The following is a 72089-nucleotide window of genomic DNA, read 5'->3' on the forward strand; positions in this document are numbered from 1 at the left end:
GCTTTTCCGGAGGTGAGTTTCTGCCCAGTGGCTGACAGGTTGAAGGGTCTAGTCCAAATCGAGCTCAGATCTCTGTGCAGATCAAAGTGAGAAAGGTGTGCGGGAGCAAACGATGTTGTGATACGAAGAAGTTTCAGGTGTCTCCACTTTTCAGGTGCCTCGGAAAAGTTCTTCAAGTGGTGTCAAAGTGAGAGGGTGAATGAATGAACACTCTACAAACGCACGGCGTTACTGAATCTGTCCAGTGACACTTCTGCTCCGACGTGATGATCTCCGCATTGAGTTACAACCGGGAAGCGGTCCATTAAGTCTCAGTGAGCCTCCTGCCTCTAGTCTCCTTTACTTGTGATGTTATGCTTATCCTGATAGCGTTGTAAACCACAGCACTTAGCACACTGCCAGCCCACCTCTACGTCATTTGACAGTAAAAAAAAAGTTGCGACAGAGAAGGACAAGTGCCTCGTTAAGAGAAATAGATCACCAAGATAAGGGAGGACCCTTATGCACAAAAGTAAAAGAGACTTTTCCCTGCTCTGGACTTTGATTTCAGGAGGTGCACAAGCACCAGTAATGATGCTGATGGTGATGACCATCTTCAGAAACTGATATCAAATCACCACCTTATTTTAGATTTTCTTTATAACTTCAACATAATGCAATTGACTTCAGTGGGTCTTTGAACAAGAATAGCCTCACTAACTGAGAAAAAAAATCCCTATCTATTACTCAAACACCAAAGCTCAGACTTTTGCAATAGCACTCCATGTAACAATATGCCCTAATTGCTAAATGCTTGTGGGCAATAGGCTATCAATTCTGAAAGTATTTTAAATCAAAGATCGGTTTTGCTGGTCGTGGGCCAGAGTAAATTTAATTTAATTGCTCGAGTAGTTGCCCTGAGAGACTGTTATTCATTGAGATCTGTCACCATCTCCCACTCCTTCCCAAGCTACCCCCCACATCACATGAAGTGTTGCTGAGCTCAAAGAGAGGGGAGCTGCTCTGACACACCGGACCCCAGGAGTTCCCGTCCATATGGCCCTTTGAAGTCCCTCATTTTGGGAACTAAATGCAGACTGCTGGAGCAGTGGCATCTACGAAGAAAACCACATAATTCAATTCAACCATTGTCGATGCGATGCGTTCCTTGGAAAAGTACAGCAACAGCATGAGACTCTGAAGGGAATTCGAAAGGCCCACTGGGGATAGGGGTGCTCTGTCTACATGGTGTACATGTGAGTGAACAATTACCAGCAAGGCCAATTTAGCTTCAGTCCCAGTTCTACTTTTGTAACTCATTTGTGATGGTCCCTTCCATCACAGGCATTAGAATGGACATACTCTGTTCAAACATCTGGCTGTGATGTTGCAACCTTGAGAAAAACAACAACACAAAATAAGGTTCTCATCTGGCATGGGTCATTGCCAAAGATATCTGTGGTCAACATTATAACACATTCTGATGTTAATTGTTTCCCAGTGTTCACCAGGAATTCCATTTCAATTATATTAATTTAAGGACAAAATAAAAAGTGAACGCATAGTCATTGTTTCCCCCAGCTCAACTTTGTGATCGCAAAACCCTGCAGGATTTGAGTTATTTAATAAAGTTATGGTGAGCATAAATTTTACTGCTTGCCCATAAAATCTTTATCTGGTCCTCAGCAATAATCCTCAACATACAGCAACAGTCATTTGATACCTCTGCGGACACATGCTAGGAGAGTTAGGAGAGTTTGAAAGAAACTCCTCAGAGCCATAACCTTGAGGTTTAGTGTTTTGTTGTTGAATTCCTCCCACTGTCAGTGTGTGAAGTGTTATAATGCTCTCATGGACTTTTGAGAAATATTCTTGACAGCCAGCATCACCCAAGCACAAAGCAACCTTTCAATTTGTAATGCTTCAGTCACCAAAAAACACAATCTGGGAATGATTTCACTGACTGGTTGACAGCAATTAGCAAAATAAGATATGAAGTGATGTGGCTGACTGTGTTGTTTTTCCTTTTAAATAATGTTGTTTTTCCTGTTAATGACATTTTACAAAACTCCGAGTGCATTTTGTCTTATGTCAAGTCAAGGCCATGATCTACTGTACACCGCATTGGGGGTTTCGGTCACGCACATTCTTCTTCTTTCAGGTCACCCTGGATGAGTATTTATGCCTCTCATTACATCTTTTACAATGGTGGCCAACCAAGTTCATTCTCCAATGAAGGGCTTAAATTGCTTAACGTTGAGAATAATGCTCTCACATGCAGGTTCTCACAGAGCTTGGGGAAAACTATGGAAACAGAAATAATAGACCTGGCCACAGCTTTTCCAACACTTAGAAATTCCACAGTCCTGTTTATAGCCGTATATCCAATGGGTCTATAAGACTAATTTATAAAAAAATAGGTCAAAGTCAGTTTAATCTATTTTTAATATTTTTATGTGTGTTTGCACACAAGGGATGAGATATGGGTGGCTATGAAAAAGTTTGTGTGCGTGCTGTACTCTGGTTTTTCTGAGGGACAGCAGGGAGCCCTATGTATAAGAAGAAAAAGAAGACAGCTGAAGAGGTTGTGCAATTACTAGTGTCTCCCCCAGCAACAATTTTCTAACAAGCAAATACATGAGCAGCAAAAGAGGTGAAACTCTGAGCGAAACAGCTCTAGGAAGAAAAAAAAAAGAGACATTTCAATTACAGGGACTCCCAGAAGACATGCGGTAATAAGTAACAGCCTGTCTTTAGTGAGGATAAGGGTTAGAGAAAGTTTTATTCTTCCTTTGAACAACGTCCAGCTATGGGACAATGATATATCTTGAGGGATATGTGATACAACTAACAGCTAACTGCATTTGAGTATTACCACAGTGTCGGGTGCTTTGAGGATTCCACTGATTTTGTCACCACAAGAACAAGGAGAGGAAATCTGATTGTTGTGGAAGGAAGTTGACAAACCCCTTCATCACAATAATAAAAAAAAAAAACATCCTAGCTGAGAAATTGGCCCAACCTCGACATTTTTTGCATAATATTTTGATTAAAAGGGAGAGACTGAAATTCAGTAAATAGTTTTTGAGGGAGATCAATATTTTCAAAGTAATTTCTGAATTATATTCTAAAAACACTGACAAAACTCACAGGCCATGAGTCTGTTTCTGTAGCCTATATCTTAAATAAAATACTTCCTATAGCCCATATTTCACTCGGGATAAATAAGTATCTATCTATCTATCTATCTATCTATTTATCTATCTATCTATCTATCTATGTCTGTCTGTCTGTCTGTTTATCTATTTGTCTGTCTGTCTGTCTGTGGTACAACATGTCTTTACGTCGCCTAGGCCTAGTGTGTGGCGTGTGTTGTTTTGATAATGGGCAGGAATAGGCTGTTGAAGGAGAGCAAAGCGTGGCGATTCTGCTGTGCGCCGCTGTCTTTGTTTACATGCGGAGGACACGCTTGAGGTAGCGGCTCGAACGCTCCGACGATGAGAGAGAGACGCGGCGGGTGGAAACGGCGGCAGTCCCCAGTGCCTCCATCCTGGAGTCGGTGCCTGCCAAGCCCCCCATGGATACAGAGGCTCAGAGCTGAGGAGGCCTCCATCCACCAGCGCGCACGGCCAAGACCTGATGTAAGAGTTCGTCTAGGCTACAATCAATAAAATGAAACAGTCTCAGCTGAAAGAGTGCTCTTCCCTCTTTGACAAGACTAGAATGGAATAATGCAAATAAAATGACTTAGGCTATGACAACTTCAGGCATTGGGTTCAAATGGCAGGTAGGCTACTTTGCTTTTTAGATAGTCAATATGTTAACAGGACAGAGTGATTAAGTTTCTGTTGTGGGATGGAGGTCCGCCCGATAAAGTTTCAAAGAAAACGTGAGTCGGTGGGAAAACCAAAGGAAAACAGAGGCTCCCTCTACTGGCCAAGTGTGGACCGACATCTCGTGCAACCCAGGGAGTTACCTTGTGTGCGTGGTTCACTCGTTTAAATTGCTATCCAGGGGGATCCCTGGTTCAGGTATTTAGCTACCAGCTGGCTCCGGCTCAGAGGAGACCTATTGAAGAAAATCAGAGCGTTGCTTGTTTTCCTTACCGCTGGAATTACACCTAGGAATCACTAATTGGGTGGAATTAGCCGTTTGCTTTTCTTGCTCATTGTGTGAGTACACTTGTGTATACATTGCAAATGGACACCACCAACGTGGTATGCGAGGAGAAATACATTTATTAGTGAGTTGCAGCTTGCAGACGTCATGTGATAAACAACAGCGTGACATGGGACTTAAGGAATCAAAACGCATCAAATACATGGACACACACATACACATCAGATTGACACCTTGCCTTTACACAGTGCCTTTACTTGCTTTCTTGCATTGAATTGCCCTTTATTTACTTTTCTCCAGTAATTTATGTGAAAAAAAAGATTGAAAAAAAAAAACTTTTGGCTCAACTCCTTTTATTTGTGTCTTAGAGTTTGAAGTATGGGGGGGTGGCCTCTGTGTGTGTGTGTGTGTGTGTGTGTGTGTGTTTGTATTGTTGAGGGGGTAGTGTGGTGAGGGGTTTAACTGTGGCCATTGAGTGGGATGCAGCCGTCTGGAGTTTTCCCCTCTCATGAGTGGCCTCCTGTGAATCATGCGAAACTATGCTGTTTATCCAGACAGGGATCAAATGTAACCCGTGACTGACGTTTTTACGACTTCACCAAAGTGCACATAAATGGCGTGTTTCCGGACGGGGGACAAGAGTAGTGTCCCCGGGGCTTTGTGAGTACACAGGCCGGGGAGACAGACAGACAGACGGGGAGGGGAGTGAAAGAAAGCGAGACACAGAGGGAGAAAGAAAGAGAGATGGAGAGTGAGATAGAGAGAGAGATGGAGAGTGAGATAGAGAGAGATACTATATGTCATCTGCTGTGAAAAGGATGTTGAAAGATGAGAGTAAAACGGGTGAGAGACAAAGATCTGTGGAGAGGACACTAAAAAAACAACAACAAAACTTTTTACGTTTACGTTGAGCTGGTCTGGGGTCATCAAGATGAAGGTGAAGATAGTCAGAGGGCAACTGACAGAGGTCGTCATGGTGAGGCAGCTGGACACTGCAAGCTGACCTGACAAGTCCAAGCACTACCTGATCCACAGCACATGCAGGAAGACCACCATTGGCTAGTTGGAGAGGGCCATGACGAGGGCGTGAGCTCCAGGCTGTTAGTGAATCCCAGGAACCTGAGTGAGTTCCTGAGCGGGCGGGAGCCCCTCTGGTGCTCAGCCTCCCCACGTGTGGGCCATCCTGGAGACTGGAGACCTCTGCTGTGGCTCCTGTGAAGCGTGGAGCCGTGAAACCAGAGGGACAGTGCTGCTCAAACAGCGCCCTCTTGTGTCTGAACAGCAGAATGGGACCCTGCTGGCTCCAGGAGAGACCTGGCCTGCTCCTGGGGGATTTCATACCGTCAAACCGCATATCATAAACACTCCACCAGCGAGTGGCTGCGTGACTAGACAGCCCGTATTTGATTGAGGACAAAGGGCTCAATTTACATCAGGGAATTCCAGCGTGGCATACATGCAAACAGTATTACTTGTTGACTTGGTCTCTGAGTGTTCGCAAAAGCTTTTGTTTTATGGCTGATACAAACAAGAGAAGTGGAAAAAAATCCATCCAAAACACTCAAGTCAAAATAATACCAATCCCCCTTTCTCAACCCTGGGGACCTGCCGGATATGATAGTTAATCATCACGTGAAGCCTTAATGGCCACCAAGAGAGCCAAAGTATATGTTTATCCAATGAAAGAAATGGTGCAAGTAATTACATTATTTACTGAGTGCTGCCACAGAAGTCAAGGAGGCCCCTTTTTACGCTCCACACGCCACAACTGAACTTCCATCCCCTCCGGCTCAACCTCACAAAATATCATTGATTCATTCCCAACAACACGCGATGCGCTGTAACAATGGAAGCTAACGCTGAGGAGCTTGTAATTAGAGTGATTACCCCTGCCAGATAAAATCTGAAGCCGGGTTTAAAGCACAAGTGGAAATTTATGAATAGATCCACCTTGTGTAAGCAACTCTATTTAGATAACGACTAGTTGTCAGAACCGGAGGCACAGATATCAGGTTGCCAGCAGAAGGCTCTACCTCCCTCTATCCCTCCTTCCATCCCTCCCTCCCTTCTCCTCTGTTTCTCTCCCTCCCTGTATGAACTCGGTGACTGTTTGCATGAAGGTAGCCCACCTACACCGAGAGGCCGCACAAATAGCAAAAAAGAAAGATGAAGACCCATTGCTATGGCCCCCTAGTACTGAAGCTGCTTGAGTGGAACATGGTTGTTTCCAGAAGTCACATAGTTTCCCCTCAAGTCCAAGAGCCGGCAAAAACCACAATCACCTACTTTTAAAGTTGGACATTGGAAATGCAGGATTTTGGGACAGGCAAACAGTAATGACAAACTGTATACTATGAAAGCGGACAGCTGGGGGAGTTCATGACTTGAGAAGAATGTCCTTGCTTTCGGGCAGACGCAAACTAACATGCACCACCACCTCCCCGCTCACTTTCACTCAGGGGTCTCCTTTGTCCCTGTATGATAATCAGATGCTACCTGGAGCCAGACACCCCCCCCCCCCCCCATCCATGATTGATCCAAGGAAACGAGTGTCTGCTCGGTGACATACATCCACTTCCACTGGCAGCCCTTCATTAGCCCCTTCTGTGTGTTTTACAATCAAGCAGGCAAAGACAGACACATCTCCAAATGCAGCACATTCCTGGGGCGCCGCGTGGAAAAGTACACCTCGCCGCTGAAAATGGCACACAGAGGCAGCCGTATTAATATGGGGGGGGGGGGGGTTCTATAAATCTATCCACTGTCTGCGGAGCTGCAATGGCCCTGGCCTTCACAGTCATGCCTCCTCCTCCACCTCCACAGCCGCCACCACCACTGCCGCCGCTGCTGGTGCTGCTGCTTCAGCAGAGTGCTGCTGGCGCTTCCACCCTCTGTAGCCTACCTCTGTCTTCAACACTTGCTGGCTCTGCAGACCGAATTCCTGGAAAATATCAACCTGTGCCGACATGCAAAGGCTCAAACTAATACAGTGCAAGTCTTTTCCAACAGCATAAATAACTCAAAACAACACCTTTTTTCTGCTGAGTGGCAAAAGGATATACTTGAAGCAGAAGTGTCAATAGTTTCTTTTGACTTTTTTTTCCCTTTTTTTTTGTGTGGTCTAAATTGCCATTGGAAGCGTCTGAGGTGAAAGCCACTCAGCCTTGACCCAGTCTGAAGTCAACCAGTTAGAATAACACTTACATGATATGTTTGAGGTGGACGGGAGGAAAGAGTGACATAAGTCCTATGGAGTCCTCTCTATAAATAGCGGGCGCTTGAAAAAGTTATTATCTTTGAGATCAATCACAAATTTGCTTTCCCGCGAGCCCATTGTCCAGTGTCTGCTATCGACCTTGAAGACTCCAGGAACCAAAACAAACCAGATGTAGCCAGAGAGCATCACATTTTGAGTACAGAACAGTTGACTTTTATTAAAGCTTTGCATAGTAAGCTCAAAAGAACTCACTTTGTCATGTTTTAACTCCCTTTTTCTACACACAAACTGGGACAAAACGTAACAGCTGGAAATGATAACAACTTGAAGTTAATATCTACGTTTGGGGGGTTTTCTTGGTTTTCCGTCGGAACAGTCCATTTCAGCATCCAAACAAATGGCCTTCAAGTCCCCATAAATCATTTTGAAACATTGTAAAAGGGGGTCATTGTGTTGAAGCTTTGTTAAAATGATTCTTGTAATCAAAAAAGGCAAAACAAAACAAAAATATCCACTTAGAAGAAGCTCAGATACACATTATCCAACATTATAAACAATACTCCCAGTGAGTATTTGGGGAGGAACACCGCTATGTTTAAAGCCAGTTTCCTTGCAATGTTATGTAAGGCAATATACAAACAACTTGTATACAGTACATGACACATCAGTGTAATTAGTTAATGCCAAATAGCACTATATTGCCATTACCGTATATGAACTATGCCTAAATGTCTGTGTGAGTTTATTGGTTTGGTTGTTTCTGATGGAGAACCTTTTGACCCACTTGGACTTGTATCCATCTCGTCTCAAATAAGAAAGGGTTGTGCTTATTCTCTAGTAGTTTACAAAAAGATTGGAAAGATGGGGTTCATGTTTTCATGCAAAAATGTCACTATGATATGTAGAATGTCACTGGGGCTGTCAATGGTTGATTAATATGGACTGTTGGGGAATGGAATCCACATAAATACTGCCGCTGTATGTTTTCAATGCCATGGCAACAGTCTTATCCATGAGCCCTCTAGCTAGGAATCATTCAGCAATAAAACATCATGGCACTGAACTGTTGCAACGTCATCTTGATTTTATGATGCTTTTCCATTTTGTTATGCCCGCTGATTATTATGGAACCCAAGAGATGTTCATTTGTTCAGTGTCACAAAAAAATTCTCGCATCCTCACACCCTGCTATATTTTTTTTCCAGGTCCTTCAGGATTGATATACGAGCACTGAAAAGTATACGTCTGAGAAGATGCATCGTATTTGAGGAAACTGATGCAAAGATCTCACAGAAGACAATCGGCTCTTATATTCAAACAAACTGGGGGTCTTTGGTCACATAGTAACAATATGTTATTGCTGCGTATTGGCATGGCAATCTCAACAGGACTATCCAAAAAGCTATGGTAAGTTTTCATCACGGTGTCCTGATTTACAACTATGTGAGAAAGAAACCTCATTCCATTCTTCCAGAATCCACATGGTTTGAACATGGTCTGACTGGCCGTGCTGAACAAAAAATGAGTATACGTAAGTTCCACAGAAAGTGCATATTATCATTAAATAACTGAACCAAAATAGAAAAATAACTCATATAAAGGAATGTTTCAACATGTGTTCTGCTAATTGTTTCTATATGTTTTTTTTCAATTTACAAAACTACGTTTAGTATAAAAGAAAGTTTACATATGATTTATATAACTCCTATATTCAAAGTGCTTCTGAAGAAGATGGAAGGCATATTCCTCATTCGTATGAGTAGTCTCATTGCTTATAAATGTTTATAAATAACAGTCTTTGGGGGGCAAGCCTTACCATATGCACAGTAATTGTGCACTTTTTCCCTACACCCCCCCCCCCCCCCCCCCAAATTCCCTTTTTTCCCCATAATTCCATTATATCCTTTATCAGTATGTTGTAATAGCAGAGACCATGTCCACAAACAACATTAACAAATGTCTCTGTCTCTCTGGGAACTGTCCACCATGATGTGGTCAGCGTTGATGCACTCACACCTGCCGAGCTGTTCCCATGCAGTCACTGAGGTGGCGCAACGTGGAGCCACTGTCCCCATCTCAAGTCTGAACACAGTGACGATGAATCAGAAAGGGCCAGACAGTTTCTGCAAGTCTCTGCAGAAGTCTTTCGCTAGAAAAACCCTCTACATTTCAACTTAGTCATCTTGGAGGAATCTCAGAGATGTCTCAATCGGGTGAGTTTCCTCTGAATGTGGATAGGGGAGCCTCACGCAATGCTGTGGCTCTTGCTGGTGAACTCAGTCAGATAGCAGTCTGAGCCAGACTCGAGGAGTCACCCGCTGTAGATCACCCAGGGGTGTTGGGTGACGCGGCGGGGTTTTCTCTACCCAGCATTCATACACGGCTATATTTCAGCGAGGTTCATTAGAACTATCATGGGCTTAGATCCAGCCCTCTTTTTTTCCAGGGGCTTTTTTTGGGGTGGGGTAGGGGAGGGGTAGATTAGTGTTGTTTTTGGGGAGGGACAGGGGCAGTGGCGTGGGGGGGGGGGGGGGGGGGGTGCTAGTGGCACAGGCTGAGCTCCTTGCGCACCAGGCACTTCTTGCACTGCACCACGCAGCACCAGTGGAAGCGGCAGAGGCAGTTCTCCTCGAAGACGACCGTCTCCTCGCGGTAGCCGCGGTCGCAGCAGAGCAGGTCGCAGCCGCTCATGTCCATGGCCGTGCTGTTGCACATGCGGCCGCGCGTGCCCAGCGAGCCCGTCTTGCGGTTGGGCAGGCAGAAGTCGGGCGACTCGGCCGAGTAGATGAGGTCCTGCTTGTCCGGCGGCTTGATGTTCTGGCCCACGGGGATGAGCGTCTTGCCGTCGTTGCCGCCCATCACCTTGGAGGCGCCGTTGAAGCGCTCCAGAAGCCGGTCGCCCACCTCGCGGAAGTGGGGCATCTTCTTCCAGCAGGTCCGCAGCGTGCAGGAGCCCGACAGACCATGGCACTTGCACTCGGTTCGCATGTAGTTCTTCACTGCCTGTTTTTGTGTTGAGACACAGAGGAGAGGGGGGGGTGGGGGTGAGGGGGTAGATAGATTAGGGAGATAAAAGCAGACGCTATTCCGAAGGAATTTCACCCCCCCCCCCCCACACACTCCACCCTCCCTCCCTCTCTCCTAGCCTCTCACCCTGTCCACACCCTTTGCCTCTGGGCATCCTTCAGCTCTCAGACAGTGGAGACGAATAAGAGCTTGTGCCTTTATAAATCTGTCTTAATTATGCTCTGCTAAAACGCACAGCCGGCCTCTCTCTGACAGAGGCACGCTGAACCACGGGAGAAGGTGTTTTTTTGGGAGCAACAATGGTGGGGTGGGGTGGGGTGGGGGGGGGGGGGGGGGGGGTGTGGGGGAGGAAAAAGGTGGAATAATCCAAACCCAAAACCCTAACGCTCCATGACTCAAAGCATCTCCTGCTCCTGAGCCACTCCCCTCACGCCCACCCTTTCACCTGTGTGTGACCCCTCGCTGACAAGCCCGATTTAAGCCACTAAGACAGTGACCTGGCCTGACCAGTGATGAAGAAATACTGACACTACAGAGCACACACCAGTGTCCTCTGCAATTTCAGCCCACGCCGTATAATTAACACCTGCATTTGAAAGACCAAACAACCTCCACAAAATAAAAGCTTTCAAAAATGCAAAACAGGCCAAACAATTCTCAGAGACATGCCTGTGAGGTGTGAAAAGAGAGTGTGCGGTGTACACTTGTTTTCTTGTTTCAGAGTCATAATTCTTGTTAAGGTATTGGTTTACCATGTCAAACCCATTGCTAACAGCGATCCAAGGTTACACAATAGATAAATGGCTTGAATGTTTAACATGCCAAATAATTCTTTTGTGTCAGAAATGACTTAAGGTAACTATGTTTTTGTCCATAACAACCCAACATTGTTATTTCATTAAGTTCATATTTCATTCATTTTGTTTTAAATAACAGCATTACATAAAGTAAATGTCAAAATAAGGGTGCTACTCTTAAGGCAATTTACTGTATTTTCCAAATATTCAGTCATATGCCCAGTTTAATCCACAACATTTCCTGACTCTCCCCTACCTGTGCTCTTCAGGTGCCTATCAGTTCATTTAGGCTTGACTATCCCCAGAGATCTGCGCAGGCAATGCAGTGCACAAGGCTGTACATGTAACACCTATGCTTCAATGCAAAAAACATTCTCCCTGCGGATTTGCTGAGTGTTCAAAAACAACCTGGAGCTGTAATTCAACAAAAAAGCTCTCGCTCAGACGCACGCACACACACAGACAGACAGACACACACATACATACACAAACGCACACACACACGCACACACACACACACACACACACACACACACACACACACACACACACACACACACCTTCCCATCAGCCTATAAGGAAAACTACAGTGCATGACTGATCGTGAGTTTTAAAAACAAAGAGCAGAAAACGATCAAAACAACAGATTGACTTCAAAGGGTTTCTGCACCATACCAGACGTCCCGCCTCGTTGTTGTGCAGATCGATGAGGGTCCTGATGTCGCTCTTGCCCTTCTTCCTCTTGGCGTCCATGAACTGCTTGGACTTCTCGTAGCCGAACTCCACGTCGTCGCCGCAGCCGCCCCATTCCCACTTGACGCCCTCGGTGGCGCTGCCGGGCACGGCGGGGGGCCTGGGCGGGGCTCGGCTCCTGGTGGCCTCACAGCCGCACTGCAGCAGCTCGCCCATGCTGCAGGCCTGCGTCACCGTGTGGGTCACGCCGGCCGCCGTGATGGCGTAAACGAACGCCGTCTCCCGGATGTCTGGTAGGAAGAAGTGAAGCACGTTTTAATACTTTTATTTGGGTTCTTAACACGGGGGTAGGGTTACAGATCCAAACATTTTAGTGGAAGCTTGTCGCACGCACGCACGCGCGCACACACACACAGAGGCACACAGGCTCGTGTTCTCACACACACGCAGACACACACACACACACACACACACACACACACACACACACACACACACACACACACACACACACACACACACACACACACACACACACACACACACACACACACACACACACACACACACACTTATACACAGACACACAGCGGGAAAATCAGACAGGGCCTCTCCACATTTCACTTAGGACAATGACTGTGGTTGACACTGGGCGCTGATACACGTGGCATGTCTGATAGCCCACAGCTGCCGGGCTATTTCTGTAATAGAGCTTACCAGTCCCTGGCCCCCGCGTGCTGAGAGCCACATAACAGCAAAAACAAACTTAACAGGTTTTATGTGGGATAACAATATAACCCCCAGAACCCATCTCTCCGAAAGCTCTCGCTCACAAAGCTCTCATTCTCTGGCACTTTTAAGTGAAACTCCAAGTGACATTTCACACTTGGAGAGCGCTGTGAGCAAACCAGAGACAGAGAGAGCAGAGAAAGGGAGCAGAGAGGGAGAGAGAGAGACAGAGAGAAAGAGCGAGAAGGGAGAGAGAGAGGGACAGAGAGAAAGAGAGAGAGGGACAGAGAGAGAAGGGAGAGAGAGAGATGGCAGTTAGCAGCCCATTGTGATGCAGTTGAAATGAATGACTTTTATTTTGCTGGAGCTGGAAGACATGAGCGTGCAGTCACTGCCGAGGCGGCTGCCAATTCCATATCGCATGATTCAGTGAATGGGATTCATTAGAACCAGTGAAACGGAATCGGTGCCGTGCGAGGGGCTGCGGACCAGCACTTACTCTGATATTAATCCCAGCTGTCCGTATGCACACCCACTGATGTCTCCATGCAAGAGCAGCATATGTGTGTGTGGGTGTGTGTGTGTGTGTGCATGCATGCATATCTGTGTGTGTTCCTGTGTGTTCCTGTCTGTGTGTGTGTGTGTGTGTGTGTGTGTGTGTGTGTGTGTGTGTGTGTGTGTGTGTGTGTGTGTGAGAAAGAGATTATAAGTGGCCTCTGACAGCCCCTAGTTTGAACACCTGAACACACCTGTAGTTCTCTGGTGTGCATTAGGCCCACTGTGTGGAGCCGGTGGGAGAGCTGCCCCGGACTCACAGATCACAGCCTTGTCACATGCCTTTCGTTTGCCTGCAGTTGTTTTTTCTGGAACACACACTTGTTTTGAAAAAAAAAAAAAAAAAAAAACAGTCGGCGAAAAAAAACAGCATTGTGTAAACGTCTCCCCACCCAGGCCAAAAAGGGACTAGGAGATGAGTCGATCCTTAACGGTCTTAAACGCGGTGGAAACACATTTGGCCGTTTGCTTGACACTCCTACCCCGGCATCCCGATTCCTGCTAAACATTCCTCCCCAGCGCAGATAAAACCATGTGCAGAGAGAGAGAGAGAGAGAGAGAGAGAGAGAGAGAGAGAGAGAGAGAGAGAGAGAGAGAGAGAGAGAGAGAGAGAAAGAGTGAGAGAGAGAGAGTGAGAGAATACATGGCCTCCCTTCACGTCACGCCTAAAAAAACAGACGAGGTGATCGTTCTGGAGCAGCTGGGATTCGCTGGGCCTAACTGAACACAGTCACTGGGAGGGAGCGGCGCTGATCAAACGCTTCGAGCATCTCGCCATTCTTAGAAAAAAAGCGACGAGTGGAGAGAGGCCGGCCTTAACAGCCCATAATGTGTCTGCTCTCTGTCCAAGGTAATGCGGACCACATGCACGAGGAATGTATCGATAGCTCTGATCACGTCGAGGGCCCAGCCCATGAACTCACTTGCATTCTTTTAAGGGGCAGGCGGCAACTGACAGATGGATCCAGCCGACATGAAGAGGTCCTTTGTAGGAAGGCACAATGAACAGAGAACACCGTCAAAAACGAAATAACTTTTTTATCACCACTGAATTCTTTATTGGATCACTAGACTCGAATTGCAGACCCAATTAGGTTAATGTCTGCAGTGAGAGACACTGAGGTTGTGAGGGAGGTATATGAAGATTCTACTCCTCTTACCTTCCTTTTTTTTATATTTTCCTCCGAGACACAAATTCCAAACAAATTTCTGCCTCTGCCTGTGTCTGGGCCTGCCTGAGATAGGACCCGATGCCAGAAGGGGCTTCTGGAAGAATTAGCAATTTTTTTTTTTTAATACTTCAATCTTTGAATCAATGATGCATGGGTGTGCTGGTTCAAAAGGATGAGCAGAGAGAGAGACAGACAGACAGAGAGAGGGAGAGAGAGAGGAGCGAAATGGGGCCTCTCCACTCCACAGAGTGGACGGCGCCTGACGGCTGTGAATAATTTTGATTGATTTATTTTGCCTCCATGCGCTGCCGTCTGAGAAGGGGGGGGGGGCTTCGGCCTTTCTCCCCCGCGCCGATGCGCGGATCCTGTTGCATACCTGACAGCCAGATTCATTAAGTCGACGTGCATGAGGGTGGCGCGAGTAATCCCCCAAATATGTATCCTTTACACAGTTACGCCAGTAAACACGCATTCCAGTGGGTGTCCCGTCGAGCTCCAGCATTTTGGAGAGGGGTGGGGGTGACGTGTTAATTGTTTCGTTACAGTCAGTCCACTGATCCTGTTAAAATTGTCCTGTCCGTCACGGGGAAGGGCTGTGTGCCATGACCTACTCATCAGACAGAGATGCGTATAAAAACCCACTTCACTCCCTTAAGAAGAATGAAGCAGGGTACAAAAAAAATAAAAAGAGTGCTTTCTGTTTGATGTTGACGTGGATTTGCATGGCCCGTACTTGCAGGTGTGAAACGGGATTGTGGAGCAGAAACAAGGGAGGTGATGAGCTTAGTCCTGAAACAACTGTCTTCCCCTGGGGGAAAGCGCTGTGTTTATTCTACAGCAACATTGTGTTACCTGATACAACCCAGCCCCTGCCAACTGCCCCCCCCCCCGTCCCTCTCCCACTCCAAACTATAGGAGCCCACTCTCTCCACCCCACCACTGTATGTTACAAATACAAAACACATCTGCTACACAAATGGCCTATCTGTGGTGAGACGAATCAGGGAGATTTACAACCGAGCGACGACGGGATCTCCAAAAAATCTCCAAATGCAGACATTTTAGATTAACTACAGGCGTTTTCAATTGAGGGAATTTAGTCAAAAGAACTCTCCGCAGAACTATAACTCAGACACTTATGTTCCTCACATTGTAGTTTGGTCATTGTATTTATAAAACCATGTGAACGGCCCATCGCATTCAATAATCAGGGAATTCATAAGATTGTTAAGCGAGGAATGTCATATGATATACAATTTACATACAAAGGCTTGGGACGAGCGCATAGTTGTTTTCCCAAACAGCAGTGCAAGACAGAGATGGGGGGAAAAAAGAAATGAGAAACAAATCCCAAACCTCAAAACCCCAGACAATTCAAAGCCTGCAAACACTGACTGACAGAAAAACAGACAGAAGCTTGACTGCTCCGAAGGAAACACTAATGCCGCACATTCCTGAGGTGACAGTAGAAAATTGCACAGAGGCGGCATTATGATTTTATTCTGTCTAATTAGGCTTGCATATTATCGGCGAGCATTTCTAATTACTCCATTACAAGGCCCCAAACAGACAGCATGCTTAAGCAGCCTTGGAGTCTTCCAGCAAAACCTTGGCATTAGGGGCCCCTCCCTTGGGCCAAGACAACAGCTTTGGTTTATATATTTGAATAGAGGAAGAAAATAGCCCCCAGTTATTTTTGCAATGGGAGAAATATGCGAGCCACTTTGCCCCGTGCAGCTCCCACACCAGGAAGTAAACCTGTCTTTGCAAGAGTTCTCCGGTCTGACACGTGGTCATTACAGGTACATCTTGGTAATTGGAGTAAATACTTCAAAACATTGGAGCACTTTGCCCCCTTCCCAAAGACACTGAGGAATTTATGATTCATTTCCATTGGGAGCAAGGAGACATCTCTTTTGTGTCGTTTTTGTTTTTTGGGATGGGGGGGGGTAGGTTTGGCCAGAGCAGACAGTGCGAGTCATGTTGCAATCCGTGTGGAAACACGTCTCTGCTCGAAGCGTGGCAGTCGGCGTAGCCACATCTATGGATCTGATTTAGCTCAATGACTCTGTTGGTCAGGCGTAGAGCGACAGCACGGTGGATGGGGCTGGGCCCACGACCTGGTCAGACGGGTGACTACACTTGGGGCACATCATCAAAGGAATAGTGGAAAGAGAAAAAGAGAGAGAAAGAGAGAGAGAGAGATAGAGAGAGAGAGAGAGAAAGAAAGAAAGAAAGAGAGAGAAAGAGAGAGAGAAGCACTCTGCCCTCTGCTGGCAGCCACCAACAGCACAGCACAGCACAACACAACAAACAACACAAACACAACACAAACATCAATAGGCAACACGTAGACACGCTGCCATCGGAAATGAACACACCATCCCCTCAAATACTCATCCTTCCCTCTGACAAACCAAAATGCTGCTTATGTGCCCGCAGAGTGCTTTGCCAGTGGTGATTACAGGCTTGGGCATGGAAGACATGGAGCACTTGGCTATGCGATTCCGCGAGTGTAATGCATCCCTCATCGTAAGCTCAACGCTGAGGTTCATTTAGACTGCAAATCTTTAAACGATGTACTCGCATGCATTTCCAATTAAGGGTACAAATGGCTTATTGCAGCGATGCATTCAATTATGGTGCTTCGCTGGCACTTTGAGCATATGATGAATACCTCGCCTGCAGTTAAATCATGGGTTATGAAACAAGCCAATAGACAAAGTTTACAAAACAGAGGATAAAACTGAGCCACTTATAGACACTCGTGCACACACACACACACACACACAAGCCTCTCATTGTTGGGCCACGAAGAATGAGGCCTATGAATCAAATGCATCAACAGCGAGGAGACGGGGAGGTGGGGGTGGGGGGGTAGCGTAAGCAGTGAACTCTAGTGAGCCGCAGGCCCAACTTTACTTTTATTAGTCTCTTCAAAGGCCCCACGAGATGCACAGGATCACTGATTATGCAAGGCAATTTTAGGTGATCATTTTGAGTGTGCAATCTGCGGAGACGACAAGCAGTCAAGTGAAAATCTGTCTCTCTCAAACAACAGCTGTCCTTGTTATGCATGAGGCAGGCCTCAGAACAGACGTGGGAGTTGAAATGAGGGCACTGGACTTTGAGTCTCAGGGGTCAAGGGTTCAAGACTGCAGTGGTCACTGGAAGACCAGTCTTACTCACTCAGTGCCACCAACACATCAGTGCGGTGGAGAAGTAGTTCTATTTTGTCTGTGAAGACCAAGTCACTCACCTTGCTGCAGGATTTTGCCAAAGTACTTGTTCTGGCTGGTGCAGTTCCAGCGACGAAAACGAAACTGGTACTGGCACTCCCGCACGCCCAGCTTGGCGCCCTTGGCGACCTCGTTGACAATCTCCGGCTGCGTCTGGCACAGCTCGGCCTGTTTGCCGGCCAGACGCTTGGTCTTCCTGCAGATGCTGTTGGGGTCCATGACCAGCGGGCTCCCCACTGCCCTGTAGGGAAAAACACAGCAGGTTTACTGGCATGCCGCGTCCTCCCTTGAAGAATAACACAGGGGCGAAAAGTTTAAGTTTCACACACGAGCGGAATTCATTGAACTTCCTGCATGTAATAATACTCACAGCCCTACTGCTTACGGTTATGATTTATTTTTTAATAAATCACACTTTTATGTGAATAAAACACAACAAAACATTAGCAATAAAGGCCCACTCCTTTTGAACGGAGGGGAGAATGCCGCACGCTAATTGCTGGGTTTGTTCAAAAGTGCTGACAGATGTATGTTTACTCTTGGGTAAATTGTTTATTTCAAGTCTTAATGGCAGTGTAGGCCTCAGGTCCAAGACTCAGAACTCTTGCCAGAGCTTCCCATGACAGGCCACTATGATGTAATGTGAGAACTGTGCTGCAGTCCAAATTCTGTCTATTTAATAACGTTTGTATCGGACTAAAATTCAGCTGATGGGATTTGTGCATTCAAGTTTTTTATCTTTATAAAACTGTCTGTGGGAGCAAGGCTTTGTGAGAATACCTCATTGCTTCTCACTCACCCGTCAGGGCTAATCTTTCAGACTAATAGCATTCATCTGCCGTGTGTGTTTGTTTTAAGAAGTCACCCCAACACTCTTTCCAATCCCTACCACGGCGGTCTGATAAGAAATATGAGACATGGGATAGCTGGCTTTAAAAAAAAAAAAAGTGATGCATCCCATCTTGATTAGTCAAATACTTCACTTTAACAAAGTCATTTATATACCGGTGCTCTCAAGTCACTGGACACTTAAAATAAGCACACGTTCTATGCATCCTGTATGGCCCTATTTAATGGATCCCGGCATTCCAACAGCACAAGAAAAAGCCCTGAAGAGACTGAGCGCACAATAACAACCTGCCATAATGTGGACGACTGACTCTCTGCGCAATCTCCTTGCAGTGAGAACAGACATCTTCTCCCTCGGGCCGCAGGCCTTACGACTTTTGGATGGAAGCTTCCTCCTGCCACTTATTGACAATATATTGACAGTGTTTCCATGGAGACCCGTGAGAAGAGGAACATATCTCGGGCAGGCATGACGGCACTCTTTGCACATGTCTCAATCCAAACCCGATCCATGCCCCGGCGTGATTAGGACATGCAGATACAGTACTTAGCAGCCGCCCAGCCACCTTCAGAAACCAATGATTATCTGATGTGTCATGGTCTCCAAACCTGCACAAATCTCGGTGCCAAGATCCCGGGCTTTGAAACTGGCTCTTAAAAGCTGTGCACGAATTGTGGAACCATATTTTACAGCGGGAGGTGTAGACTCGTAAAAAAAGCAGACTGTGTTGGACACTATTTCTGCCCCAAGTCCTGTTTCATTGTAAGAGAGAGAGGCTGAGAGGCAGACAGGGCTTTTCTGAAGAAAGGCTTGAATATCACAGAGGACGTCGGAGCACTGGCAGGGATGTGTGTGCGGTCAGAGTATGGTTTTCGGCGATATGGAGATGAAGATATTTGTCTGTCTCAACCACCCAGAGCTCCAGCTATAATCAAAACCAGTCGTGACCCAGAAGGGACCCTGGGAGGATCAGAACTCGATGGATGTGCCTACCGCAAGCTGAGAGCCTAAGCACAAGCTCAGAGACAACGACCTTGTATTCCAGATAAGGAGTCCATCTATCTGTTTGCTGTGACTTCCTCCTTTATATCAGCACCAGTAGAACTCTCAAACACAGTGATAAAGCCGAGATAGGGCCCAATCACAACACAGATGAGGATGGGCTATCAGTGTGCAATCAGGAACCAACAAAAATAGCAATATCATGCATGAAATCATAAAAATAATACCAGGCAGGAGACAAGAATAGGAGAGGGCCGGAAATTATGATTAAGAAAAGCCTAATCCAAACAATCAATTCAAGAGCCCTGTGATTCAGACTACTTGAGATGAGCCGTTTCTATGGCCTGGGGACCTCAGGTTACATTATGAATTGCCCGACTACAGATAAGTCCCTTTTCACTTTGAGGAAAGAGTGAATTTCATCCTCCTTAATCCCCAAAGTATGCTGGATATGAAGTCAGTCACGACAGGGTTGGAACATAGGAGAGTGGCTTGGGTTAAGTCCTGTGGGCCATGGCTCGCGGCCATGGCACAATCTCTGCTCAAATTTGACACTAAATCAAGTGACTGGAACCTCGACGCTGCACGACAGTGATGTGCGGCTGCTGTCCGTCACGGACATGCCTGGGAATGAGCGTGGACAGCAGTGGGGGGGGGGGGGGGTTGAGGGGCGCTCGGAGTGACATCCAAGCGTCTGGGAAGTGAGAGGAGGCCACATGCTCTGTGGTGAAACACTGTAAGTGCGTTGGCTTTCGCCAAGCTCCCCGTCACTCGATCTTTATCTGATCCAATCTCTGCTGTCCTTGATTGGAACTCTCTTCTCCTACAACCCCTGTGCCCTCTCCACCACTACCATCACCGCCACCACCATCACCTAACACACCCGTCCAATTTTAGTGCTGAACAATAACACAAAAGAACATTCTGTTTTTTCTGGAATCTGTGCAAACAGATGTGTGCAACACTGGGGCTACACTCAGGGTGGCATGGGGCCGGTAATGTGTTGACTGGACAGGTGGCAGTGATGGTGGTGGTGGGGGTGGGGGGGGGGGGGGGGGGGGGGCTACATGCACGGTTGACTGGGCAGGCTCAGAGTGGCGGTTGCACGTGCACGGCCATACAGGGGCACACCTGTTGGGTACAGACCTGGCATGTGGCCAGCGGTTGACCCCAGACACTCTGGAGGAGGAGGACGCTCTTCCAGAATCTCACACAGACCCTTTGCCTCCGTTGTAAGGGCTGGAGAGCCATTAAAGGTCATACAGCAGGGTTATCTCCGGATGTTTTCATCTCCTCCTCCTCCTCAAAACACCGCCGGCCTGTCAATCTGGCAAGGGCTGCATGAGTGTCAGCGTGTGGACATCATGATAGTGTTATCTAAGCTAAAGTTAAATTATGCCCGGTCCTTTGAAACTGCTCTTGACTCTTCAAGCTTTAAGGTTTGCTTAATTCTGGTGTGTGGCAATGTGCAGCATGCAGGACAGAGAAAAAGACAATGTAGCCTACTGCTTTAATCAGTCTTGTTACCAAATGTCCTGTTTCTGTCCCATTTGACTTCATGCATGTCATACCGCTGAACTTAAGATTGTTTTATGATGACATCCATCGCCTGAAGGTCCACCTAGAATTCCAACTCTGACCTCCTGGTGTCTCTGCCTTTTTTTCTTTTTTTTTTACAAACAATAACTCATCTCACTCACACTCAACTTCTTGTCCGAATACCTGCAAACTCAGATTTCATTCATAAAATAGCCATTTGAGTTGTGTTAAAAAAAAATGAGCCTTTCTGAGCACACTGACAATCAAAATAAACACTCAAAAGGCGGATTATATTTATAAATGTGTAACCAGCACATGTTATGTCATGGTGTTCTGAATTAAATTTTGTTTACCGGGAAATTTCTCCACATTGATTATACTTTACCACGCACACGGCTCGAGGCTTAACGTGAATTTAAGTGTAGGGTAGGGAGTAAAATTTGACATAAGAGCAGGTAGCCTACTATCTGAGATAAATAATGCTAGACAATGGCTGGATTTTTATCAGGACTAACAATATGCTAGCATTTTATTTATCGCATTGTCAACACGGGCTGACGACAAAACCACTAACACCACAGATTTGAATTTATTTTTTATATCTAACCATAACTGGTATTCTGGTGAAATAGCCTACCCACTTGTTAGCACATGTCAAACGTGTTTTTTGCAGGGTAACTTACCACCACAAGCCGATTATGTTAACCGGACAAAGGAGGATAAAAAACAGAGCAAGCTGTGTTCGCGAGAGTGGAATCATCATGACGAAAGTGAAAATATCCCTTTTACTTGCTGAAATTTACACAGGAAAAAATCTAATCCCATAAGTGTGTCCAAGCGTTTGCTTCCTGTAAAGTTGTTGAAGTGTGGAAGTTTTTCAGCACCCCCGCAAACTGTGTAGAAACTCCGCTGAACTTCTTGGGTTCATCACTACGATTCGATTACCCAGCGAGGACAGTGGCAGCAACATCCGTGCTGAAATTGCTAAACGTCTTCATTGCTCATTTTCTGGCAGACAACTTTTCGAAGAAGAGAATATTAAGAGGAACTCTCCTTGAAGTGACACAAGCGCGTCCTGACTAAACTCCAACTCTAAATTCCAATACCAAGGCGATTTCAATCTGCCACAAGGATACTAGAGCCCGAGGGGATGGAATGTAGCCAGACCTCGGGCAACACTTAGGTAACAAAGAATATCTATATGAACTGAACGGAGGAATTTTAGCTCCAACCTTTAAATATTTAAAAATGAAAGGCTGTGACATGCATTGCCATGTGTTCCCTTGTGCAGTGGTATCCTGCGTCTAGGAGGGGCGGCAAGAGTCTTCGGCAGATACAGGTAGGGAGATGTCAAGAACAATTCGACTTGTAGCGCGCACGTTACCCAGCACTTTTCCAGCCTTCAACAGCTCTTATTTTCTCTCGGTACCAAAATGCCCTCATCATCCACACGGCGTGACGTTGCTAAAGGCAAAGTGAAATCCTTACTGTCACTCAGAAAGAAGAAAAGAAAGCAGCGGGGGGGCGGGGGTCTCCTCTTGAAACATAAGAAATCATGAGAGAGACCTTATTTTCCGTTACAATTTATTGATGTTTTAGGTTGTTTTAAGCAGCACATTTAGAGTGAAATCGGTAGCCTACATATAGTAGGCCTACTAATTATTTTCACAGTGTCACATTATCTAGACCCATTGCACATATCATCGTATCAATAAGGAACAGAACATTATTGGCAGAATGGTTTAGCTTATTTTAAACGTCTCATTACTGACGAAATGAATGAACATTTTCAAATATAAGTTAAATGTATTCTTCTGAATGTTGTTTCTGGATATTAATTTATGAATGATATATTTGTGGATAGCCTACTCACCTATCGGTAGACCAGGACACCCCAATACACACACACACACACACACACACAGAGAGAGAGAGAGAGAGAGAGAGAGAGAGAGAGAGAGAGAGAAAGAGAGAGAGATCAAAAGGGTTGCCTGGGGTTTCATTACTGAAATCATATTTCATATGTCATATGTCTTAATGATATAGTCTACCATTGAATTCCAATACAGTGATGCAATCTATCAAAATGTGGGCATAAGCAAACAGGTAATATCACTGACATGAGTCTCTTTTTTATTTTTAATTTCACCCCCTTTGATAGCTGGGCCGTTTGTCTGCTATCTCACAGTCAGGTCTCTTTGATTTTCTCCCTTTGTTTTCCCTCCAGCTTCAAAGAGGGAAATATGGAACAGTTTTGACTAACCCGCAGGTGTGTCGCAGAAGCAATACAATTTATCATTACATAAAAGGGTATAGATAACCAGCTTGGCCTGATGATTTTTTTAATGGGCAGGAATCAAATGACCTCACTGACCCCTGTATTAAAGGTCATGGGAGTCCGTCATTGTGTTCGGTTTAATTTGTGCATAATAAAACAAGAAAACAAGCCCACCTTCATGAAAGCTCTCAAAGAGTCGGAAGATACTGTGCACAGTGCACATGCTTACATGTCCCAACACAAGCTTTCTGCAGCTGAGCATTATGTTGTTTGGTATTAGGAAATATACAGTATATATATATGGTGTGGACAACACTGACTTACTTGTGGCACTCCCTCTCTCTCTCTCTCTCTCTCTCTCTCTCTCTCTCTCTCTCTCTCTCTCTCTCTCTCTCCATGTATGTGTGTTTTGTTTGGGAGGAGTGATTCTTCATACTTGGCTTAAACTTTATGGACAATAAAGATCCCATTTCAAAGTGCAGCAGGGTGTTGAGCCTGGGGTCTTGGCTGAGCGTTCCTGGGAACAGCCCTCTGAAGACCCACTCTATGTCTCCGGCCGACGCACACACAGCTCTACCAGCTCTCAGCCCAGGCTGTGTTCTGGACAGAACAGCCATTTACCTTCTCCCACTCGTCTTTAACTCCCTCTCTTTTTCACACTTCTCCCGTCCGTTGTCAAACTCACCAGCTTTGCGGTGATTGAGATCAGCAATCCCTCTTCCCTGATTCCCGAAACTGGTCCATCTAATTCATTTGTTGCTTATGTCTTTTAAACTGTTTAGCCGTTTAATGTCAAACAGAGAGTCGATTCATTCTCTGATGGATTATCATCTGATATGATTAGAATTCCCATTGCACATAATATTTTAAATGCTAAGCTTAAAAATTACTTCTAAATCAAAACCACATGACGCGTATGTGCCATAACCTTTTTAAACAAGCCACAGTCATTTCTGGAATCCCCACGAGAAGTCAAGTTCACAGAATTCCTTCACCACTGGCAATGGAATTCCATTATAAAACATCAATATTACCACACGCCTTTGGATTTCTGTAAACAGGAACTTTGTTTAGAAAGAAATGCAGAGTCAACTCTTATGATGGCACGACAAAAGCAAATGAGAGGACGCAGATCTTGATAGTATTTTGAAAGGAGAGAGAGAGAGAAAGAGCATGTTGTGTTCTTGAATGTGCAGCCACTCAGACTGTCTGTCATTGAGTCACTGCTGTAGGAAGTCACAAATCAGACCTTTCCCAATTTCTAACCAGTTTCACCTGTGACCTGTTCCAAAATACTTCTGACTTCACACTTCCATGACTTTCAGCCTAATTCCACCACATCCCCTCAGCGCTGTCTGACTGTAAAAGTGCTAAATGACTTTTTACTGATCATGAGATCACCCCCTCTGCTGCGAATAGTCTACTTAGTAACAGGCTTTGGCTATTGGAAATGTAATTAATTCCAGCAGTGGTTGCATCTTCCAAGTGCGTCATATTTAATACTCCATAATAACATCCATGCTGAACTTTTCTTTATTAGATTAAATTTGGCCCGATCTGTGGTGTTACCCATTGTGTTTTGTGACGGGGAGAGGCACCCACTGTGTGTGTTTGTGTCCCCGTGCATGCAGCTGCTTTTGTAGACACGCGCTGTCCTATTGGCCAGCATCATATTTACACAAACCCTTGGAACTTCTCACGTACTTCATTTCAGAAATGTGAGGCCAGCCATATTTAAGGACCAATATGGAGAAAAACAGCACTGCCATAATCTCTTTGTCTTATTGCATGTTCTATATCAGTGTACGAACGTAATGCAACAAAACAAAATTAGGTTTAGTGGTGCATTCAATGGATGTTTATTGTTTTACAATAAATGTGTGTGTGAGAGATTAAATCAATACTGACCCATGACAGATTATCTTAAATTAAAAAGTGATGAATACACATGTGTAAACAACATTCACTTTTAGTCATGCGCTGTTACATCTAGCGTTAAGAAACGCAACCCCTTCAGTTACTGACCATACTGAATATTCTTCATTTGAGTTAGAAACATTCATGTTCATATTTTGCAATTGAGAAGCAGGTAGACAAGAACACAACAAGACTGTTTTTTATTATTATTATTCCTATGCACCTAAAATTGTCAATAAAGTTTGATAAATGTAAAGTTCTGTACATTTAAATAAATATTCACTTTTCAACCCTTGCCCATTTAAACCTCACATGAAAAAAACATCACAAGAATTAAACCAACAAAAGTCTGTGTTTGGTAATATCAACTCCTCTTGCACAAAATAAAACTGATTTTTTTTATGATATATCCATCTCCATCTATCCAAATATATTACACTGAGAACAATTTTGTGAGTATGTAGCACCCTCTAGTGTTATTTCAATGGAAACTATTGTATTTTCCAGGTTAGAGAAAAATCAACATGTTATTGCTATCAATGCCCCCACCAATACGCTTTTTTGTATTTTTTTCCCCTTAAAGTTGTTATTGATCACAGTTTATTGCTGCATATCAGCAATAAGGAGAATTAGAAACAAAAAAGAAGTAGAGCAGCCATCGCAATTATAAAACAAAGAAATAATAATGGCAAATTCATTACATTTTAAGATAGATAGATAGATAGATAGATAGGTACTTTATTGATCCCCAGGGGAAGTTCAAGGTCTCAGTAGCATACAGACATCACACACACATTCACTAACAGCAGAAAAAAGTAATTCAAAGTATATCACAGCTAAGCAATAAGGACAGTAGAAGATAAAGAATATACTAAATACACTAAAATACAAATTATACTAAATAACACTTAAACTAAATCAATTCTAAAAACAGTTTCCACATAGTGGGTGATTAATCAAGAAGCGCTTGCAATGACTGAGGCAGGGACTGAGCCTGTGATTCTCTGTGCATAGTAAGGGAAGGTAAGGTGCTCTGTGTGAGTGAGTGTCATGGTGATGGTGCAAATGAGTAAGTCCAACAGTGCAACAGTGCAAGAATAAAGTCTAGAGACCAGCAAAAAATAAATATGGACATATCAGCAAGTAGTAAAGGTAATATATATATAAAAAAAGAAAATAAAAAACTATCTATATATATATATAACTATGTTAAGAAAAGGTATAAGTGTGGCCACAATTCGGCTGTGGCATGGAGGGAGGGGTTATGCCTATGTGCTAATATAGCACGCAAAATAATTAATAAAACAGTGTATTTTTCATTAATATTATAAACACTGTAGCCCATGTTCATAAAATCACAAAGTAGCCTGGACCAAGACACAACTAGTGTACTAACTTGACAAAATCTTGGAAGAGATGGTAGCATGCTGAGCCAGAAACCTGAGAGTGTTAATCTGTGACTGAGCTGCTCATGTTTCTCTCTTAGATCAGGAAATACTCAAAGGATCTGTCAATTACAGAGGCATGGCTGCTTTCTGAAAATGCTGTCCTAAGGTGAGTGTGGTCGATAACATCTGACATGCTCCTGACCAATTAGACGCACAGATTCACCTTAACTTAGTAGGGCCTGGGGGTAGAACCTGGGTGGAGAGATTGCTTGAGATGGTTGTTTGTATGTGTGTGTGTGTGTGTGTGTGTGTGTGTGTGTGTGTGTGTGTGTCAGTGTGTGTGTATGTGTGTGTGTTAGTGTGTGTGTGTGTAACAGAGAAAAAGACTGTGTGGGTGTTTGTGATAAGGAATAACAGATGATTTGATATTGCTAAGAAAGTAGGTGGATGCTTCTACAGTACATCTCTGTTTAAATCCTGCGGCTGAGTATTAATCTGCCTTATGAACTAGATGTCACCTCTCTGTTTCACTTAGCCCAGTTTTTTTATTAGCCTGTCCATTACACCGACCTTTTTCATTCTGTAACAGATTTATGTGATTGATGCCAAGGTAGCTGCTGGTCAATAATTTTGTCCACAATGCGTGTGTGACATCAGCCGAGGCAAAAAAATGATGTCATGTGATGTGTTTGTCTCAGTACTTCCTGAATTTCAACATGAGTATTGCTTACACATTTAAATTATTTATTTGGATTAGAAGATAAGCATATATCATGGCATAATCCAAATGTGATTGAAAGGTGTACAACAGCAGCCAATATCCAGTCCATTATGCACATTAGGGGTAAAGGTGGCACCTACGCCTCCATATGTAGAGCTACCAATTACTGCTGATACAGAGCAATATCTTGTCAGTTTCTTGGCCTTGTTCTTATGTAGTCCGCAGATCTGCAGGCCTCTTACACACATCTTGTGCACATGGCCTAAACTACCAAAAATGAGGGCAATGATTTTACAGGAGTAGCCAGAATTATTAAAAACATTGTACCATGGTTGATATTTTAACAGTTTTGAAGCATAGCAGGTGTCCATGTAAGCATCGAAAGAGCAACCAATTTCTATTATTGTAACGGCTTTGGTGTGTTCATTAATTACAACTATGTCAGGTGTATTTGGTAAGTTATTTATGGCAGTTTCCAATGTAGCGCACTGTTCGTGTGGGGGGGAGAACCAGTCTGTCTTGATCTTTTCGTTGTGATGGTGAACACAGACACACACACGCACACACACACCTTACAAAAAACTTTACCACACTCATCTGACAGTTAGATTTATGGTCGGTAAGGTTTATTAAGATTATTTTACACTGATGTTCTCACAATAGCTGGATCCTCTTTTACATGGAAATTTGGAGATAAGACCACATCCGTTCCAAAGCAGTGCAGTTGTTCAGATAGGGGGTGAATCTGTGTGCCAAATTGCATGCTATATTTGCCTGCCAGCACTTGTCAAGAGGGAACCTGTTAAGAGCTTCTGAGGGCAAAGAGCAGGCACGTCCCAGACAGCCAGCATGTCCTATCAGTCCGACAGCTCATTTTCGCCATCTTGAAGCCTAACCACAGAGAGAGTGGATAAGAAGAGCCACTCAGGCACTACAGACACTCTGGTGCAGCCTCTCCAACCACTATAGCATACAATCTACTATTCATATACTGTGTAGTATAAAAGAAAAGAGCTACTGCTGCAGGTCCATCTCTCACGCTATCTTTCCCCTCTTGAGTGTATACACCCTGGGATATTGGTTGGCAGACTTGTGAGACAGTAGAGGCTATAGAGGCTATACAGACCTTTCACCTTTTCCTGACAAAACCAGCTGCAGAATTTCTCTTTTCTCGGTTGGAGGCCTCTTTAGTGGGCCAGTGTTAAGTAGGCTACTTACAAGGTAATGAACAGAAAAGAGATCTAAGTCAAAGTGAAAGTGTTCTTTTGAAATCAGTGAGTCTCATTATCTTTAGCATGCAGTTAAAACACTTTGAATCTTAATTTGCCAACCAACCAGGCCCAGGATCATCACAAAATACACCCTACTGAACACATGACATTTTGTTGATTACAATTACCCAAATAACTTGGGGTGGGTGTAGTGGACAATTACTATCGGCTACTGCTGTCTTTCTTTTTCTTTCTATTTTGTATTTTTTAAGTGTGTAATTAAACAGCATAGCCTATTGTACTGCATGGATCATCAAATCATGTTTATTGCACTATTAGATCAATAGGCTATTATATCTCCATATATTAGCCTATTGCTATGGGGTTAGGAGTAGGCCTATGGAAATACACATTTTGGCATAGACCTATAGCTTTTGGTCCTCATATAATAAAAGTGTATTAACTTTTTAAATCCTAGATCGCCCTGTAGTGAATTAACTTACTTCAGGTGATGACAGCCTGAGCCAACTGTCAGGTATAAGCATGCAAAATATATTAAAAGGCATAAACACTACGTGCAACAGTTGAGTTGTGTTCACTCTTGTAAGTAGCCTACATTGATTAGATTACTTGGTCTCAAGGGTGCCTCTCTGACGTTTGGTTCTCTTGGAGGAGGAGCCAAGAAGCAGTGACACGTAAGAATTCTACATTAATTTTGAGAGGAGGGAGCTGAACACGATGTTGCTCAAGGAAATAAATACTCTCTTATTCTAATATACCAGATTTCGACACCTGTATAGATGTGTAGAATCCTTTGGAAGACTTCCAGTTGACGGTGACACTGGTGCTTAGCCTAGCCTACTGTAGACTAGGCTACAATGAGGATCGCCAAGATTGTAGGCTATTTAAAGCCGATTGGGCCAATTGTTGTCGGTATCTCTTTGGGATTTACGTTGAGTTTGTTAAGCGTGTCTTGGGTTCATGACATTTGTGACCCGTCTTGGAAAGGACATATTGAAGAAATTTCTTCTAAGGAAGATCTGAAAGCGACTAGGAAACCCAGTTCATTCCTACTGGAGGATGATGACGAAGACGTTCAGCCACGAATTATACTTTACAAACCTATCCAACAACAAGGAGAAGCTAAAAGGCCTTTCAGGTAGACTGTTTTAATGTTATTTCATCTCGTAGGCTACAAGGCAACTGTCGTTCACGGATTAAGCTACCGAGCGATATGACGTCCATGTGTTGTTGGACTCGGAACTTTGTCGCTGTTTCCTAAAGTTCGAGTTGATGGTCAAACAAACTGGAGCCTAGCCTAGCCTACCCGATGCAAATGTGTGAATCTTTTGAGTGTTTAATTTCTCGCTTTTTTGTTATTTTATAGGCTATTTGTTTCATTGTCTTTTCACAATCATATCGACGTCATTAGGCTACATTATGTGTAATGCTGTGTAAAGCCAAACTCCCTAGCTTACTATCCCGACCCTCACACTTAATTGGCAATTCTCTTATCAAAAGCACCACAATAGAATTGCCAGTTGGCTTTACGTTCATTTTCATGCCCCAATTATTACAATTGCCTGTAGGCCTACTTCTTTTGGTGCCAGCAGCCTACATTTGTAGTGAGTTATTACTGTTTTACAGTGAATCCATTATAATAAACTCGTTTCCTATAAAAAAAATGTGAGAAAAAGTAAGAAAATATCTATAACTTTATAAGCAAGTTTGATCATTTTACTATGTAGACCAAATAGCTAGGCTAAATATCTGAGTATTACTAGCATAAACAGGCATTGTGGTTATAGAGCTCAGTTTGATTGTTTGCTTTTTATCCTGAATCCTCAATCATTTAGTTCAACCCCAAACCAGATATGTAAGCATTTGCAGTAGGCCTAATGCCATTGTAATCAACTGGCACTGGATACTGGTGTGTCTGGACAGACGTAAATTGGTGTTATACATCATCATCTAAACAATAACAGTAGCTTTAGTCCCAAGAAGTCAATGTCGTTTCCACCCGAAGAGACATTTTTTGAATGTCTGTCTTAACACACCCACCACTAAGACATTTCACAATATTTCCTACGAAATGACGTGAAAGTCCTTGTCAACACTTGTATGGTTAGGAATGTCAAGTACAGTACAGTTGGTATGAGAAGTATTGGCTGTATATCTTTCAAAGTCAAATATTTGGTCATGTTGTCCATGGTTTCCCATGGTTAAAAGTTATACACATTTTGCACTGACTGTACCCATCCTACTTGTTGATTGGACAATAATAAACTGATGAAGGTGTGATCCTACCCTCAGGTCCAGATATGCCAGCACAGAGCTTGGCATCCGAGATAACCTCTTTGTGGGCGTTCTTACGTCCAAGAACACCATAAACACCCTGGGGGTGTCCGTCAACCGCACCATCAGCCACCACCTGGGCTCGGTGGTGTTCTTCACCGGCATGAACAGCCACAAGACGCCCCATGGCATGCAGGTGGTCACCCACGGTGACGAGCGCCCCGTCTGGAACATGTACCAGACCATCAACTACATCCTGGAGCATTACATCGACGAATACAACTGGTTCTACTTGGCGCAAGACGACACGTACACCCAGGTGGACCGCATCAAGGCCCTGGTCCCTCACCTGAGCATGAACCTCATGCTCTACATGGGCAGTCCCGAGGAGTTCATTGGCGGCGAGATGCAGGGCAGGTACTGTTATGGGGGCTTTGGCTACCTGATCTCCCGGCCCCTGCTGCTTCGACTCCAGGGCTTCTTGGAGAACTGTAGGGACGGCATCCTCACAACCCGGCCTGATGAGTGGCTGGGGAGGTGTATCATCGATAACACCAACATCAACTGCGTGGATGAGTACGAGGTGAGAAGACAACTTTCGGTTTTTGGCAGGTTCTTAACATTACATAATAAAATAGTCACATGATTGGAAATTTAATCAATGTATTTACGTATGATTTATGTATGATTTTCGGAAGGCTACTAACAGGATGTGGTATTACTGTAGGTCTGTCAGCATTCCTATTTTTTGACATCAAGGACCACTCAATGCAACATCTCAACTTGGGACATTGTGTAACATAACCTTTGCCATGGTGCTGATTCCTTCAGATCTGTAACTTAATCTTTCAGAGTTTACACTGTAACCTTACCACACTGAAATGTGACACACACCAACCACATGCCGCTCCCCTTTAACGTTTCTGAAAGTCTTGTTGTTTGTTGTGAGCTTAGTGCTCAGGACTATGGACACTGTGAAAAGCGGGCAGACCAGTTTAAACAACGCCCATATGAGGCAGATACAAAAATCACATAACTCCTCTGTGACCTGTCAGTGGGACTGGCTCATCAACATTTCAGTGTCAATTCCAAATCCCCTTTTTGGGATTGTACTTGATTGATCTGCATTTCAGCATTGTTCATCCATCTGTGCAGAGAGAAAGAAAGAAAGAAAGGATTGCCTCCCCGGTGACAGGCATTTCATCATGCCTTGGTCTTTAGAAAGGCCCCCATGTGGTAACCTGTCACATGGGCTGCTTCCGGCACCTCTGTCTCACCCACTCTGCCACCTCCATGTCGTACGTGCCAAAGCCCGAGACAGGGCTCCCGGAAGGCGTCAAATGTGTTGCCACTTGCCTCCCTGGCGGGGAGAAAGAAAACGTGTTAAGCAAATGCTGCCTGACCCCGACTAAAGAAGATGAAGTGAACTTTTCATGGCGCGTTTTTTACCTGAGACGGCCCCGTGGCGGTTTTTTCTCCCAGTCGGCGTGATTTGCTCCCGTGGTTTGAGGTGGGCCACGGCGGGCCCGTCTTGCTCAGGAGCTGTTGGCCGCCATATAAAGACTTCCCCCTGTTTCTCTTCGCCAAGGTCAGCAGGGTTGTGGTTGTGAGCTCTGCTGATTCAGCGAGTTAAGGATAGAGTGAGGGAGAGCGAGAGAGAGAGAGAGAGGCAGAAATTTACATTTTATAGATGCCGAATCGCAGCTTAAAATATATACTTTATGTCACTCATAGGGAGTAATTGGAAGTAGCTGCCACTGAAGATGTATTTGAATGACTTTTCTATCTCCATCTTCTGTTGCATTCACACCAGATCCTTTAAGGTGAAATTGCCTTTTCTGCGGTCAAACAGCGATCCGTCTGGCTTTTAAAAGCTCCTCCAATAAATGGGAATGTTCTCGGCAGCCGGCGGTGACGTGACTCGGGCCTGGCAGAGATAGTGCTCACGGCACAAAGGCTCTCCAGTCGTTGTAGTAGTTGTAAAAAGGCATTTTATGGGGCAAGGCCGTCCCGGCTCCCTGGCACACAGTTTCCCCTGTCTTTTGTGTCCTTTAATAGTCTGGATTAGATTGGATTCACCCCTTTTTAATTCATCTCTAAAACTGTTCTATTCAGGTGCTGGCTCCACCCAGGCCAAACTATTGTGTTTCAAGGTGACGAGTGAGAGATTTCCTCTCTTTACATAATGTGACCTCATTAGCCATTCCCTAAAGAAGGCCCACCAGTATTCTCTTTAATCAAAGACGATCAGACTATACACAATAGTTGGCCCTTCCTTCCTGGATCATGTCTGTTAAAAAAAGTACCAAAACAAAATAAAATGGTATTTATGGATGTTTTGTGATTGTAAAAGGCACGTACCGTTTTAGCCATGCTCTTAACCTCATGATTTCCATGGCTTTTTTGGGCACATATACCGTAACTGTTCATTTGAATGTCCATCATATGCTGTAATTTTGCCAAACATTTCACTAGCCTATAATTACAGTGATCATTTTTAACATGGAGTCGCCCAAGATGCAAACATTACTGCCCAGTATATACACAGACATTAGCATATTAGCATATAGCAACTGACCCTGAAACATTTTTCCCTCCCTCGTTTTGGGTTTATCCTTGCTGGCAACGTATAGGCTGTGGGCAGACTTGGGCTGTGGGCGGACCGCATCATAAGTCACCTGTTGTTGTGGATGATCTCAGTCTTGGCAATCAATCTCCCGCCGAGACAGCAGGGAGACCTCAATTAAGGGACTGTGTCCCTTTGATGTATCAGATTAAACGCATGGGCGTCCCTCTGAAACATCGGACTGCCTTGGGAAGAAGAAATAAGGCATTATATCAGGCTGCTGGTAATCTAGTGCATTTCCCCACACTCTCCTCCATGTTCTTATCAGATAAGTGCTTCTCCTCCAGAGGTGCTCATTCATGTGGGCCTGAATAGTAAGTCCACATGTTAGCATCTGACTTATCAGCTGGGGTGCCAGAGGTGTGATTTGGTACGCCATAAAATGTTATGGGAGTAGACATCAGAGATGAGCGATTTCACCACTATTTATTTTGTCTAAAAATATCCTGCAAAATCCCTGACACACACCTGACGTTAAGTGGAAATGACAGTGACTCTGCAGCCGAATGCCTTTGGCCTGTTTCAGCACACAGAAGGTGTTTGACCACCAAAGGGCAGCAGCGGTACTTTGCACTTTGCAAGCGCTGACCTGGTTCAACAACGAACAAGCAGTGACACATGACAGCCAGCAGGAGACACTCTGGTGGCCCCCACCCCCCACCCCACCCCACCCCACCCAATGTACTCACAAACAGGTGGACACGCAGTGTCTGCCACAGCACTGCTGTCAGTCGCGCACTGAAGCAAATGGAGGAGAGAGAGAGAGAGAGAGAGAAAAAACGTCCAAAGCTGCCAGGCCCAAGGAGGCGACAGTATTGAAGCGATAACTGGGGAGTTCAGACTCTGGGAAAGCGATGTTAATGCACAGTGTGACCTCTCCGGTTTTCACTTGGGATCTCCCCAAGTGCCCATCTCAGTCGCACTCAGAGGCTTTTCATCCCTCTGGTTTCTGGAGCAGCAGACTGGTAAATTAATGATGGTGACAGGCACCCGCACCCAGTACAAGCATATGGGAAGGGCTTTCAACAACTACTTTCAATTCTTACAGATATTCTGTAATAGGTATATTCAGTTAAAATGATATGCATTAAAATAGCCTTGTTCATATAATGATAGGTCACCTTAACTGCCTTTCCACTGAGGTTGATCGTATTTTAAAAGTAAAGGAGGGCGAAAAGACAATATTTCTGCTGGTAATCACAGAGAATCGCAGACTTGGTCTATGTTCGACTTTTGAATCCGTGTGGAATAGGTTCCATCATCCCCCCAAAATTACTCTGCACTGAGGCAGTCATTTCCTGAGAGATCGTGAGGTCAGGGCTGTTTGATGAATGTACCCTGCACTGGCTTATGAAAGTCCAGCCTCTTAGTGCTCTTTATTTCATAACTTTACAGACTCCATGAAACAAGGCTCTGACTTCTACTGAATGCTTATTAAGGAGTGAAAAGTGATACAAATCACCAGAGGTTAATAGGGCCTGTGACTGGACAATATGCAGAATAATGTTCTTGTTTCTTGAATTCATTTTCAATGACCTCAACAACCATCTATGCTTTTGTTGTTGGCTTTAATAGTAAGTTATTAAATTATCTTAGTAACACTGCAGTGCCTCGATTCATCTATTATATATATACAATTATGTACAGTACATTAACAACAAAACAGCATATTATAGTAATTGCATTATTGTATCTGTCCGATCATACCTTTAAGTTAAAGCAGCAGTAAGGTGGGAAAATTAACAATACTGGAAAGGCATGCATGCATAAGTGGAATGCTTTTTTCCCTTCTCTTCATTCCTGCAGGGTCTGCACTATGACCGCTTTGAAATGGGCAAAAACTCTGACCTGAGCAAAGAGCAGAGTGACCAGTTCAAGACCATCCTCACAGTCCATCCAGTCTCTGACCCAGAGCAGATGTACAGACTACACAAGTACTTTACCGAGATTGAGCTGCAGAAATCCTACCAGGAGATTGAAAAGCTGCAGGTCAGAACTTTCTTAGCTGAAAGCAACATGGTCTTTTAAATATTTAGAGGATAATACCGTACAATGTATTGCAGTTAATACATCCTGAATTTTTGAAACACATTGGAAAATCATTGTAATCTCAGGCTAATGAAGCGGTTTTCAGGCCGCATGCGAGAGGGTGATGTATTGATTTTCTTCCCCAGGCTTTCATCACATCACACTCAATAGATTTAAATTGCTGTAATTGGACCATCATTGGCCCTAAATGACCCTGCCTCTCTCCCTCTCTCTCTCCCTCTAGGCAGAAATAAAGAACTTCAGCGCCATAGCTTTTGAAGGTAACCGAAGTGGCATGTGGCCTATCGGGGTCAATCCACCCTTTGAACCAAAGACCCGCTTTGAGGTCTTGAAGTGGGAGTACTTCACAGAGGACAGCATCTACTTGTGTCTGGACGGTTCGCCAAAGTGTGAGCTCCAGGGCATCGACAAGATGGATGTGGCCGATGTTATCGACATTGCCATGGGGGAGCTGAACAAGAAGTACAAGCCAGTGCTCCACCTGAAGAAGCAGAAGCTCATCAATGGCTACCGGCGCTTCGACCCCACCCGGGGCATGGAGTACATGTTGGACCTGCAGATGGAGGTGGTCACTCAGAAGGGCCGCAGCCGCTCTATCACCAAGCGTGTCCAGCTGGTCCGGCCCCTGAGCAACCTCGAGATCATTCCCATGCCGTACGTCACCGAGGCCACCAAGGTCTACATCATCTTGCCTCTGGCGAAGGACGACACGGATCAAGTGAAACCGTTCCTGGAAGAGTACGCCTCGAACGCCTTGCAAAAGAAAGAGAACGTGGGGCTGACCGTGCTCTTCATCTACGACTTGTTCCAGGCGCAGCACGTGCACCAGAATGACATCTTTGCTAACGCGAAGGCACAGATCACCAAGTACGAGCGAAAGTTCCCGGGGCTCAAAGTTCCCTGGATCAGCGTCAAAACAGACAATCCGTCCCAAATCAAATTCATGGACGTCATCTCCAAGAAGCATCCGGTCGGCACGTTGTTCTTCACCGCCACGGTCAACACTGTGGTCAACACAGAGTTTCTCAACCGCTGCCGCATGAACTCCATCAGCAACTGGCAGGTCTTCTTCCCCATCCACTTCCAGGACTTCAACCCCGACATCGCCTACCATGGGCAGGAGCGGCCGGTCACCATCGACCTCGTCAGAGACGCGGGCCACTTCGACCGCAACGCTTTCGCCGAGGCCTGCTTCTACAACTCCGACTACATGGCCACGCGGACTCACATGGCCGCCGACCTGCAGGAGAACGAGGACCTCCTGGAGACCCTGGACATCTACGAGATGTTCGTCAAGTACTCGAGCCTGCACGTGTTCCGCGCCATTGAGCCGGCACTGCACCAGAAGCACGTGCACCAGACATGCAACCCACACCTCAGTGAGGACATCTACCACCGCTGCATCCAGAGCAACCTGGAGGGGTTGGGCACACGGCCCCAGCTGGCTATGGTCCTGTTTGAGCAGGAACAAGGGAACAGCACTTAGGTTGCCCCTATAAAACTCGCCTGGAGTGGTTTACACCCTTTTTTAACAAACTGTGGCTGCACGTTCCTCAAGGAGTCTGCTTACACTTTGTCATTAATTTCTATTCACAGCAAACCAAATGAGCAGCTAGGACTTACTGCTGCTGGTATCTTTTTAAAACTTTGACAAGGAAGCTCTGTGGTTAGGTTTTCATTGTTCTGATATTGGACATTACTCCACTTCTCCACTTAGCTTCCACTTTTAAGGACATTACACAAACAGGGTATAGTTACTCAGAATGAATCAGCAGGCACTGCTTAAATGTTCACTACCAAAGTACTTTGAACGTGACTGTCATGGACATTTGTACATGCTTTAACTTCGATATCCACATTTTGTCTCCGTGGTGTTGGTTTTAAAAAATCAAATTGATGATTTTTTTATTTAAATTATTTAAAACTCATTGCTACATAAAGGTCACAAACATGGGCCCAAATTTGAGGATGGAAACATGGCAGAAGTTGCGTGTGAATTGTACGTCCAAATGTCTGTAACATGAAAGCAGGCTGTTGGTTTTCCACCATGTTCTCATGTACAGTACGTGGAAAAGAATCAAAGGCATCACAGTTATCTATCTAATAATCCATTTTCATTTGACAATATTAAGATAATGCCAGGTGTTATTGAGCAATTAATGTAATGTTTCCAGCCTCAGAAGATGGCCTTTCATGTTTTTGCAAGTGTAAGGAAACTTGAATAGTGTTTTAACTAAAATGGTCAAAATTCTTTATCTACTAATTAATTGTTAGGGAATAGTGCACACCGGACAGTGCCTTGTGAGCTAAGAAGGTACAGTGTAAAATCAGTTATGCTGAGCAGATTGGACAGCATCTGCCAAAGAGTGCCAATGGTGAGAAAGCTGCCATTGTTGTCACTGCACTGTTTTGTCAAATGAATCTCTGGAAGATAACATACATTGAGTGCTTCACTGGTTGAAATCTTGCACTAAGAATTTTATGGTGGGGTTGTAAGTTACTGAAGCTTTCTTCTTTTGCACATAAATGTCTTGCGAGTTCTTTTCATTAGGATATTCCTGGAGGTGTTTTTCTAATACATAATTCTACATCTGAGAGAGGGATCATAATCCTTCAGTCTTGTCATTGGAAAACAGAACACTAAAGGTGTCTTAAATATGTATTCACCAATTTTAACCACAAGTTTCTATAAGTATGGTGTGCCATGTTATAATGCTTCCCATTAGGTGGTCTTCATACTGTATAATTCACAAATTCAAACATCCATTCTTCTTCAACATAATATTTCGTATTGGCCCTTGATGACATTATAAACCCCTTCTTGTTTATTAATATGTATGTGCCTTACCTTCTACACAAGCTGAAACATGAAAGGTGGGCAATGAACATAATATTCCTGGCGTCAAACAGCCGTCTGATATTAATATAATGTCATGTTTTTGAAGACTAATTTACGTATCTGTGAAGCGCTCAAGTTCTTTTAACAACGAATTCAGTGCCAAAGCAGACACATGATTGGTAAAACAATAGTGCAAATGTATACTTCCATAATTCTGAATACTTGGTGTGATAACATTTGTAAAAAGCATTTAGAACCAGTTAATGGTCATGAAATTCAATTTTGTATACAGTACATATGCAATATCACCACTTGCAAGTAATATATAGGGATGGAATTCTATTACAGATCCAGATATTCCTCAAGACAGCAAGATATAACTCTAAGATTTTGTCTTGAGTGCACTTATGACACACTACAGATGGACGATTGTTTTGACCTACCATTAATGGGTCATTACCTGTTGGGTTTCTAACCCATGTCTTATGTTAACCTTTAGAGTTACTGATATCCTTGGCAAGCATTATGGCATTCAGCAGTAGACGTCACCTATAGTTTGCAAAGAGCTTTTACAAACAAGATCCAGATACCTATCATGATTCAGCCTAGAGGTTTAGCAGTTCTTGCATGAAGTGTATACATACTGTAATTTCCCAAGTATTAGCCGTGGCTTATACATTGATTTTGCAAAATTTCTTCAGCTATGAGGTTAATACACAGGGGCAGTTAATATGGTATTAATATGATTTTGTTTCTCTTAACTTGCATAAAACACTGTTCTGCGGCTTATACACAATGCGGCTAATACACAGGAAATTACTGTATGTGTACATTCATAACACTTCCCCACTGATGGGTACAAAGCACTGCACACTGTCTCTTTTGCTGCACTGATGGGCATGTGTTGTCCATCGAAATCAGTTGCGGATTTCACATTAGTCATTTTACAAACATGACAAAATGATCCGCATTGGTCATTCCCCACACACTGCTCACAAATATTGATCAACATTTTTTTGTCTTTGTGTTGTAACCATTACAAGGGTAAAGTGGTTAAATGAGATTTGTGCAATACTGTATGTTTTGATGGTTCACTTTGGGGAGCAGGGGTATTTTTTTTTATTATTATTATTGGGGACTGAGTGAGGCCTTGTAATGTACTGTGTATCTGCTGGTCTTGGAGAAAGAAAGAATAGTTTTTTCCCCACTGATACATTGTTTACTTCTACGTTTCATTTAGACGCACACTAAATTCCTCAGTCACTTCTCTGTCTTTATAGGAGAAATAGTTGAGGGTTTGGTGTCAGTGATCATTGTTCGGCTTGAAATGAGATTCTATAAGAGTATAAGGAACTATGGTTTTGGTGTTTTGTCTTACACATGTATGTATACTCAATGTGTATATCTATTTTTTTTTTTTTTTTCTGTGATTCTTTGTTGTCAGAATCGGTTTGCTTTGTTTATACCTGTACTGTAGAATAGATTCAGTTTTGTGTTAAACCAATCTATTCTGGCACAAGACAAAAGGCATCTGTGAACATTATGTGTGAATAATATGAAATGCATTTATATTTCCCAAATAAACACACCCTGCAAAAAAACAAAACAAACATATTTTGATCATGGCTTGATGTATGCAGAAATGCACTGTATCTGTATACCATCAGGAACTGTGAATTCGTATTTGAAGTATAATCAAATAAACATCACACGTCCTACATTTTGTATCAATCAAATCGCAAGCCCCTCTCCCATAGTGATGAGCACTGAGTCTTCTTAGCTCGTCTCTGGTGTGACAGCGTAGCGTGACGGCCTCTGAGCAGCTCTCTGTCAACAGAGCCACACTCTGCCTTTAGGTGTCAGCAGAATAACACAGATCCAGTCTCGCACTGACAGGACTGTAAGAGCCTCGTTTATACTGCTTGACTTCCTAGGAGGGGGATAAAAAAAGGAACACAATCAAAAAGAAGCTGCTTAGAAAGGAATTTCAACATCATTCTGTGCTTGTTTTTTGTTTTCTGTCATCTAACTAAGTTGATGTTATTTAGATTCTTATTTTAATCGTGAGTAGGGTTTGGTATTTTCTTTTCTTTCCTTCAAGGTATTGCAAAAAAAGATACTGTTACATTAGTCTGAAACCTATATATAGTGTTTGTATTTAAGACCAGTTGGGCATACATGCCACTTTTGGTCATCAGGCAAGCAGTGAAACCACATAAGTACTGGGCAACATGGGGGACAATTGTATATAATTACATTCTCCACTCTACATGCAGATTTAGAAAACTTTCCCACATGAGTTCCACACATTCCATCAGTTCTGCACTGACGGAATTTGTATTTTTATCTCATGCATTTAGTCTATTTGCCACTAGTACCCAAAGTTCACGTTGTAGTTCAAAACCACACTCAAGTGGTGGGCTTGTCTCTTGTGACCTTTACATGATACGTGTCCCATTTTTATTCCTTATATTCACACAATCATCTGAAGGCTCACAATTGATGACAGTGTGAGAGAGCTGACAAAACACCCACCCTTTGGAGCTCAGAAGATCTCTCACCCATGCACAACACTCTCTTGCTACCTACACACACAGATGGGGTGTCAACAGGAGCATCTTTGAAAAATCTCTTCATCTCAAGCGTTTTTTGTGAAAGCCCCATGGAATGGATCGTTTGAGCTCAACAAGTAAACACAACATGAGAGGACATAATAGAGCATAAAAGGCCATCAATTTATCAATCTAAAGTTTAATATTTTTATACTGTTGTATACCATCGTTACATTTATAAAATGTGTTCTAACAGAAAGCACGGTCACAACAGCAGACTTCTATACAAACTGTATTCAGCGCTCCCTGTTAATTGGATGAAAGGTCCATTACCTTTTGTGTCATACAACCGTATGATGTAATTACTCAGATTCTTTTTCATTTTCAAAAGCTTGACAGTCCGGTAACGCCGCATGCTGCATTGGCATCGCACTTAATGACCCCTCTTGCCGTTATACATGAAACATTCAGTTCAGAAATTGAGATAAATAAGCAATACACTGAAGGACATAACAGAGAGCTGGAACTGCATGAATTTACAATCTGCACAGGGACCTGCATATCAAGAGGCTTCAAAAATAACTGTCTGCAAGAATTCCAATTTGAACCCCACAAACTAGATTTTCTTTCCTTGAGACTGTTTAAAAGTATTCCTTCAGGTGTTAGATTTGATGGGTCAAAACTAAGAGTTATTTAATGCTGTCTGCATTTCCAAGATACGGGACAAAACAATGCCAGTTTGTATTATTTACTCTCCTAGATTTATGGCCAACAACAAAACAAAAAAAACATACATAGCAGACAAAACGCCTGGTCCAGAAGTCCAGGTAATATTTTATTCTGTCCACCTCCATTTCTGCTTGCTTACGAAACCAGAAGACGGAGTGCCCATATAAAGTAACTTGTGTTCATTAAAAGCACTCTTTGGACATCCGGGGTTGTCAGGAGCGTGCCTGTGGACCAGCCTTTCATCTGCCTCAGCACACCCCCCACACACATCTTTATTGGTGCACGGCGTGTTATTTATGACAGTGGAGGATGTTATTATGCAGCGGCAGTACAGGATGCCATCAAGGCTGTGATTGGGAACCTTTGAAAATGTCATTGCGATACATTTTTATGAATATTAAAAAACCATGCCTTGCCTCTGATTGGTTGCCATGGAGGTATAATGTGTTTTATGTGCCTCTGACGTGGTACATAGAACATGGAGCTCAAAGGGCTAAAAAGCAACATAGCAACACTGGTAACTCAAAACACACACACACACACACACACACACACTATATGTAGGCGTGTATTGATGATTGGAGTGCCGCAGGAATGTAATCCTTTAAGAACCCAATCAAATAACAGAGGTCATTGAGAACCACAGTGGATTGTCATCAAAGTGTATTCAAGTGTATTATCTCCATGAGTGGGCTTTTAATTGGCAGCAGTAAAGAATTATGGACTGCAGCTGAGAACACAAGTAGCTGGAGGAGTCTCACTCCAGTTCTGCTCAAGGCTAAACTTCCCAAAGAGTGGAATGATAAGTGTTGATTCTCTCCCTCTAATGTCCCCCCCTCTCTCCTGTGTCTGTTGTATGTCCCCCACCTTCCTCTGCCCTCTCCCCCTTTCATAATAATCAAAACTGACAAAACAACCGACTGACAAAATAATGTTGGTCAGTTATGCACCTCTGATTTCAACCTCACAGGTCATTCCTGCTTTTGCACATTAGGAAAAAAAATGCAGGATATATCCACTCTTCGTACATATCTTCTTCCATAACACACAATAACATGTCTCTCATGGTAATACATTTCCTCTGCCCTACAGCTAAATTTGTTTTATGCTGGTTATTAGACTCAAAGTGTAGCATGTCTTATCACGCTATGGATATCAGCGGGAGCCACTTCAGTGTTTTTTTCCCCCATCTTCTCTCCAGCAGAAAACCCATTCCACAGTGACAAACATGTATAGCCTTTGCAAAAAGAAAAGCATTTGGGTCTTTGAAGACCCATTTGAGGATGCTCAGGTTATTCCTGGCAGCAGGAAAACAAGTCTGTACCTGAGAGACAAAAAGATCTTTTTAGAATAATAATACACCAGTGGGGACTGCGGTCTTCACCTGACCGTGACTTACTCTTCCTCGTTTGGCCCTGATGATAATTGTATGTTCTTATACTTAATTCATTCAAGCTTTGAAGGCCATGTATGGACTCTATACAGGTCTACCTTCTCACACTGAGAGCTAGTCTTTGGCTTCATACTGTGAGAGCCAGCTAGGCTGTGAGTAGCAGACACTTTTCCTCTCTGATGTCTCTATACTGCTGCCATGGCTGTCCTGTTCAAACTGCTCGCTGTCATGGAGTCAAGGTGTGTGTGCGTGTGTGAAATCGCTGTGATAAGATGCTGATGGTAATCATAAATTATTAATGATACAACTGTTATTGTACAATTCCCCAGATCAAAGACAGTGGGGGGGGGGGGGGGGGGTTAAAATTCACAAGACATTTATAGGAGGCAGATCACACTTTCGATGAAATAAATCTCTTGCCATATCTCTCTATATAAATAACTTTACAAAACGTATAGAGACGTTTATTATAGTTCAAATGTTGTGAATGGATTCAAACCATTCAAAGAAATTGAGATAGAACATTTACATATATATCTAGGCTGGATAAACACCTAGCTCTATTTTGAGACAGAGCTGCAGTTGCGTCTGCAGAACGGCCTCTCCTGCTTCTAAAACTTTATTGGAAGCAGGCAATGGGGTTGTGTTCCACAGTGGCCTTGTTCATTCTTTATACAAATGAGAAATCATTCAAATCAATAATTTAAAACCATGGCCTGTGTTAGGCTATGAGGTAATGCACGGCATGAGAACTCCATGAGGATGGACCAATCGTTCACAGTCAGACATGACATGTTGGCTGGAACAGGCTACCGGTCGGAGTAGAAACGGGATCTAGATGACATGCAGTCGTTGTCTTGCCTTCACGTGATGAACATGTTCCAAAAGAATCAGGAATAGAAAATTGACTTCCAGGCCAGAAGGAGAAAAAAAGAGAGGCATGAGTCTCCAGCAGGATCACTCTGTGGTGTCCAGTCTGCGCCTGCCCAGTTCACACGCACGGGTTTGGGGGTTCGGCTTTGGCTGTAGCTTTCACTGATGACAGCAAGGAAGGTGGAACGGAGACTCAAGGGTCTATTGTATATGTGCCCGAGTGCAGCGTCGGACCTAACCGTTTTTTGTTGTCATCAGGGTCGGAACTGCAATTAACAGGCAAAGTCCTCGAACACGCCATGGTGTGTGTGATGGTGGTGGTGGTTGGGGAGCAGTGTGTTGGCGTAAGCCCCCTCCGGATGCCTTCTGGTCATTTCAGTACTCTCCTATAAATGGCCACATAAGTGAAATCACAAAGACAAAAAAAAACATGTTAAAGGATAATAAGAATATGACTCAGGGCAAACTACACAGTGGTCCATTACCATAATAACTAGCTGCTCAAAAATGGAAAAAATTAGATGTGTCCAGGCAAAAATGGTCGACTATTAAACACTGCAGACAGCCTGGCCATCCACTGAAGATTTTCTTTCCAGAGCAGTTTTATTATTTATTAAATGTAAATCAGGCATGTAAAAATAAAATAATTGGATAGTAATTATTTCATTCAATATTCATTACTGCCTCTGCTATATGACATTAAAAGTTACCAATATAGTATCTGGTGATGGCCTACGTCCAAAACAGAATGAAAACATCTCCCTGTGGAGAAAGGTTGTCTGCGTGTGTAAGTGTGTGTTTGCCAGTCTGTGTGATGAGTTTTAGCCTTGTTTCTCTGCTACTCGAGTGTTCAATTATTTCCAAAGTAGTAACATTATTTCATCATGCTCGCAAGGCCTCCAGGAAATACACACACAATTGGCTCTGATGGTGGAAATAGAGTGTAAACAAATATTTTGTTTGTTTACACTTTTCAGACACTGGGTATCGTAAACAATACACTCAATTAAATGTAACCATGCTTAAATATACTTAGCTGCACTACTCTAAGCTTAATTAACCAAAGTAAACATACACAAGAACACATGCACATGCACACACAATGCATGTACGCTCGCACACGCACACACACACAAATGCCCACGCGCGCTCCTGCGCACACACGCATGTACACACACACACAGTCCACACTCTCACACACACGCACGCACGCACGTTCCTTTGTGTTGCACGTGGGCTTTAGCTGGCTTAATGTCTTTATACCTTCAGTGTAAAACATTGTATTATTGCAGCCCAGGGCCTTTGGAAACTCAGGCCAAAAATGTGGATTAGATTAAGTAATAGCTTTCCTCATCACCTGAGACTGTAGAGAGTAGCACGGTCTGACATAATGGATTATGATCTACCCATAGCAAAACGACCCTTTAACTTGGGGAACACCTAAAGATTTACAACTGGATTAATCATACATTTATGATTAATCATAAATGTGCAGAACATCAGCAACCTATAGTTTTGCACTGCTACCCAAACATACCAGTAAATGTTATGATGGGAAACATATTGTGAAATTGTATGAAAAAGCGTTGAAATGAAAGCCTTGAGCTTATCTTAGGTTGAGCTGACCTTAGGTTTAGTCTCCTCCAGGCCTACTGTTGCAACTGTGCTGGGCTTTGGCGTCGATGTCATCGTTGTCGTCGTCCTCGTCGTCTTCTTATCCTCCTTCGGGGGCCTGGCGAGCCGCTGCAGTCTGTGCTTAATCACCTGACCGAGACAGGACAGGACAGGACAGAGCAAGGCTCATCACCATCAGTGCATGGGCAGCGCACTGCCAAATCTATCTACACACAAGGGGCCGGCCGATGCCACTGAACATCCTATTCATTAGAGGCATTTACAGGGCGAACTCAGCATTAACAATGCAGAAGGGATGTGTGTGTGTGTGTGTGTGTGTGTGTGTGTGTGTGTGTGTGTGTGTGTGTGTGTGTGTGTGTGTGTAGAGCCAAATGAAAAGAAATCTGCAGTGTAAGCAGGCTTCAACAGCATATTGAAGTGAATTTAACACATATGCATATAAAGGGACAGCAGATCTGCGGTTACCTCATAAAGGTAGTCCAGTATCTCTAAGACTGTGAGGATGCTGGCACCAATGAACAGGCCCATCTGCCCACCAATGTCGCCTGAATATTAAGAGGGAATATAACAGGAGTCTGACCACATTCATTACACTGACCAGTCACTGTACACATCTGTGGGACTTCAAATATATTCAGAGCAAATGAGAAAGTTTTAGGAGCCATTAGCATCTGTTGGAGTACGCAAGGAGCTGTAAGCGCAGGTAAAAATAGTACGGTGGAAACAAAGCACCTACCTAACAGACCAGCGACATCGTACGCTTTCTTCTGCTCTATTGTCTCGTAGTTGAGCGCTTCAAAGAATATATCCAGCACAAGAAAGTTATCTCTAAAAAACAAAAAACGAAATATGAATTCAAACAACAGAATCCATTAATAAGGTAAACAACACCAGGACAAACACAACGTGCAGATTAATGTAAGTTACTCATTTCCTAACACAACCCAATTTTTTTTCGAATTGACAGGAGAAGCTCCTCTCTCTCCATTGCCGATAGCTGTCTCAGCATGCTGCCTGAGTGATGGGCTCTCACTGTCAGCTGTGGCTGTAAAGCTGTCGGCCGGTGAATGACACCTTGGCCCTGCGCCCTGTCCCGAATCCGGTGGCGGTGATGATGATGATGATGGCTACCTGATGTACTCCTCCGTCTTGTCGTGTTTCCTGGCCAGGTAGCGTGCAGAGCCCCTGCTGGGGATCTTGACCATGGAGAGCTCCTTGCCGTAGCGCGTCAGGTTGCAGGGCGTCTCGCAGGGGCAGGTGTCCCCGGAGCTCTTCTGCAGGAGGGCTGGGACAGGAGAACATGGAGGATGTGTGTGTGTGTGTGTGTGTGTGTGTGTGTGTGTGTGTATGAGAGAGAGAGAGAGAGAGAGAGAGAGAGAGGTGTGGGGGGGCAACACAAGGTGAACAGGGACATGTGTGTGCATTTAGTGGCTCTTGGGTCTACAGATACACTAACCACACAAACATGTCTTACCAAAACCTGATTAACCAAGAGTCAAGAGCAGGAACATTTTTTTTCTGTATAGATCCAACTGTCATTTATACAGACATTAGAGCCTATATTTTTTATCAAATGGATTATACTTTACATAAAGTATGATAAACATGTTCTTATTTTGAGGTATATGGTTAAGAACTATTGGAGATAATTCTAGCTAAAACCTGCATATAAGCTCCATAAGGCATGTCTCACTAATATCTTTGCCTGATGAAAAGACAAAAAAAAAAAAAACAATTTAGCACAAATGCAAAGGAGCCTCTATGATCTGATAGGACTAATTCAAACAGGGAGAGATATGTGCCTTATAAGCATTATAATTAGGTTATCTGTATGCACAGACTGTGCAGGTCTTATTCTTAGAAGAACGGCATAAAAATCCGCAATACAATATAAATATATAAATAATCATCACACATATTACCTATCAAAAAGACAAAATGTATTGCTATGATTTGAAGAGAGAATGCAGCAGTACCTTCTTGTGAGATATACCCGGGACTTAGTTCAACCACCCATTAAATGGGCCTGGAATTCCTTTTGATGAGCGAGATAATTACATTTTGGACTTATTAGATTAGACCGATCATCACAGCCCTGATACATCTCTGATCACGTAATGAAGCATTCCGTTTATGGCCCGTCGTAAAGGCGCAGGGACGAGGTGGCTCTTAGGGGGCCATAATGCCTGCCCTGCACAAACGGCTGGCGGTGGTGGCGGCGGCTGCATTTAAATGGAACGATGGCCACGGAGGAGGCAGGAGCGTGCTGAGAATGCTCCCGAGGCTCAGACCAAGCAAACAGCCAGACATATTATTGTCACTCACAGCAGCCTCCATCCTCTGCACCTTCTGTAATTGATGCATCAGCAGAGGTGCAATTCTTGTTTTTCAATCTCTCCCTCTCTCTAACATTCGCTTTTCACTCTCTCTCCTCTCTCTCTCTGTGAGTTTGTGTATGTGTGTGTGTGTGTGTGTGTCTTTCTGTGTACGTGTGTGTCTGTGCGTGCATGTGTGTTTGTGTGTGTGTGTTTGTTTGTGTGTGTGTGTGTGTATGTGTGTGTGTGTCACTCTCTGAGGCATCTGTGGCCATGCTGTGAAACACAATGCTTCCTACCTTCATCATGTATTTAATTATTCTCAAATGCTCAACTTTAATGGTCACATCCCTTAAGGCCAATTCTATTGTCACATCCCTTAAGGCCAATTTTATTTTGAACAAGGAGCATATCTTACCGAGCGCTTTGTCAACACACTTGATGCTGTTGGGTGTGCAGATATCGGCAGTTCCTGGGATACAGAATAAAAAAACACAAAATGAGTATGATCAATCAAGTAACAAAATGGAAACCCTCTGCCTTGTAGGAAGAGAAACAAAGGCGCGGGCGGTTATAGGAATGGGAGTGTTTGCCACTCATCGCTCTTTAAATGATGGAGAACGCTATCTGACTGCTGGGGATGAGTTCCATTTCACAATGTCTCGGCTGTGTCCGATATTTGGCCCTGATAGTGGCAAAAAAAACCCTACAAAGAATTGAGTGCCACAGTACCACCCCAAAGGCATATTTAGAAAGTCTTTAAAAACCAATCCGTGATCCACCCTCTCCTAGACAAACACGGCACAGGACCCACTAATGATAGGAATTCATCAGTGGCACAATTAATCAGGGGAAATATGTAAGGCACAGAAGACAAAATGTTCTTTGAGTTAATGTTTTGGGAACAGACTCCTTTTCAATTTGCATTAAGAAAGATTTATTTGAGGACATTAAATTCCTGGAACAGAGGCAAGGGGCTTTCATTAGGGAACGGGCGAGAGAATAGGCAAACCCTGTCTGGATCTCCTGAATGATAAGGAGTCAGGTGGTCCTCAGTTAATTATATGGGTCGCTACTGCTGGTGTGGGAAAAAAAAAAAAGTCCCCGCTCGCTCCTTTTTGCCAGTGAGCACGAAGCCAGTAGCTGGCAGCTTACAGCATTTGACTACACCACTCCCTTTGTCATGCACCATATTTCCAGCATGGCAGAAAACAGACAAGTCATCATGTTTTTCATTTAGCGCTGCCTTCAGGGAACTCCCCCCCCACACACACACACACAAACACACACCCTCACCCCCGCCCCTGTAATGAAAGATGCAGTAATCAGAGAGATTAGCTGCGTACCGGGCATGTGGACCATGCGGCAGTTGCACTCCTTGACGACGGCCAGGCTCTCACAGCTCAGGCGACAGGCGCTGATGCTATAGGTGTCGTAGCCTGGGATCATCTGGTCCATGGTGGAGCGGCAGTTCCCCCACGGCTGGGGCAGGTAGGTCAGCTGAGATGAAAACAGAGGCCGAGGCAAGGAAGAGAAGGAGTGAGGGAGAGAGAGAAAGAGAGTGGGGGGGGGGGAGAGAGAGAGAGAGGTTGATGAGATGAGGAGCCCGGGCCGTACGGTGCCGTGTGATCTATTGGGTGAGCCACGCAGAGAGGCTTCACAGAGGCCTACCCTTTGTTCCTGACATGAAACAAAGGTCTGGAATCCCGGGGAGACGCCAAAGCCCAGCTGGTGGATGTAGGGAGGCTCGTCCTGGCTGTGGATCTGCACGCGAATCCCCGCCTCTAACGATGTCTCGTCTGCGGTTGAAAGAAAGACAGATAAACCCTGAGAGAGGAGAGAAGTGGCAGCAGAAGGAGGAGAAGGAGGAGAGGGAGGAGGAGGAAGAAGAGGAAGAGGAGGAGGAGGAGGGGGACCAAATCCCCACATACTTCCATCTATATGGAAAACAGCGAGGACTGAACCTCACAAGGCTTCCCAAGACAAGTAAACACTATTAAATTGTATGCATAGGGGAAGAGTACATGAATCTTATTATGTTTGTTTTCTGGTGTCACATAGACATTTATCTGCGGGGACAAGCACAGCAGTGGCCAATGGAGCACTGGGAACAGAGGAACTAACTTACTTGTTTCTTTCCAAATTGGCAGGTACTCATCCTGTTGGATATCCAGCATGATCTCCAGACCGTTCCCCATGCCTCCCTGCTTGCTCTTCCGGGATGTTGTCTTGTTGCCGTTGAAAGTGTAACACTTGCCATATCTTGTATATACCTGTGCAAAAATAAGCATGATCAGAGTTCATCATCAAAGTCTTCATCAGAAAATTGTTTTGTAATAGTTACGTATTGTTATCTCAAATAGCCTAAGAAATTGTAAGAAAGAAAAAAAAAGCAATAAAGGAAAAGCCAAACACCATACAATATCGACTCATCCTTTCTCAAAAAAAAATCATTATGTAAAATAATTGCTCTCGATGGTTGTTATTGAGACGAGACAAAAATGAGACAAGATGCAATTCCAAACAAAGTCTAATGTTTCTGCAACACACCCAGCGATCCCCCATTTTTGTCTGCTGCCATTGTTTCATTTTCAGAGTGACAAAAGACTGCTTTTCTGCTGCCCATACATCTCTCAAAGCCGAGAGACACTATAATGAAACACTCAAGAATCGAAAGAGAGCACCACTGACAAATAAATGTCATGTGAAAATAGATCAGCTTTGTGGACGGATGGATGACAAGAGCAATAACAGCCGGGGCTAAATGGATAGCGGATGCCTCAAAAACACACCGCTCTCAACTCCAGCTTGCCTCCCATAATAACAGCTGTGTCTAAGCATCAGAATCAGCCCAGAGAGCTGGTGTGGAGATCTGTGACGTCTAAATTAGGGACATATGAAACAACACACGGTGCCGTCACGTGCCCCTCAAAATGGCACACCAACTAAAAGCCATGACATGGCTGACGAAGCCTGTTATTTCTTCTTGGGCAGCTGGGAACTCCTGTTGTCTCTGTGGCTCAAAACAAGGCCGTGTTTACAAAACCGAGATGTGGTGATGCTGAAAGAGATGCAAATGCGTCTACGCACGCACACACTCGCACAAACAAAATCACTCACAGCCAACCAGACAAAACGTAGAGCAACCGCACAACCATATGGTTTTCCCAAAGGGTGATGTTCCATATCAAGCAACCCTTGTCTCTTTGAAATAACAGAGGAAATTGCTTTAGAAAATTGGTCTGCTTTTTATCTGGCATAAAGTCTTCCTTAGTGTAAGACTATGTTACTTATCAAAGACTTGAACATTTAATACAGCATATCCAAAATGAAATATCAAAAGGGCACCAGTGATGCTAACTGTCAATTGATAAAACTGACACCTCTGGTACTCAAATTTGATTGGCTGAGAAACAGTAGACCCATAGTTTTAATCCCTCACAGTCACATTTGTCACAATATGACAATCTAATCTGATTTGAAGTTAACAGTTCACTAGGGGGCAGCCGTGGCCTACTGGTTAGCGCTTCGGACTTCTAACCGGAGGGTTTCCGGTTCGAACCCTGACCAGTAGGCACGGCTGAAGTGCCCTTGAGCAAGGTACCTAACCCCTCACTGCTCCCTGAGCGCTGCTGTTGTTGCAGGCAGCTCACTGCGCCGGGATTAGTGTGTGCTTCACCTCACTGTGTGTTCACTGTGTGCTGAGTGTGTTTCACTAATTCACGGATTGGGATAAATGCAGAGAATAAATTTCCCTCATGGGGAGTATATATACTTATACTTATACACTAAACGTTCCTCAGTCTTGGGTAACATTGTGAGTACGGTAGTTGTGCATCCCAGGCCAGTGTATAAGAGTCATGACGCAGGAGTCGTCACCTAAACCAGTGTTTTTCAACCTTTTTTGTGCCACGGCACACTTTTGACACTTAAAATGTCCCACGGCACACAAACATCCTGTGTGAAGAACAAAAATAATACACAGATATGGCCTTATTATGGCTTCTATGCAAGACCTGCTCAATAAAACAAGCGCCCTCTGTTTCATTTATAGGTGACTATATCTAATTTAATTGTTGTTATGAACTGGATATGTGATGATTCTGTGAATACTGGATATGGGGCCCCCGTTGTACAATGCCTGCATACCACAATAGTGCAATCATACAATCAATGAGAGCATTTGGTTATAAATTCTTTGATGCAACAGTTGGACCAGTGAGTGACATTTGGGTAATTTTCTGCGGCACACCTGATGATCTCTCACGGCACACTAGTGTGCCCCGGCACAGTGGTTGAAAAACACTGACCTAAACAGCCAAATCATCTTAGTTTAAAACAAACAGTCAAAACAGGCTGCTCAAGACCCACTCATAAACAAACCAATGAAAAATGGTAATCTTCTGTGTTGATTCACAGTGCCTCTCCCAGACAGATTTTAGCCATACAGCTGAGCTGTGCTTTAACTGTGTTCCCAATGTCACAAAACGTAACGGGAGCTTTCATAACTATATGTTGATCTCAAATAATTATCTGAGCATTTCAGGGGGAAGGTTTAACAGCACTTTTGGAAAATAAGTCTTTTGGCTCATTATACATATTCCTAACCTAAGATATTCGTGCCCATAAAGTCTATGCCATTTCATATGCATTGAACAAAAAACAGCTTTTGTCTAAAATCATTTCATCATTTCCTGGGAGATCAGCAATTAACTATTAACTAGCTATGTGACACCTTTAAGACAAAGTAGATCATCCTTGCAAACTTCAGAGTAGAGTTTGTTACACATCCCCCTCTGGCATTCCCTCTGTATTGAAATAGAGGATGATCTCAATTGGGGTCCACCTCTATATTCAAACAAATCTAATGTCCTTTAGGCCTATTGACCTGTTGGGGCCAAGGCTCATATCATATGGAGCTGTCACAGAGGGCTGGTACAATACACAGCCGACCTGTTTGACTCCTCATGGAGAATTTAGATATTCAGATTCTTGAAATCCATGACCATTAGAGGTACAATAAGATGCTTTTCCCATTTGTCAGTGTTCATTTTGGGTTGTTCAAAAGGCCAGTTCTGGGCAAGGAGAACAAACGGATATTTCCTCCACTAGCTCAATGTTCACCACAATGCCTTTCACCATTAATCACTGGCAGCCTTTATAGGTGTTTAGTTGTAGTGGTGGGCCAAGCTCTCTCTACATCTTTTATTCTGATGCCAGAATCTCTCTTATTCTGATGCCAGTCTATTCCAAACTATGGTAGTGCGATGAGCCAAAGCTAGCAGGTGTGCCTTTTACTAAATCTATACAGATTAGTAATGGTGACTGTAATGATCACAAGCATACCAATATTTTAACTGCCATCTTCACACAGAATCATTTTTTATTGCAAATGGAAGCCAAACTGATGGTCTAACCCAGTCTTGCAAAATACCAGTCTTCAAACACTATTCATATGGCTAGGAAAGACAAACATGCAGAGCAAAGCGGTTCAAAAGGAACTGTGCTCATATCAGCCTTGTCAGTGACTGACAAGGCCCATTAACATTAGCAGTGTTAATCTCTTCAAGTCTGGGCAGAGTGCGGCCCAGGAGTTAAGCTGTACCTATCATTGATTTACTCCAACTGCTACTGACACACTTAATCCCTGAATGCGGCAATTTAATCTGATCCTACAGGGCAAGTGTGAGCAGATCTCGGGCAAATTCTCCTTCTGCAAAACTCTATGATATATATAAATAAGTAAATAAATAAATAAATAAGAAGCGCGTGGGCATTCTAGCATAGTCTCAAGACTCAAGGGTCCCTGAGTTTGGCTCTGAAACCTTGGCTTTTCTGGGGGAGATGACAGTGGTGTGTTCACACAAATGATGTCCCCAGAGAGCTGCACAAGTTTTCCTATCATCGGCAGTTGGTAATAGCTGTTGGCAGAGCCAGCGCTGCCTCATTTCTCTGGTTTAGAGCCCCTCTCCCTTTCCGAGAGCCCTCCTGATTGATGGACCACTTTTTCCAGCCCTCCTTGTTACATGCTGCCCCCAAAGTCAGCAAAGGTAAAGAGTCTGACTTTGTCACTTCCAGAGGACAGGCCTCACTGGCTGCTGGAAAAACTCAGCTGGGGAAGAGTGGAGCTTGCACTCTCCCTCTTTCTCTCTCTTCATCTGTCCCTCAACATGGCCCCACAAAGGGAAGGGTTCCATGTAGGTTCAACCATGACGTCAAGTAATTAAACAGAGTAAGTCTTTAGCTGGATAAAAAAGCATTTTGATTATGCCACAATATTTTGCTAACCTCAGACACCCATCTCCCATTGAGCAGCTGCATAACTAACATACTAGGCCCATTAAAATGCCATGCAAGCTCTCAGCTGTTCCTCTTGGAGAAATGCCTGACTTCGGCTTATTTGCATAAATCTTTTTCTCTAGTAGCACCCAACGTAATTGGGCTTAATATCTGCCCATTAAGTCTTTTGGCAGTGTTATTCTAAAAATAGTCTTGTTTCTCTCCCATTGTCTCTCAGTTTGAGACACCGTGGCAGCTTTGCCCCATGCAGCAATGGCCATTTTTCTACATCATTGTGTACGGAAGCCGCACAAAGTGTTTTTTTTATGATTGCAATTCAACAGATTTTAGTGCCTTGTTCAGTCAAACAGGAGAGTACAGCTAGGTTGTGGCTAGGGGCTGCTTTTAGCATTCCCCATATTTTATAGAGGTTTGTTGAAAAATAAACATTGCGTGATGTGGACACACACATCCAGCTTGAGACTGACTGAGTGGTCAGAACTGTCAGCAAGTGTAAGCAAGTGTGGGAATCAGTCACTCGGTGCCTTTAATGGGCAGACCTCACCCCCTGGGAGGCTGGGGTTCATAGACCATAGACATAGAGTACACCGTAGAATAAACCAACTGGCTTTAACTGAAGGGCATCGCCTAACAAAATGCTTTTCATGCGAGCACGCTGGGACAAAATGTATAAACGCTGCCATTTGTTCACATGTGCAATGGGTGACCCGTTACTGACAACAACAGCAGCGTTCCCCTGCAGCTGAGGAGAGTGGTGGTATTTCACTTGACAAGGTGTGCAAACAGATAGCAGTTTGGAGACTTAATTGAATAATAATCCTTAGCCCATGCGTGACATGAGAGGCCAAGAGGGGCCTCATGGAACCGATCAGATTGGTCATGAGTCAACGCACACACAATCTCCCATGGACCAACGACAGACATCGAGGCGGGGGTTAGGGAGGGGTTGTGAGCTGGTTGGTCATAGAAACGGGAGGTGGGCTGCTCCGTTGCACCTAGGAAGTGAGACACAGCTCGTGGCCCTCGATAACCGGCACCTCGGGCAACTGGCAGGCGCTTGGAAGACGGCTGCCTCTCGGCACAAAACGGAGGAGACTTTTAAACCGCCCCGTCTAAACAGTTTATGTGGGTCTAAGAGGCGCACGGCGTTCCACTCCATTAACTCGCGCCTCATGGGCAGCCACTCAGCTCGGCGTCTGGGGCGGCTCTTTGGCACGCCATCAAACGCATTACATTTATTGTATATCAATTCCTAACTTCATTAAACAAGTGACTGGCAGTATCTTTTTAAGTAGCTTATCCCTCGCGCACACGACGCACGAAAAAAAAAAAAAAAAAAAAAAAAAACGGGTCATGTCAGAGGCTTGTCAGTGCCGCCGTACAAGTGAGAGTGGATTACTAGAGGGGCTTTATCTCAGTGCATTAATCTGAGATAGTCCTAAATGTAGATTTGCCTGAAACTGACACACTTATTCTCAAGCTGATAAAAACGAGGCCTTTTTAAATGCCACTGAGCCTCTAATGAGAGCTGAGCACACGAGCCATATTCTCTTTGCATAGCGAGGGCCCATAATTACCCCAGATACCATCAGGTACAAGTCAAATATGTGGCCTCGCAAGAATTAGTCTGGAACTAGCAATAGTAAAATGACAATTCCTGAAGGGTTATAGTCTTGAATCTTGTCTTGGGAATTCCACTAGCTCTGTGCACACGCTACATAGAGGCCAGAGATGGCATAAACTGGTACACATAAATTCTACTCCCAACATGATTTACGGTGAAATGCAAATACACGCGATTAATCTCGGAGACCACGTATGAATTGTTAAGCAGAACTTTATCTCATCGTAAAAAGAAAACACCATCAGGTGCGACACCATCAGGGACATGCCAAGATCTAGTCACACAGTACAGTAAGGAGAAAGACTGAAAAATATGAGGGTGCCTTACTGGCAATCTTGTTTCCAATTTATTACGGCTATGTGTTGTACGTGAGTAAACTACATTACTGTTCCCAATACCCATCCCACAGTTTGCTTTTTCCATCTGTATTGTGTGTGTTTGTGTGTGTGTTTGTGTGTGCGTGTGTGTGAATTCTCGGTGAGGAAAATAGCCGAGACAGTGTGCACTCTTCCTCTGTCCCTTCCCTTAAAAGCCATACACTGACAATCTCCAGGGGCTTTGTTGGTGAGCCCCCTCCTACAACCACCACCCCCTTACCTGCCAGTGCACAGCTGCTTCTAATGGAGCTGAAAGCTGCAGTCACTCCTCTCCACCCCCAAGCAAACACAGTTACGCTCACAGCCACCGAACGTCTGAAACTGCCCACCGTGGACTGATAATGGAGCCATTTGGAAATGTAATTAGATTTGAAGACAATTGGAATCAATGAATTTATATTACCATGGGGGCTCACAAACCACAAAGCAGTCTTTTTTATGTAGTGGTGATAAGTCCTGTCTTGCCTATAAAATTCCTGGCGACTGCTTGAATTGCTTGTGGAATGGGTATAATGCAATTTCTTGGTGAAGAGATATAGTATGCAAAATTACATTCTGATTAGAAATCGTATTAAAAGGGCTCCACTCTTAAAATTTACATGAGATATAAATTTAGAATGGCACTGATATGCATATTTAATTCACTGTTAGGATTCTCCTTACAGTAAGGCCTCATCTTAGAAATTCACAGCTGATTTCTTCAAGGGCTTCTCCAAATGGCATACACAGTGCAGCACTGACTAGGTCTGACAGCGGACTGGTGCACTCGTGGGGGAAGATTTAGAGTAAGTGCAAAGTTTGCGTCCAAGAAACTAAAACTCAAAAGCCTGGTAGTGGAAATGGATTCAGACCTTTTGCTTCAGTCGCCATATACACACACTATAACCAAATTAGCTCTTTATCATTTTGAAAACATAAAAGGCATCCAGTGCAAGTGAGAGCTTGTGAAAGCCATCCGTGCCTTTCCCTTCAACCGGCTCCACTACTACCTCACTATATCTTCTCCAGGCTTTCAAGACCTTTAGACAGCTGCAGTTCATTCAAAGACTACTGCAGGAAATCTCACAAGGACACAGGGAACTGAGCGCATTACACCCATTTTAGGTCTTTGCAGCGTCTTGCCGTCAGTAATAGAATTGATTTTAAGATGCTGCCAGGTCATAAAATAGTGTGAAAGGGTCTCCTAAATAAAAAATCAGGTAGATTGGGGCAGGTCAGCAAATAAATAACTTACAAACAATTCGTGTTATCTTAACAGCAGTACAGATTTACAGAATTCGCAATACTTACGAATATTTTGCAGATATTTACTACTGGTACATAGAGTAGGTATTCTCTTTGTTTTTCATGATTCACTGTATTTAACGCTTACATCACATAATGTGCACATCACATTGATTTACCCAGTCTTGATAGAAAAATGGGTTCTTTAAAACGTCCTTTCCTTTTGACTGGCCGTGACTATGCCTTTTTATGCCTCTGGCAAACGAGCCACCATCTTTGACAGACTCCTCAGCTGGGTGGTCAGGGCCGCCGCATGGTTGAGTGGGCTGCATCACTGCACTTGTGTGTTGATGGTGAGTTGCTGTCACATTCCCAGTGGACGTTCAAAAAAAAAAAAAAGATTCCCTTTTTATTAACCATCTGCTACATCTCCACCTCAGTATGAGGCCCCTTCCCTCCACTTCCTTCTGCAGAGGAGAGCTGGATGGAGCCAGGGCCTTGTGCCAGACAGGAAGATGAAGATCACAGCCCTGTGTGAGGTATCTGTCTAGCGGGTTGCCGCATTTGTCATTCGGCCAATGTTTTTAATAGTTCCTTTGCCATTTTAATTCCAATTTGTTTCAATAGTATGAGCTTCCATTTTCTCAGCTTTCCATGGGTGCTGCTGCACCTAGGCTTCTCTAAGGGCAGTCTCCATTATGCTGGATCTGCCGATGGCAACGGGGGTGGTGGCACCACAACAATAGTGTGTTGTGAGAAAAGCACAACATCATTTCATCATTTCACTGTCAGTCTGATGTGGGAGTGAAATAAAATGGGGGATACTGCAACATGATTCAGAGGAAGCAAAAACAGACCGTTTTAACGGAGCTCATACGCACAGAGCACATTACCTGCCTTGACTTTGATCTGTTGCTGCTACAATCTCGAGTGTAGAATTTTGGAAAGCACCATTTTAAAAAAATGGGAAGTCATTGATGTTTGTATCTCAACAAAAGCCAAGACACAATGTTTATTTACAATGTGTTTACACAGTGTTTATTTACAATGTGGTGCAATGTCCAAAGACTATGGGCCTGTGCTGTTTCCCTTACAAATTGACTATTTAATCCACTATACTTCACTTAAGACTAAGGACAAGCACAGCTGAACACATTTGGGACCAAAAACAAGACTCCTGTTTCGTGTACATAACTTCAGAGCCTGCCTCCAAATTGATGGAAACTCAATATCATACAGCCCTGTCAGCTAAAGTTAATATAAACACAGTGGTAGTCTAACTGACATCGTCAGCGGCTGGAACCCACGGCGGCGGCACCGACTGCTTTGATATTTTGATATTCCGAGGCACCCTGATTATCGGCGCACAGTTCTCCCTGTCAGGACTTCAAAGGGCAGGAGAGCATCACAGCGCAAAGATGTGCCGAGCTATTACAGGCATGGACCCTGGCCATTCTCGCAGATGTTTGGCATGTGGACGGCATGGCTGCCAAATTGGGATCATGAGACTGCGGGAGACTTTCCAAAAGGGGCCCGCGCGAAAAGCTTGTCCCAACTTCAAGGGCAAGTCAGTGGTCAATAACATCCCACGGCAGCGGCCTGCTAACAAGGTTAGTGCTGAAAGTTTGAGTACGACCCACAGCTGTTCACATTGCAAATCCATGTGATGTGAATAATAATAATTTTTAGTTTTCATTCTGTGCTCTGCCAGGCAGAAGGTCACTTACAGTTTGGTGAAGCAAGCAAACACTGTTTTTGTATGCGGAGTTAAACAGAAGTTATACTATTTCCACAAGAGAACAGATGACCATTGTCAGCCGCAGTGTTGGGCTTGCATAAAGTAGGCATCATGTATGCATGAGGGATATTGTACAATACCTTGCTCCATTTATTTTCAAAGAAAAGGAAATTGCAACTGCACTCAGTGCAGCTCTGCCAAGCTAGGCTGGCACAAGCTTTCCTCTTGATATTCATTATCATTGCTTTTATTGTGAGATATTTGTTTCCTTATTTGGGGTAGCATGACACACATCATCATGAATAAATTATGGATGGGTTTAAGTGATTTTCTAAAACTGTCCTTGATTGTGATTGGCTGAATCGCGTTCGATGCCATTGAATAATGGGCACAAACATACACCTTGACTGCATTTCGTTCTATGTTACTGTGCTACCAACAACTTTATATAAAAGTTACAGTTGTTGCATCCCGATGTTGCTTGGCAACCATTCTGATGCAGGAAATGTGTTTCCGGGTGGAAGAATGATTATCTATGAATAAATAGTTAAATTTCTCATTGCTGTGCCTTGATTTTATGAAACTTTGCCAGGTATTTAGTAACAGTTTTAGAAAAGCAATAAGCCACGAGTCCGTATGTTACACTGATTATACAATAGCTATGGGGGCCTCGCTGGTGCGTCGTCCCTAACAACGCCCCTTAGTTGTTGTATAATCAGTGTAATCTACAGCCTCTCGGGGCTTATTGCTTAAGTATATCATTTAAAATCATACATTTGCAAACATAGCCTACGTTTTTAGTTTAAATCATGCCTTTTTGCTGTAGCCAAGCACACAGCCTGAGCTACGCAGCTTGCTAGGTGTTGAAGAGAGTTGAAGAGACTGTGTCAAATATTGAGAACCCTGCCAAACCTCCAGAAAAGACACATTTGCATTCAGTACAAACATAATTTCAGCCCCCCCCCCCCCCCCCCCCCATTCGGTAAAGGCTTTATGATTTATTATTTGTGATCTCAATGAGAAATTAATTTTCTGGCAGTTAGCCTCTGACTTTGACTATGTCCTATGGCTCACAGGGCTGAAGAATGACAGATATGCCCTCAGAAATTGGGAGCATCCAATATCTTTGGCAATTTATTTTCCTCTTGGAAGACACAGTGGCCAGTCAACAATTTGATTCACCTCGTGGAACCATGGCGGCTGGTAGAAAGTGTTGTAACACACAAACTTCACATATATCTGGGATTTCATCAGGATGGAAATGATATCCCAAGGTTTCGAATTAATCAGCCCGTCATCAGAGAGATTTAATGGATTGTAGGGCAGAAGAAGGCTAAGTGTCATAGTCATTTGCCATCCTTATTTTGATAGGGCGCCATTTCCCCAGAATCCCATCTGATTATTTTCAGACTAAATCTCAAGGTCAGGTAAAGAGAGAGAGAGGGTGTATGGGGGTTGGTTGGTATGTGTGTGTGTGTGTGTGGGGGGGTGCTGCTGTCCATAGCAAGAAGCTCCAGTGCTGTCATGCTCCTTCAATAGACACAAACACTATGCCACCCCACACTGGTGTAAAATGTGCTGCAACTGCACAAGCACTTCAATCCAAGTATAACTATATATACTCTTTTGATCCCGTGAGGGAAATCTATACATTTTGAACACATGCAGCTGTACTGTATATACTGTAGTTCACGGCTCTTTTTTGTCACATGTATGGACCAAGATCCAATGCACGTTGATGAGCCTGAATATAACAACTCATTCAACACTATAAAATTACAGGGAGCTTGGATCATAGCTGAGCATAGAGGCTGTTGTGGGTTGAGATAAACTATAATGTAACAGTACTGGCCATGACCAAAACATGCAACCCCCGAGATAGCATGGCGGCACTCGTAAATACAGCCTTTTTACAATAAACAAGCATATGAAAAAATAAATAAACCACTTAAAACAAACAAATGATGGATACACATGGCCGATGGAAGGTGGAGAAATGTCAAGAACCAAGCAGACAGCAGACACAGCATGACTAGTCACTCGTGTCTAAAAATAAAACATTTCAACAGGCACTTCAAAGATGCTGAAGATTATATTTACTGCACACTTATACTACTGTTGTTATTTTAGACCTCAAAATATACACATGGGAGGAAAATCATAGTAATTGGACATTACTCTAAACACAATACCTTTCACAAGCAAAGTGCCCAAGTGTTAATATATTATTCATAAACTACATAAAACACTAAAATGGTATAATGTTCCACCCATAAAACCGATATGCACATTCAAGTTTATTCTTCAAAAGGAAAATATGCTCAGAGCAATATATTATAATAATATATAATATGATGAAATACACAGAATGGCCCTAATTCTCTATGGTTAGTAAATATCAACATGTATTCCCAAAAACTAGACATTCTGAATATTTATTTTAGTTTGACTTATGATCTCAGCAGTCACTGTGAATTGGATTTGTTTGGAAACAAAGCTGAAAGACCTCTCTCTCCCTCCTCCATTAACCTGCCTTAATCCAAGGCTTCAGTGTGGAGGCTGCCAAACTACAGAGCACTTCCATGGCCCCCAAGAATAAAGGCCCCAAATTAATCTTTGAATATGAGCCCAATACAGCATGAAATGTTCTCCCATTTGGTACCAAGTCCTCAGGGAGCTTGACTTTCATGTGTGAGTGATTACAACTGAAAAAGAAAGACCGGGAGTCGGCTTTGGAGACCAAAGAACATTAGAGCCCCGGTGTACTCTGGGCGTCACTGTTATATAGGTAAGCACCGCCAGTTACTTGTCATATCAGGCAGCTTTTAGGCTCACAGGCTATCGAAAACGTTTTTTCGCGTACCTTAAAAGGTCGGTTTGGACCATTTACAAATGTTGGTTCTCTGCAATGACTGGCAGCAGCTTTTTTTAAAGATGGAAGGGTGTGTTGCTTGATGGATGCTAAAGAGAAATATTTCTCAATTGAGCTGTTTGTAATACCATCAGGGCTCACCTGTAGGCTGTGGGCGTGTGTGTGTGTGTGTGTGTGTGTGTGTCAATGAAGAAGTCAATGTCAGAAGAATCCCTTACACGCCTCTGTGTGGAAGAGCCACTGATTCATGTAGGTGTGGCAAAGGGCTCATGTGCGGGACCTGCCCAGAGAAGAGTGCCAGACATCTGATATTGATGTGGCCAGGGCTCCTGGAGTCGACTGAGGCCCCTGTAGGAGCACTGCCCTAGGATTACTCAAGCAGCCATGTCCTCCTCAGGCTGATTGAAATACACCCCACACCCCCCTTTCTTGCTCACACTCACTTGATGGGTCATTTTTAAACACAGCAGGACCCAACAAACAACCTCATGAAGTATGAGTGGCCATTCATCTCACAAACACACACACAAGAAAGAGTTGTGTTTATAGTTAAGCAATGGCCACAACCTCCTTGACTTTGTCTTAATTATCCCTGAGCAAGCACCGTGCCACACAAACAAACTGTAAATGGTGTAGACTAATATGGTGGACTAAAATTAGAGCCGCAAGGAAAACTGATTTAAACCTTTTTCTTTTGACACAGTGTGCTAGGTATATTCTTTATTCGCAGTATTTTGCAATGTTACAGCAACGGCGAGCCTTCCAAAGAAAGCAGGACTTGGTTGAATCTAAAAGAAAACTATACCTGAATATAAATGTCTGAATGTAACACGATTCCAAATAAATCAGATGGTTTTTTGCAGACTTCAAAGGGCGGATTCTTGGAGATTTCCAGAGTCATGGAGCACAACTCAAGTTGGCTTGCCACAGAATGTTGCTGTCTGAGACGATTGTAGAATATGTGAAAAGCTATGCTTCATGGTTGATAGATAAATGGTAAAATAACAAACCCCCAATAGATACCAGTTATAGAGTGCCCACTCCAGACCGAGCGAGTCCACATAAGAGTCTGCTACATAGTACTTAAGAGTTAAACTAAAACTTTTTAAATGACGGCAGAATTAGCACGACTGGACAAACTTACAGCCTGCTTGAGCGCTTGCTGCTTTTCCTTGCATAATTGGCCTTTTTTGTGAAGAAAAACTTTTAGCCTTTAAATGACCTTACAGAGGCAACATTACTCTGCTTGAATATAAATGGTCCTTTTGGATAATATCCATATGGCTAATATTTTAAGACCTTAACACAAACAACCTCATTTCTGAATTCATGATTAATATATACAAGATTCATGTAAGACATCAATTTGACAGGCCTGGTGGTAATTAGGCTGGTGACCAAGCTACTTTGCCATTATCTTCAATTAAATCCCACCAGCAATTAGCCACTACACTGACTGACTAAACCCCATTAATGATTCAAATGCTTCCCTTCCGGTGCTGATAGTGACATCTGTTGGTTGCACATCTACTAATATATTTATTTTTGCACAGCTCTCCCCAGTAATGTGCTTATACGGCTGCAAAGTATGGGCTTAGATGTTGGATATGTTATGTATACATTTTTGCATGTATACATTTTTGTTTAGATATCACACTGTACACGGCATAACAGGGAATATGAATAGTACCCCCCCCCCTTTAAATCTTAAGTATGAAGTCCAATAAATAGCAAATAATGTTATTTTTCACATTATGTTCATTACAAATCTTTGATGAATGGAATCAGAGCTAATGGTCATCCATGTATTCTAAAGTATATATTTTTGGGGCTTTTTATGCCTGTAATTAGATAGGATAGTGGAGATTGACAGGAAGTGAGTGGGAGAGAGAGTCGGGGTGGGATCCAGAAAGGACCACGGGGCGGGAATCGAACCCGGGTCGCCGGCGTACGGTGCCCCAGCCAGTCGCGCCACTGCTGGGGCCATCCATGTATTCTAAAGGCAACAGGGACAACACAAGCTACATCACTACAACTACAGTTGGATCAAATCCGCTATTTATCTTTTAGAACATTTCCCACGAGGATTCCTACCCTTCAAAAAGGTGTTTTTTTTCAGGCACAAACACCCATACCTCCTGATGTCAGACCAAAACACAATGTCCTTCTCTGAATTGAGAGAGTTGAATAGGGAGAGACCAGCATCTTTTAGATTCTGCTCTGCCACTTTGCTCTGATTTACATGGAGGGTGTGGGTTTATGTATGTGTGTGTGTGTGTGTGTGTGTGTGTGTGTGTGTGTGAGTAAGGGGGTGTTGGCATTTGTGTGTCTGGATGGGGGTAGAAATGGGATGCTGATGACCAAGAAGCTCATCAAAACCATCCCTTTTACAGGAATTCTTTTGTGAAGCCTCCCTTTGTGAGATATCAAAGAATAAGAGCAATCATGCCAGCCTACGAGTAATAGCACATTTTCTAATCCTTTGTGTCGCTCACCTTGCACCCTCATAAAGCATATTCCAATCGAGAAGAGCCAGGGAGGATAGAGTAAGTAACATTTTGGTAAAAGAGAGGTTTTACTCAGAAAACTTTCAAAGACATTTCTTTACCATTTAAAACTCTTGAATATGTGATTAACATTAAATAGGCACCTATTAAAACCGTCTTCAAGTTGAAGCTAGGACAGTTGTCAAAAGTGACCTCGGCATACCCCAATAGTCTGAGTCCTACACTCCACAATCTGCCTTTAGCTGACTATGTAACATGGCAAACTCCCTTTAGTGTAGTTCTCGGACAGGAAAATGATGGAGGTCCTCTTCTGTGGGCACTTTCTTGCTGACCCTAACACCTCCCACTAGGCGCTACATGTCCAAGCCAAGAGTCCAAACAGATAAATCAGCTCAAGCCTGACCCACCCCAACTCCCAGCTTAATTACAGCCAGGTCCTTGCTTCTGTAATTTGAGGTTTCCTTTATTAAAAAATTAAGACGTGCTCTCCCTGAGGAGCTGGGGAGTCACTGGGAACTTGTGGACAATCTGGCTTTAATTTCCCAGAAGGCCGCTGCACAGCGACTCTTTAACGATGGCAGGGACAGCGTGGCTGAAAGAAGAAAGGAAAAGGTAAGGCATTGTTTTCCTTTTTTTCTGTCATCATTGCAAAGGATTTCCTTGAGCATTTCGTTTTTCCTGATCATGCATATTTTCAATACCGTACTTGACCATCACACACACACACACACACGCTAATGCAATGCTGCCCTTTTCCCCTTGCTATGTGAGAGCTTGTGTGCTTTGGGTTGTTAGAAGGGAAAACAACATCAATTTGTAGCACTGCTGTGCTACCTGCAAAATGCACTTGCCGCAGACCCATGATGTAGCACTGTGTCCACGTTTCCCCTCATACTTTTCCATTTTCGTCTGGAGAACACACTGGAATGGGACTTGTGCATATGTATGGGAAACGCAGAGAGGTTAATCCAAAGCGATTCCAGGAGAAATATCTGCACTATGCTTCGCCCATGAGTGAAATGCACTGCCATTGCTTTGATACAGTTTGTGTTGAGCAAGGCACAGCAAACCTGAAGAGTGCAGAGAGATGCTGATCAAGCTGGCACCGGTTTCGCTCTCACCGCAGGGTCGAGATGGTGCAGAGGGTGGGCCTCCCAGACCACCCCGCGGAGCTATGGAGTGGGTGAGGGCACCGACTTTATCGAGTAGGAGGCAGCACCTGCAGAGTTCCGCAATGCACATTAGCGCCTAACTCAACGAGTTCTGAATCGTCAGTTTCATGTCGTGCCTTCTGTGTTTTACAGTGCCCCCGCAGACAAAAGGGCATTGCTGCTGCTGTTGTTGTTTTTTCTTTCTTTCTGCATGGCAGTGTTCATTATTGTGATCCACACCGCCTGCAGTATCCCCCTTCAAAATACATCAGCTGCTGCCGTGACAATGTGACACTCCAAACAAGCCTGACCAATGTCCCTACCCCTGGGGCAATCTGGGAGGGCATAATCTCCATGTCATCAGGGAAATGTATACAAAAGAAGGAGAAAATGACACCGGCAGCTCCAGGATCCCATTTTTTTTTGAGAGATAAAATGATGTAATTTTCAGGAGGGCCTTTTAGGGAATTACGCCTGAGCCTCTGCTCTGTCTTCATTAAAAACCAGACAACATCTGTTGGGCAGAAATAACACATGCAGCCATAGGCCTTTAGGAGGGGAGGAGGGGGTAGCCGGCCTTGTTTTCCCCCCCTTCATCCAACTGGAGGTGTTTATCTATTTCAGACCAGAAGATGGAGAGCATTTGTCCTCCACAAGAGATGGAGCCTGCTTTGTCACACGGAAATCTACTACATGCAGGTCTCATTCATAAATATGGTTTCAAATTCAGCTCACACTGATGGAATACAGTAAGTTCATCCCAATCCATTTCTGGCTTCCATTATAATACACATGTAAAGTTATGCATGTCCATGTCTCTGTACTGTAGATCTGATATATCAATCTACATTTTCACTAGCTCTATATTTTGAGGTATGGTAATGTTATTTTGTATAGGTGTTTTTGACATATTGTGGGCATTTATTTAAGAATCATCAGGTATTGTTAGGTATTCTGGCTGTAATGCACTGCATGTGGTAAGTGATGACACAAATCAATGGGCAGTTAAAGGACATTCTAATCCCTAAGTCTCCAAAGGGCATTCTTTCATCCTTAAGGATTTTTCCACACTAACTTAAAAATCTGTAATGGTCTTTGGGGTGGATTTCTCAGTACTGTCAGCAATGGAGGGGGATTAAGTCTAAGATCTCAAGCCTTTGCCTCAAACTTTTGCCAGAAGTAGGACGGGAAAAAAGAAACAGAAAGAGAATGGTAAGATGAGTTTTACATTTAGAGTCTGCCGGCATCCTGTAGTGTGACATAAAAACAAACAAAAAATGGTTGCAAAAAATCACCCCTCAAAATGGCAGATGAAAAGCCATCTGTTATCCTTTATCAGTGACATTTTTCCACATCAATCGTGAAAATGTAAAACTGCTCTCAGTAAAGAAGAAACTGTTTTCCTCCATCTGAACGCTGAACAACAACCTGGTGTTAAAAAAAGAGCAACCGGCAATAAAAGCGCAACACCTGCCTGGCTTCCATGGATCAGTTGTCAGAGCATCTGCATCCTGTGTTGTGTCAGACTGATGGAGACCATAATATGCTTAACCCACCAATTAGCTAACAATACCTATCCTGGCTGTGCCCAGGTAACATTAAAGGTGCAATGGAGAAGTGCCAGAAGAGTGTCTGAAAATCATCTCAAAATGCAAGAAGCTCAAAATTGAACTCCATGAACACCAAGGAATAAACACAAGCAGAATGTATACAAGCATAAACAAGATGTACCACACTTAAATAGAGATACACTGAGACAGAAAAATATGTAAATGGTTTAGTGTAAAAGCTATGTAGATTTACACTGTATGTGTGCTTAAGCGACACAGTATGTGACTGCACACAATGGGGTCAGTGTCCATTTTGGCTTGGTAAAAAATATTGTTGGCTGAGAAAAGAATAGCAGCTGGCAGGCTCTTTAATTTGTGCTCCAGTGATCCTCATCTACTCTAATGCTGAATTAGTCTTAGTCGAGAATTCTTGCTTTACAGAGCTTTTTTGTATTTGAAGAACGTTAGAATGCAATTCCACAAATCGGCAGACACATAAGTGACAAGAAATCATTCCTTGGCCTTTATATTGTGAGATGGTGCTCGGTGACGATGACCCAAAATGGTTAAGAGAGGATCGGAGATTGCCACCGCGGAAAAGTGGTGGCGTGTAATTGAATTGAAAAGCACAAAAGCCGCGGCAGATCACACTCTAAGTTGCCCAAGCCCATGAATTCAAACCCCAGTCACGACCCCGGCAGCCCTGTGTGCCATCCAAGTCAAATCCCGCCACCCTGCATGTGTGTGTCTCTCTGTCAAGACCAATCCAAATTCCCCCCATCAATCGGACAGTGGAAGACACGATCCCTGACAACTCCTCACATCAGTCGGGGATTAGAGGCCCATGCGTTTACACCGGCCCCAGCCAGGATCAGGGATAACATTTTTGATTCAGCAATTTAAACTAATTTCAAGGCTGGCTCTGCAGTAATTTTCTGGATCAATGGAATGTCATAGCTCACATGGTCACTAGTGCTCTTATCACAGGTACCTCCAGCAGAGGGGGGACTATGCTAATCAGTGGATTTTGGAGGGGGGTGCATGGCAGGGGATGTGTTTCCTCAGCGGGGCATCACTGCCACATTTCCTGAGAACAGAAATACCAGGAAATTCCTGTTTGGGCATTTTTTTCAGGGGAGACATCAATATATATATCAATTATGATAAAAAAAAGGCAGGTTACAGTAAACAAACTAAAATACTACATTCACATTCCATGAGGAAGTTCTGTTTTTATTTCTTAAATACAGATCAATAATGGGAAAGGTCTTGCTCATAAGTGATTTTTTTTTAACAGTCCTCATTAGGCACTTGCCAAAGCCGAGGACATTAATGTTATGAAGGCCACAGACTCTTACTGTGCACACTTGCCAAATCAACAGCCCTGTTTCAAAAGACCCTGATACATTATTCATTATATCTTGCCCTCTGTCTCATGTAAAATATTATGAACGTTTTGTATGTATCTCTGTCAAACACGTTCAGAGCATATTTACCAGTGTCCAATGCATGTGGAATAAAACAAAAAAAACCTACACATTATAACAGTTACTCAATCCACTGGTAACTACCTATCAATAATATGTGTCAGTGTAAATGAGAAGAGTTTTAAAATGCCCTAAGCAAACTGAGAAAATGAGTTATGTAAATAACAATAACGTTTTTTTTTGGTGAATGCATTTCAGATAACATTTTTACGGGCCATGAAACTGAACATTTGAAGAGGGCAATCAGACACTTCTCTGGTGTGTGGTTAGAGAGGAGAACCTTGGGGGTGCAAAATAAATAAATATCTACAAATCATTTCTGTAGTGTGGCTTCAGGGAGGTACAGCTGAGGACAGCATTATAACACCCACCATTTATTGCAGCTGCCGGCACCCTTATTCCTTTGAACACCAACAACTCAAACATGCTCCTCAACCCTCAAAAAGTTATTAACCCCCCCCCCCCCCCCCCGAAGTATGAAAAACATGCTACTGTTGTAATCTGTGGATTACTTTGTCATCTTAAAAAACATTTAATATTTTCAGGGCATTGTCTTTTGAAGTCACCACCTATAAAGAAAAGAAATGTGAGAACAATTGCTTTGTGTCCACGAAACATACATTGAAAAATAACAGCCTTATTTCCTTAACCTGCTGTACTACTTCAAGACATGTGTTGTGTTGAACATGTTTTTCTGGAGGCAGCAAAAAAACAAAAAACAAAAAACAGGAGCAGTTCCAGGATCAAGAGGAAAAATGAAAGGGTTAAAAAGCAATTTCCCCCATCATGACACGGTGGCAAACGTTGGAAGGAAAAAGGAAGAGTGTTAAGCCAAGGAAGAAAGAGAGAGAGAGAGAGAGAGAGAGAGAGAGAGAGAGAGAAATGAGGGACGTCTGCAGAGGCAGGGGAGAGAGGTTAATCCGGCTGTTTAATCTGTGCAGGTATGGGGAGGCCTTATCTCGCCCTCCTGCTGCCTCTGTACACTTATTCAGCAGCTGTCCTGACCAGCCAAAATCACTCAGCGCCGCTGGCACAGACGCCCCAGCTGATAGTCGCGCCGCTCGGCCATGTTGGGGCCACGGGGAGAGCTGGCCGCTGCCTTGATACTATCTCCAGACACTTGCCGCGTCGGAACACACTCCCGTTACGCCCCCCCACCCCAACCCCTCGTTCCCTGTTTGTTTTAGACTCAGCATGATGGACCCGGCCCACCTGGATACGAGATGCTCACACTTGGCTCGTTGTCTTCTCTTACTCTGAGGGAAAAACTCGGGTGGCTCAACCCATCCAGCCCCCTCAGGTCCTCTTAAAGAGGCCCTATGCAACAATTTTAGCAAAAATGACCTTAATTATGCAGGTTGAGAGTCGTTCTGATGGTTCTACAGCACTTTTTGGGTCGTTTAGTGGGTGCTTCGTCTCCCTCTAGTGCTTCTCCGCGGAAAAAACGAATATGCAACTTTCTGGTCGCGGTCCGAACACATCCGGATGTAACTCGGCGGAAATACTCGAAAATGTAGTCAGATTGTAGTTTCTAAGACTGCAAAATGGACTCCGACTTGGCTTTGTTGCTGTTGACATTGTAAGTAGCCTACCCTTGGGTGAACTTCGTTTTTGTAATGTGATTTGATAGTCTCTTGAACAATGTGTTTGCTCCATCGTTTTATGTGTTTAGCTTGGTTTATTGATGGCTAGCTCGCTAGCTGGTGGGGGTTTAGCGTAGCAGTCACTTGCTACCGAAGCTGCAGGGGGAGCTATGTTGTGAAAAATGTGAGCCCAAATCAGGCGAAAACCCAGAAACAGTGAAGGAATAACCAGACCTGCATAGGGCTTCTTTAAAGTGCAGAGAGAGTGCATTCACAAAGCAATAGCAAACTATCAATATGGTGCTGTATCTCAGTAAACACGGTGGGTGACTAAGTGGTAGACTGATGTTTTCACACTATTAGGCACTATCTAAGAACCTATCTCCACTCTATTGAATATCAACAACAATACATAGCCTTTAGATAACAGGCCTCAATGTTGTTAAAATTAGGCAAAAAAAAAACATTGGGGAGAATTTGGGCTCCATTTTCAACCCTTTGGTATAATAGTGTGCCAGTTGTGAATCATTGCTTTGATGGAAAGTGCCATAGCATGCTGACACTGTGCTCGGAGCCTTGGTTAGTGAACGGGCAGGCTTGCAGTGAGAGTATGGTGTGCTGAGGTGCTGGATTCAACGCATCAGGTGACGCCAGCCTGCCTGAAAGCTCCCTCGAAATGTCACATCGACTAACTCTGAGTGCGCCCTGGAATAACAACAACAACAACAAAAATGCTAAGCCCTGAAAATGACAACATTTTAAAATCTTCCTTTCTTTGGGGCCTGTCACTTGACCGTACATTGAACTCTAGGCTCTGTCCTTAAATTGAATGTGTCTTTTTTTATTGGCATTATTTTATAAACTGTTGGAAAGAATGCCACTGGACAACACTGAAAAAGGCAGAACACTGGAAATGTGGTGTCTAAAGCAAAACAAATAAACAAAACCTAACCATTTATTCATATTCTGCTATTATTCAAAAAGCACCTCATGGTGGCAACCCAGTGAGGACAAGCTTTGTGAAAAATATTTATTCAAAGTAAAAATGAATGAGTACATTATGAAACTCCTAAAAGGTTTCACAGTGAAACAGAGTGAATGGAGAAATTATAGCAGAAAAATATAGCAGAATGGTGATGTCTAAAGTTCCCTCCCACAACCCGTGGGGGCCTGGGGGACTGTCTGGGTCCACGACTCTGATTGCCAGCAGCTTTATGGCAACATGGCTTCACTGACGACTCTAATTAAGGCATGTAAAGAAAAACCTGGCCGCCGAAATGGTACAGTCAAATTTGAAAGAATAGGAAACCTTTTTCCCTTTGATATGCAACGGAAATACACAGGCTGCCTAAATGAGTCTGCCACTCTGGCCTCCAGCTACAAAAACAATTACCAGAAAATCCATTTCTACATACGGCTACCTATTTTTTTTAATGAGACCTTTAAAGATAAAATTCCATTGACTCACCAAGGTCCCAACACTGCTGTTGTTTTGTTTACCTTTCAGAATACAAAAAAGCTACTAGCCAAGAAAAGGGGGGGGGGGGGGATAAATAAATAATCCTCATCATTTCTATAGCAACTGGTAGGGCTCCCTAATAGCAGGCCTTTCATGCTGCATTCAAACATTGCTTTCACATCCTTATAGCTCGAGCAGAGTTCTGCCATTTTCAGGCCTTTCTACCATCCCCCAGTCTTTTAAGCGGAACTTGATTCATTCCTTAGTGCACTCCAGGAGCAGAGTTAATTTAAAGGCCATTAATTCCCAAAACTACACCTGCTGTAAAGGTCTTGCTGAAAACAGCAGCTGGAGCAGCAGTCACAATCTGATGCATGCAGTGATTTTTAGTTTTATCTCATCCATGTTGTCCTCGCCTCCTCAAAGACTGACAATATGCTGTGCAGGCAGATAATGGGCACACACACACACACACAAA

At 43.7% G+C, this 72089-nt stretch overlaps 4 protein-coding genes across 5 annotated transcripts in view; 1 reads left to right on the forward strand and 3 right to left on the reverse strand.

Annotated features, from left to right (window-relative positions):
* wnt10a (wingless-type MMTV integration site family, member 10a) overlaps positions 1-331 on the reverse strand; it is a 15293-nt gene extending 14962 nt beyond the window's left edge. For both annotated transcript variants that reach the window (XM_076263578.1, XM_076263577.1), the window contains exon 1: positions 1-331. This exon is cut by the window's left edge and continues 142 nt beyond it. The gene's annotated coding sequence lies outside the window, so the exon portion shown is untranslated.
* Positions 332-9856: 9525 nt separating this feature from the next.
* On the reverse strand, positions 9857-21976 carry wnt6b (wingless-type MMTV integration site family, member 6b). The gene is made up of 4 exons (XM_076262586.1): positions 21602-21976; positions 17548-17768; positions 11815-12122; positions 9857-10318 (listed from the first exon to the last, which is right to left on the reverse strand). The coding sequence occupies exons 1-4, from the start codon at positions 21679-21681 to the stop codon at positions 9857-9859; spliced, it is 1071 nt and encodes a 356-aa protein (XP_076118701.1). The 5' UTR covers positions 21682-21976.
* Positions 21977-29138: 7162 nt separating this feature from the next.
* Positions 29139-39852, forward strand: chpfa (chondroitin polymerizing factor a). Its single transcript, XM_076263579.1, has 4 exons — positions 29139-29592; positions 30747-31311; positions 35161-35343; positions 35627-39852. The coding sequence occupies exons 1-4, from the start codon at positions 29312-29314 to the stop codon at positions 36887-36889; spliced, it is 2292 nt and encodes a 763-aa protein (XP_076119694.1). The 5' UTR covers positions 29139-29311; the 3' UTR covers positions 36890-39852.
* Positions 39853-44061: 4209 nt separating this feature from the next.
* Positions 44062-72089, reverse strand: part of asic4a (acid-sensing (proton-gated) ion channel family member 4a) — a 56247-nt gene continuing 28219 nt past the window's right edge. The window contains exons 2-10 of the mRNA XM_076262587.1: positions 49868-50012; positions 49411-49538; positions 49086-49239; positions 48158-48211; positions 46556-46709; positions 46161-46252; positions 45890-45969; positions 45416-45553; positions 44062-44175 (exon numbers count right to left, since the gene is read on the reverse strand). Of these exons, the coding sequence (XP_076118702.1) occupies positions 44062-44175; positions 45416-45553; positions 45890-45969; positions 46161-46252; positions 46556-46709; positions 48158-48211; positions 49086-49239; positions 49411-49538; positions 49868-50012 (1059 nt within the window). The remainder of the gene's footprint in view (positions 44176-45415; positions 45554-45889; positions 45970-46160; positions 46253-46555; positions 46710-48157; positions 48212-49085; positions 49240-49410; positions 49539-49867; positions 50013-72089) is intronic.

This window comes from Alosa pseudoharengus, unplaced genomic scaffold, assembly GCF_046254945.1.
Source record: "Alosa pseudoharengus isolate Yale_2024_CS ecotype anadromous, Long Island Sound unplaced genomic scaffold, YU_APseudo_1.1 YU_APseudo_1.1_scf_3, whole genome shotgun sequence".
In the NCBI taxonomy this organism is placed as follows: domain Eukaryota; kingdom Metazoa; phylum Chordata; class Actinopteri; order Clupeiformes; family Clupeidae; genus Alosa; species Alosa pseudoharengus.

Excerpts from the sequence above, each read along its gene's own strand:
- wnt6b (XM_076262586.1), bottom strand. The coding sequence starts at position 21,681 with ATGATGATTCCACTCTCGCGAACACAGCTTGCTCTGTTTTTTATCCTC. Across the intron at positions 12,123-17,547 it reads TGGCAAAATCCTGCAGCAAG|ACATCCGGGAGACGGCGTTC; the intron begins GTGAGTGACTTG and ends TCTTCCTACCAG. Across the intron at positions 10,319-11,814 it reads ACAACGAGGCGGGACGTCTG|GCAGTGAAGAACTACATGCG; the intron begins GTATGGTGCAGA and ends ACACAAAAACAG.
- chpfa (XM_076263579.1), top strand. The coding sequence starts at position 29,312 with ATGAGGATCGCCAAGATTGTAGGCTATTTAAAGCCGATTGGGCCAATT. Across the intron at positions 29,593-30,746 it reads GAAGCTAAAAGGCCTTTCAG|GTCCAGATATGCCAGCACAG; the intron begins GTAGACTGTTTT and ends TCCTACCCTCAG. Across the intron at positions 31,312-35,160 it reads ACTGCGTGGATGAGTACGAG|GGTCTGCACTATGACCGCTT; the intron begins GTGAGAAGACAA and ends TCATTCCTGCAG.